This window comes from Moschus berezovskii, chromosome 23 (assembly GCF_049115385.1).
Source record: "Moschus berezovskii isolate FMDL1 chromosome 23, NW_MosBer_1.0, whole genome shotgun sequence".
Lineage (NCBI taxonomy): Eukaryota > Metazoa > Chordata > Mammalia > Artiodactyla > Moschidae > Moschus > Moschus berezovskii.
Genome location: NC_142482.1, coordinates 58117328 through 58189416, shown reverse-complemented (window position 1 = coordinate 58189416; position 72089 = coordinate 58117328). Strand labels below are relative to the sequence as shown.

The 72089-nt window shown below is 41.9% G+C and overlaps 1 protein-coding gene across 5 annotated transcripts; it reads right to left on the bottom strand.

Moving 5' to 3' along the window:
* Positions 1–32794: 32794 nt before the first annotated feature.
* Positions 32795–53391, bottom strand: SLC35B3 (solute carrier family 35 member B3). 5 transcript variants are annotated; one of them, XM_055406632.2, is made up of 11 exons: positions 53276–53387; positions 49932–50029; positions 48800–49078; positions 46108–46229; positions 42262–42416; positions 40790–40897; positions 39417–39514; positions 36819–36911; positions 36290–36401; positions 35099–35168; positions 32796–33502 (listed from the first exon to the last, which is right to left on the bottom strand). In XM_055406632.2, exons 3-11 carry the CDS (start codon positions 48983–48985, stop codon positions 33352–33354), a joined length of 1095 nt encoding a protein of 364 aa, XP_055262607.2. In that variant the 5' UTR covers positions 48986–49078; positions 49932–50029; positions 53276–53387; the 3' UTR covers positions 32796–33351. The 5 variants fall into 5 exon arrangements, with proteins under 5 accessions (XP_055262610.2, XP_055262607.2, XP_055262608.2 ...); XM_055406633.2 differs by lacking the exon at positions 53276–53387 and adding an exon at positions 52791–53266; XM_055406631.2 differs by lacking the exon at positions 49932–50029 and having other exon boundaries at positions 53276–53391.
* Positions 53392–72089: the final 18698 nt, after the last annotated feature.

Below are 72089 nucleotides of genomic sequence, written 5' to 3'. Positions count from 1 at the left end.
TTCAACTCTTTGCGACCCCGTGGACTGTAGCCCACCAGACCCTTTTGTCCATGGACTTTTCCAGGCAAGAATACTGGAGTGGGTTGCCATTTCTTTCCCCAGGGGATCTTCCTGAGCCAGGGATCAAACCTACATCTCCTGCTTGGCAGGTGGATTCTTTACCACTGAGCCATCTGGGAAGCCCATCGCTGAGTAAGCTTTGCCTCAAAACCTTTCGCCACAGATAATAACCCATAAAAATCTGTCAAATGCAGGAGAAAACTGTGATGTACTCACAAGGTTAATCGCACATGATCACTTCTACTTAATAATGTGTATGGAATGGTTTTGAGCTTTAGGCTATCTTTCCTTGTGTATGTGTGTGTTAGTTGCTCAGTTGTGTTCAACTCTTTTGCCACTCCATGGACTGTAGCCTGCCAAGCTCCTCTGTCCATGGGATTCTCCAGGCAAGAATATTGGAGTGGGTTGTCATTCCCTTCTCCAGGGGATCTTCCCAACCCAGGAACTGATCAGTTCTCCCACATTGCAGACAGTTTCTTTACCATCTGAGCCATCAGGGAAGCCATTCTTTCCTTAGTTAAATCATATTTAACTGGCCAAATAACCCAAATGAGAGAGCAAAAATCAGTTCTCAGTATGACATTGATTTGTCCTCTTAAATCAGACCCTTAGCTGGTGATACTCCCCAGTGCTTTGACTAAAACACAGTGGTGAACAGATTGCTAGAATCTACCGTGGCTAGGAAGCTCACTGAGGGCAGGTCGGATAGGATCTCGGAACACATGCCTGTGTGGTACTGTGTAAACAAGTCCATAAAAACCTGTTATCATGAGGGACTTAATCACATAGATGTCAGTTCAGTCTGAAGCTCTTGTTAGAAAGGACTTGGGAGGTTCTCTATCACGGTACATCACATTACCTTGTTTTCAGCTGATGTTTCCTGACACAGTTTCCTCTGAGAGATCCAGGAGGCTGTAATTTATGCAGAATTCAGGAGCTTAGATTTTTGGCCTCCTTCAGGTACGTGGGGAATAATAAGTCCGTGGTTACTTTTTCACTCATTAATAGGTGTGCACATGGATATGTTTATTTTAAACTCCCTATTGAGGGCAGGAGGAGAAGGGGGCGGCAGAGGATGAGATGGTTGGATGGCATCACTGACTCAATGGATATGAGTTTGAGCAAACTCTGGGAGATAGTGAAGGACAGGGAAGCCTGACGTGCTGTGGTCCATGGGGTCGCAAAGAGTTGGACACGACTGAACAGCTGAAAAACAATACCCTATGTCTCGGTTTCCTGAATCTTTTTTGATTTATTGTTTAAGTTAATTTTTATTGGTATATAGTTGCTTTACAATGTTGCGTTTGTTTCTCTGTGTGTGTATTCAGTCATGTCTGTCTCTTTGAGACCCCCTTAACTGTAGCCTGACAGGCTCCTCTGTCCATGGGGTTTCCCAGGCAAGAATACTTGAGTGGGTTTCTATTTCCTTCTCCAGGGGATCTTCCTGACTCAGGGATCAAGCTTGCATCTCCTGCTTGGCAGGAGGATTACTTAGCCACCTGGGAAGCCTCTGCATCTGGCACATAGTATGTGTTAAATAAATATTAGTTATTATTCATTTACTCTTTCTGAAAAAAGCTTACTTGAAGACATATATGATCATCTAGTTAACAGAGATACAATCAAAACAAAGAATTCTAAATGGGAAGCTAAATATATATACATGTGCATATCTATTTTATACATGAAAACTAGTGGTAAACGACAAAACTAGGAAAATATAATTAGGTATAATGTTTTTAAATTTAGAAATTTAATTTCAATATAAAAATAATTCTTAAAACACAAAATATATAATCTTTTCTATTAAAAATTATTTAAGTCTTAATTGCATTATAAATCAAAGAACATCAAAGATTTTTGCCTTGATTTTTTTTTATAGAGAAAAGGAAAAAAATTAAAATTTAAGAAAAACAGTTCAGTTCAGTCACTCAGTTGTCTCTGACTCTTTGCGACCCCATGGACTTCAGCACGCCAGGCATCCCTGTCCATCGCCACCTCCCAAAGTTTGCTCAAACTCATGTCCATTGAGTCGGTGATGCCATCTAACCATCTCATCCTCTGTCGTTCCCTTCTCCTCCTGCCCTCAATCTTTCCCAGCATCAGGGTCTTTTCAAATGAGTCAGTTCTTCGCATCAGGTGGCCAAAGCATTGGAGTTTCAGCTTCAACATCAGTCCTTTCAAAGGACTGATTCCAGATTACATCAACAAAAATTGGAGGTTCATGAAGTGGTGGGGTAGGAGAACCAAAAAGACTTTAAATTTCTCATCTTACATATTTGACAATAATTAGAAATTAATGAATCCATTAATTTTAGAAAAATATTATCCATCCATAAGTGAGAGATACATACCTTCCTTACTCACAGTGTGTTCCTTCTACAAATGGGATAAATAAATATGTATTTCTTCTTATACACAGATATATTTCTCCGATGTTTAATGGTACCTTGCTCTTTTTTCTTTAAACAATGTTCTGAAAACTTTACTGGCACAAAAGCATGAATGAATGAACAGTAAATAATTTATTCCAGATATGTAAATGAGAAGGGGAGTAGAATTACATCACACAGCAAACAATAAGTACTGGTTAAATATCATGGTGGTTTCTTCCTGTTTCTTCTTTCCAGTAAGTCCAATATATATTTCAGTAAATCTCCCCTTCCTTCGTCCACAGTGGGGAATGCCCAAGATGCACTTTAGACCATTCAGTGGGTTTACCAAAACATCCTCTCCATAAGTCTGTTCTCTTGCATAGATCACCTGTTAAGAGTATACACGTCTCACATCACTGATTTCCATATACATGCACATAGAATATGGGCTTCCCAGGTGGCGCTAGTGGTAAAGAACGTGCCTGCCAATGCAGGAGACGTAAGAGACTCCAGTTCTATCTCTAGGTTGGGAAGATCCTGTGGAGGAGGGCATGGCAATCCACTCCAGTGTTCTTGCCTGGAGAATCCCACAGACAGAGGAGCCATGCTGGGGACCGTCCATAGGGTTGCAAAGAGTCAGACACGACTGCGTGACTTAGTGTGCACACACGCACAGAGAATATATATGTATAGACATGGAAAGTGTTAGGAAACACAGCGCAATATTAGCCCTTGTTGTCTCTGGCTGGTAAGAATACACAGCATTTTCTTTTCTATGATTTCTTGCAATTTCCAAATTTTCTATGATGCATATATAATGTTTTTCATCATAAAATGATATTAAAATTGAAAACAAGTTCTACATACATTTCCTGTGTCATATCCCCATTTGGAACCTTGACGCCTACTCCTTGGAAGGAGAGTTATGACCAACCTAGACAGCATATTAAAAAGCAGAGACATTACTTTCTAACCAAGGTCCGTCTAGTCAAGGCTATGGTTTTTCCTGTGGTCATGTATGGATGTGAGAGTTGGACGGTGAAGAAAGCTAAGCGCCGAAGAATTGATGCTTTTGAACTGTGGTGTTGGAGAAGACTCTTGAGAGTCCCTTGGACTGCAAGGAGATCCAACCAGTCCATCCTAAAGGAGATCAGTCCTGGGTGTTCATTGGTAGGACTGATGCTAAAGCTGAAACTCCAATACTTTGGCCACCTCATGTGAAGTGTTGACTCATTGGAAAAGACCCTGATGCTGGGAGGGATTGGGGGCAGGAGGAGAAGGGGACGACAGAGAATGAGATGGCTGGATGGCATCAGCAGCTCAATGCATATGAGTTTGAGTGAACTCCGGGAGTTGGTGATGGACAGGGAGGCCTGGAGAGCTGTGATTCATGGGGTCGCAAAGAGTCGGACACGACTGAGCAACTGAACTGAACTGAACTGAGTGGTCCTTCAATGCCTGTAGGATCAACTCCTGATGCTTCGTATGAGAACCCTCCCTTGCTTTATTCGCTATCCCTCTCTGACTTGTAGTTCATGTCTTAATCATGTCTCACCTGGCGTGTCCATGTATCTCTGCTCACGTGGCTTTCACCCGGGATATCAGTTCCCTTCCTTTACCTACCACCCTCTCCGATCAGGCAGCAACTCCCAGGAGCCTCACCAGGGCAGCTTCCCTGGGCCCAGCTGCATTTCACCCCCAGGAAGTAAAGCAATTGGTACTACAGTCTTGATCCCCCTCTAGTCTGTAAGGTCCCTAAGATCAGGTGCATATCTTACTCATCTTCATATTAATAGCTTCCGGAATGCTCTTCAAACATGATTCAAGCTGCAAAATGGAACTAAACTCCAGTGACCCTGGTAAAAAGTTTTAGCCATCTGTGAATAGATGAGCTGGGAGAATCCTTAGCATAAAGGACATCTTCTCTATTCTCTTGGTGTTCAAGAAACTGTCTCAGTTATTCAAAGAACTGGAGTGCCAAGCACCAAGGCCTAAAAACATCAGTCTTTCTAGAGATGAAGTGGGTATATTGGTTGAAGATACTACCCTGTGCTGTAGTTCTTCAGAAGCGCCGGGACTCATGCCATTAGCTCTGTTAATGGCAAACACGGGGGAAAGTTGGGAAGAATGTAATATGTGAACGGACAGAATTTTAAACTTCTCTTCCTAGTGTTCTTGGGAGAATATCCTTTACCAAAACTGCTGAGTACAGATAAAATACTTTGCTGCTCTTTAAATCACCCTAATCTTGAAAGCAATTAAGCGTGCTTTGATAATTGAATTGATTTTTTCCTTCCTCATTGAGGAGCATTGACACCAACTGGGGAACCAAAGGAAAATCTCTTGAATATCATGAAAAATGAGCTTTATTGAACAGCTTAGTGCATATTTCAGATACATTTTTAAAGTGAAATTATAAAACTAAATCAAAAAGTTACATGTGGTCCTACCTTACAATATTGACTTAAAAAGGAATGAATAACTCTGGACACTTTAAAAATAATCTTCCTTTTATATTGGAGTACAGTTGATTAATGACGTTGTAAAGGTGAAAGTGTGAGAGGCCCCTGTAAGTTAATGATTACTTGAGAAAGTAGGTTTGCTTAACCACAGAACCAGGCAGGCTTGCTTAGCAACAAAACCATTTAACAGAAGCCTGAGAGCTGCCCCCAAACAATAGAACTATCAGGGACTGACGCCCACATCCTGCCCAGTGAGCTCAGTAAGTTAATGATTCCTAGGACATGCTCCTCTATGCACCCTAAAATGAAAATATAAGGAAAAGGTGATATTTTACTGAAGCCTGACGTGATTGACCTGTTTTAGTATATGTTGCTTCCTTTTTGCTCATTTCCATTGCTCCATGACAGTTTCAGTTTGACCGTGTGGGAACAAGAAAACTCCTCCTCCCAACATGGAGGAGGAACGGATCATGGAAGCATGATGTCTGCTCAAGAAGGAGGAAGAAGGTGGTCTTCTCACCTTTCCTACTCTTCCTTTATAAAGCTGTAACCCACTACGGTCTCAGCATGATATTCCCTTGCCCACCCACTGTAAGCCTCACAAGCGTCCTATTCTAATAAACCACTTTTATTTTTTTTGCTGTTCCACGTAGCATGCAGGATCTTGGTTCCCTAACCAGGGGTCAAACCCGACACCCTGGCTGTGGAAGGGCAGTCTTAACCACTGGGCCATCAGGGAAGTCCTAAGAAATCACTTCTTATCTATCACTTTGCCTCTCTCTGAATTCTTTCTGCACGGAGTTCCTCGGAGTACCCCAAGACACATTTCTGCATGTTCAACACGGCAATGACTTTCTCATTGTGGGAGGTACCAAAAACAAAATTTCCGTTTCGTTCAGTCGTGTCCGACTCTTTGCGACCCCGTGGACTGCAGCCTACCAGGCTTCTCCGTCCATGGGATTCTCCAGGCAAGAATACTGGAGTGGGTTACCATTTCCTTCGCCAGGGGATCTTCCCGACCCAGGGATCGAACCCGGGTCTCCCGTATTGGGGGCAGACGCTTTAACCTCTGAGCCACCAGGGAAGCCCAAGTAGAGAAACCACTAACTAATGATAAGGTGGCTGCTGTTGCTGCGTCACTTCAGTCGTGTCCGACTCTGTGTGACCCCATAGACAGAAGCCCACCAGGGTCCCCCGTCCCTGGGATTCTCCAGGCAAGAACACTGGAGTGGGTTGCCATTTCCTTCTCCAATGTGTGAAAGTGAAAAGTGAAAGTGAAGTCGCTCAGTCGTGTCCGACCCTTAGCGACCCCATGGACTGCAGCCTACCAGGCTCCTCCATCCATGGGATTTTCTAGGCAAGAGAACTGGAGTGGCTTGCCATTGCCTTCTCCGTATGATAAGGTGGAGAAGACTCATGTACTACATGAAGACCGACCAGGTGACCTACCCTTGGTCCCTTTAATGCTGGGATAAAGTCCCAGCCACCAGCAAGGGGTCATTGCATGGACATTAATCATCCAGCTCTGTGAAGGAAAAGATGAGGGAGATTCTCCTAAGGGAGAATCGAAAGGCAGTCCTCTATTGCTGTCAACGCCACCAAAAGCTGTCCATACATTCGAGGCAATCCCTGTGAAGACTCCAATGGCATTTTTTACAAAAGTAGAAAAAAATAATCCTAAAAATCTATATGTAATCCCCAAAGGCCCTGGATAATCAATGCAACTTGAGAAAGAAGGACAAAGCTGGAAGCATCACAGGTCTTGATTTTACGCTATACTACGAAGCGATAGTAATTAAAGCCTGGCACTGGCATCAAAACAGACAGACCAAGGGAACAGAGTCAAGATCTCCAAAATTAACCAAAGCATCTATGGTCAGCTAATATTTGCCTCGGGAGCCAAGAATCTGCCTTAGGGAAAAGATCGTCTCTTCAATGGATGCTGCTGAGAAAATGAGATATTCACAGGTGAAAAAATGACACTAGGCCCCTCTGTTATACCACTCACAAAAAGTAGCGTAAAATGGATTAGGGATTTAAATGTAAGACCTGAAACCATAACACTCTTAGAAGAAAACACGAGAAAAATCTCCCTGACATGGGTCTTAGCAATAATTTTTTGGACATGACACCTAAAGCACAAATAATAAAATAAAAAATGAACAATGATACAATATGAAACTTAAAAGCGTCTGCACAGCCAAAAAAAATCAGACCCTCTAGGGACCATATTTAAATGCTGTGGGTGTTGCCAATAGGGAAGCAGAATCAATTTTTCATCTTCTGATCAGGATTGGAAGCAAGAAGTAAGTGTCTTGACCAGGTTAGTTTAGGAGAGGAAAGCTAAATATCCTGAAATCATCCCTTTTACTGAGACTGCCTGCTGCTGGGCTAGCAGGAGAAGCATATTTCACTTGGCTTCCAGGATGGCGAAATCAGACTGTTGTTGCTGTTCAGTTTCCAAGCTCTTTACGACTCCGTAGCTGGAGCCTGCCAGGCTCCTCTGTCCGTGGGATTTCCCAGGGTAAGTCAGATACCGAGTGTTAATTATTGTACAGCTGTCCTGGATGACAGATGGGCAGGAAGAGCTAGTACCCAGGTTTATGAGCATGGGGAAGGTGCGTCATGGAGTTTCAGTCTGGAGAAACCTCCATCTCACAAAAGGGCGTGCCCGGGCTATCTAATTTGAAAATGAAATGAAGCTCAGTTCCTCTCCCCAGGTACCCTACCACAGAATGCTGCTTTATTCATTATGCTTTTCCTAACAATGGGAGGTGTCAAAATGAATGATGTGGAAGTGGTTATTGGAAAAGTGCCATGTAGTACATTTGTGTGATATTGTTAAAATGGAAATCAAGTCAGATTCATTAGAATGCTTAGTACTTGCAAAATGAGGCCAGAGTTCTTTCCTAGGCTCAGCTCCAGCTGGAAGAGTACCTTCCCCAGCACAGCTGTCCATGCTCCTAACTGTTTCAGGCAAGATGGCATGTGAATATAGATTCGAATATATTGGGCGACTGACAGATACTCTCAGGACATGTTAGACACCGGTTTTCCCTCCTTAGGAAATAAGTTCTGCTCATTCGACTGACCTTGATAAAATACGAACCCTGGCAGCATGGGGGTGCTATGGAAACATGAGATGCCATTGCTGTGCTCACCAATTATGGTTGCAGAGCCACGGCCCTGGGTTTTATTTAGGTGGAGGGTGAACCCGGGGTCAGGCAAGTGCCTGCTACAGCGGGGGCCAGAGCCGTTCTTCCTGCTCTGCAGTAACACAGTTTGAGGGGCACTGTCTGCACGTGGAACAGTTGGCCTGCCCGTGTCAGGCGCCAGTGGTTAGGGCACAACTCGATTTAAAAAATTTCCTTTCCGGGTGACTCACAACATGGCCACAAAAGCAGCTTGGGACACACAGGCACACACGGATAACGCAGGAGCTGGTGCAAGGGACAGAGAGAAACAGGATGGAAGTGAGATAAATAAGGGGCTTCCCTGAATCCACCTGCCTCTGCAGGAGACACAGGCGACTAGGGTCCAATCCCCGGGCTGGAAAGATCCCCTTGAGAAGGGCATGGCTACCCTCTCCAATATTCTTGCCTGGGCCCATGGACAGAGGAACCTCGCGGGCTACATGCAATGGGGTCGCAAAGAGTCGGCTGCAACTAAGAAACTAAACAACAAAGGGCAACATGAAAGCCAGGCCTTAAAGGGGGGAGGTGGTTGATAGTATCGAGGGCTACGCAAAGATCAAGGTTTATGAAAACATTTAAAAAACATCCCTTGTATTTGTCGATGAGGAGATCATCAGTGACTCTAAAACAGGGACTGGCCAGCTATGGCCACTGTGTGTCTTTGTATGGCCCACAAGCCAGCAGCATATTTTTTACATTTTTAGATATAAAGTATGTTTTACAAATTTTATTTATTTTGGCTGTCCTGGGTCTTTGTTGCTGTGTATGTGAGCTTTCTCTAGTTGCAACAAGCAGGGGCTTGTCTCCAATTGCAATGCTCGGGCTTCTCATTGTGTGGCTTCTCCTGTGGCACGGGCTCTAGGGAGTGTGGGCTTCAGTAGTTGTGACGCGTGGGCTTAGCTGCCACAAAGCATGTGGAATCTTCTGGGACCGGGGATTGAACCCATGTCTCCTTCATTGGAAGGTGAACTGTTAACCACTGGACCAGCAGGGAAGTCCTAGATATAAAATATTTAACTGTGATCATGGCTGTGTGGGCTTCCCTGGTGGTTCAGCTGGTAAAGAATCCACCTGTAATGTGGGAGACCTGGGTTCGATCCCTGGGTTGGGACGATCCCCTGGAGAAGGAAAAGGTTACCCACCCAGTATTCTGGCCTGGAGAATTCCATGGACTGTGTAGTCCATGGGGTCGCAAAGAGATGGACAGGACTGGGCGACTTTCACTTTCACTATGGCTGCTTGATGAGTTGAGGACATTGCCTCTTGCCCTGAAAGCCTAAAATGTTTGCTATCTGGCCCTTGACAGAAAAAATTTGCTTACTCTTGCTTGGAAAAGATATTCTAGGAGATTGAAAGGGGAAAATTGAAGGAACATATACCAGATGTCTTCCATCATCTCAACAACACAGGAGGACCTTATCCTGCTCCTCTCATAACTCAGGTGAGGAAGATGGGAAGCGGGGGGAGCTTCTGGACTCCGGCTACACATGAACATCCCCCAGGGAGATTTAACACATGCAGATTCTTTGGTCCTGACCTCAAGATATTCTGGTCTAATAATTGGCCTGGAATGGAGCCTAGTATTTTTAAAAGGCAAGAAGGATTGAATGTGAAAATGTCATACTCCTGTAGGAGTGTCAGTATAACTCATCTGGAGTTGAATTGGAAGATTTTGAAGCAAGCTTCCGTTCCATTCCGTTCAGTCGCTCAGTCGTGTCCGACTCTTTGCTACCCCGTGGACTGTAGCCTACCAGGCTTCTCCATCCATGGGATTCTCCAGGCAAGAATACTGGAGTGGGTTACCATTTCCTTCTCCAGGGGATCTTCCCGACCCAGGGATCGAACCCGGGTCTCCCTCATTGGAGGCAGACGCTTTAACCTCTGAGCCACCAGGAAGCAAGCTTAGCTGACATTAAATTTCAGAAGATTTTAATGGATTCAATCAAGACAGCTGTATTATTTTCTTCAGCAGCCCGTAGTGGCAAGATGGGAAATCAGTCAACAAATATTTATTGAGTGCCTCAATTGTGCACGGCACAGCAGAAAGATGACGGGATGGGATGGGGTATCTTAGGGTACTGGCGAAGACACCCTAAAATGGTTAATTCTGTGGTCCACAAGATAATGGGAACCAAGTGAGGTTAGGATAGAATGGACAGACAGATGGACTGATGGATGGTACACTGGATGGATGGATGGAAGGATGGATTGATGGATGTGGAATTCAACAGGACTAAGGGTCTGGAGATGACTGAGGGAGAAAGGGAAGATTCAGTGTATGTGAGAAAATAAAAACATGTGAGATGCTGATAACCCGGAGAACACGCATCATCAAGCTTTTCGGTGGACATGTTTCCATTTCTCTTAGGAAATAAGAAATTCCTAGCAGTGAAATTGCTGGTTGATGATGAATTTATATTAACTTTTTAAGAAGTTGCTAAACTGCTTTCCAAAGTGATTTCACCATTTCATATCCCCACCAATAATACATGGGAATCTTGTAGATTTAATTTTAAAAGGTTAAAAGAAAGAAGATCTACCAATATATAAATTTTAAGGTTGAAATTCCATTACCTGGCATGTATAATCTTCAGTTTCCCTGTTTAATGGAAGGAAAGTTGATGGATTGAGTGTGCCTTGCCTCCTCTGGAGTCTCACTTCCCACATTTTGCTGTTTGGCTGGAAAAAATGGTTTTCTGAGCCCATTCAGTGCTGTAGGTTCAGGGAAAGAAACCCTGGGCTCCTCCACTCCTAGCGACCCTAAGAGACCATCCACAGAGCTAAGAACATTGAATGACTGAGAAATCTCTCCTAGGCTACAGCAAGAAAAGAGTTAATGCAGTTTGTAACAATTATTGACTACAATATCTGCAATGATTGCATAAAACTTCTAAAATATGCCTGCAAGCTTCTGTTATTGATGTGGTGCCCCCCAGGGGTGCACATACGGGTTTAAGTGTCTAAGCTGTTTTATTAATTAAATTGCTAAGATTTACCTCTCCCATGTTAGCATTTACAGTTTATGAAACAGCCCTGTAATTAGAAAATGACGAGTGTGGCTTGTTTACTTTGTGGGTGAAATATTATATACATAAACACTTATATATGTGTACACACACACACGCACACAACTGTGTTTTCCCCGGCCAACCCTCACAGGCTACTTTATTTCTAGTCCAATTAATAGGCAACCTCCAGTGGTGCATTAAATTGCTTTTTAGCGGGAGGAGGGAGATAGCTGGGAAGTTCATTTTTCCTGCTGAGGTGTGTGATGGCATCCATGCATGTTTGTTTATTTGTTTTCCCTCTATAGACAGAACACTGAAATCTTAAGATCGTATTGTAAGAAATACGTCTAGAATGGCCCCAAGATACCTAGAGATATCTAAACTTGTAGAGCTATTTTTTAAAGTTTTTATTGAAATATAGTTGATTTACAATGTTATATGAGTTTTAGGTGTACAGCAATGTGACTTGGTTATACATAAATACACTGATACATATATATGTATACATCATAGGTTATTACAAGATGTTGAGTATAGGTCCCTGTGCTTTACAGTAGGTCCTTTTTGATTTTATAGATAGTAGTGTGTATACTGAAGTGTGTATATTTTAATCCTAAATTCCTAATTTTTCCCTCCCCCTGCTCCTCTTTGGTAACTCTAAGCTTGTTTTCTATGGCCGTGAGTCTATTTATGTTTTGTAAATAAGTTCATTTGTACTTTGTTAAGATTCTACGTATGCGATATCCTATGATAGTTGTCTCTCCCTATTTGGCTTCACTCACTTAGTATGACCATCTCTATTTTAACTGTTCAGTTCAGTTCAGTTCAGTCGCTCAGTCGTGTCCGACTCTCCGCGACCCCATGAATCACAGCACGCCAGGCCTACAATGTCTATAATCTCCACTCCCCATCTGAAGGTATTTCTAGGAATATATAATACATATCCTATGCTAAAAGACAATAAAGTTGTTGTTGAAGCACTTTTTGCTAACCTTTATTTTATATGTATTTATTCATGCCTTCTACGAGCACATATACTGGTCTTGATTCCAATGTTGTATATATTTTTATTGATTTTCTCAACTGTGGGCTATATCTGACTCTGAAGAATGTCAAACTGTGAATCTGGTTCAAGAATATCAAAGGAGTGCTGAACCTTAGGTTGGAAGAACTTTGAGAGTTATATATTCACTTTTCAATTATATATTCACTTTGGGTGCTGTACGGATCAGTCATCATGGCAATTTCAAGTCTCCAAATGAAGGAGGTAGTACACGCTTTCAAAAGTCTATCTCAGGAGGTACTAGTGGCAAAATGAAATGATGGTCTTTAAAATATTTTAACACTTAAGGGAAAAAGGTTTAGGCAAGAATACTGGAGTAGAGAGCCAGTTCCCTTCTCCAGGGGACCTTCCTGACCCACAGATCAAACCCGGGTCTCATTGCAGACATTCTTTACTGTCTGAGCCACCAGGGAAGCCCTTCCTATACTTAAAAATATTCATTGGGTTAACAGTCTAACACTGAAGAGGTTTATGAATTAACATTGCTTTGCTCTCACAGCTGAGCGATGTGGTCTGATTGTAGAGGGTTAGAACAAATTAGGAGGGCAGGAGGCAGCAAAGAAGTGAGTAATACGGAGCTTAGCCCCGGACGACCTGCGTAAAGTGCTTTACACCATTTCACTCGCCTGCTTAACAGACGTTTGTCGAGAACCTGTGCTTGCTTATTGTTATCTGGGGGAAAGTGGGATGGGAAGGAGAGATAAACTGGGAGACTGGGATTGACAAATACACACTGTGGGTTTCCCTGGTGGCTCTGATGGTAATGCGGGAGACTGGGGTTCGACTCCTGGGTCAGGAAGATCCCCTGGAGAAGGGAGTGGCTCCTCACTTTCACTCCAGTATTCTTGCCTGGAGAATTCCATGGATAGAGGAGCCTGGAGGGCTATAATCCATGGGGTCCACAAGAGTCAGACACCACTGAGAAACTAACATATATATAAAACAACTAGTAAAGACCTACTGTGTATCAAAGGAATTCTACTAAACATTCTGCAATGACCTTTATGGGAGATAAATCTAAAAAAGAGTAGCTATATGAACATTCAGAGAATGTTCCTTTGAATGTAATTGTTCTTTAAAAGTCTTTTGAGATTAAGCTAGGTTCTAGTGGGAATGGGGGACTTCCCGTTGGCTCAGCAGGTAAAGAATCTGCCTGAAATGAGAAGACACAGGAGATGTCGGTTTGCTCGGTTCAGTCCCTGGGTGGAGAAGATCCCGTGGAGGAGGAAATGGCAACCCGCTCCAGTATTCTTGCCTGAAAAATCCCATGGTCCATGGTGTCACAAACAGTAAGACACGATTGAGTGACTAAACACCTTAGTGGGAATAGGCTCAGTTTTTGTATTGGCTTTCCTGATTTCATTTTAAAAAATGTCTTGGATGATGACATCAGCTTAACCACTGTCTGGCAATGGCAGGAGGCGGGTCATTAAGGTGAAAGAGTGTAAATGCCTCCCAGCTTCTAGTCAAGGACACTGACAAATTTGTGTAGAGAGGAGAGAAAGAGTGATAGAACCACGGGGAAGCGCAGGATTTATAGCCAATCAACTTTAAACATGAAAAGAGGAGCGTTGAATTCTTTAAAAACAGTTTAAGTAAATAAAAACTACAAGATTTGTAACAGCAATTAATAACAAGCTCACATTTGTGGGGAAACGTGAGAAATATGCATATCTTTGTGTTTGCTTATATTTACAAAAAGAAATGTTGGCAAGAAAAGCAGAACTAGTGGGACTTCCCTGGTGGTCCACTGGTTAAGGCTCCTTGTTTCCAGTGCAGGGGGCGCGGGTTCGATCCTTGGTTGGGGAACTAAGATCCTACAAGCTGCGCAGTGTGGTCAAAAAAAAAAAAGAAAGAAAACAAAAAAGAAAAACAAAACTAGTAACAGTAGTTATTTGTGTGTGTGTGTGTGCATGCCTGTGTGTGTATAGTACTTGTGCAAGAGTGTGACTTGCAAAAAGAACAGGCATACAGAAAGTGCCTCTTCACTGTAGGAATACACAAAGAGTTTCATGGCATACGAACCACCTGGGGATGCTGTGAAATGCAGGTTCCGATTCAGTCAGTCTGGAATATGGCCTGAGATGCTGCATTTCCAACAAGCTGCCAGGCAATGCCTGTGCTGCTGTTCTATGGACCACACTTGCCTACAACTAGGGAAATTCGTATGTGACCCTAGTATTGAGTGGTATTGAAGGGTTAATACTCCTTTGGCTGGTGTGGTAGTGACATTGTGCTTCTAGAGAACCTACAAAGATGTACAATACAGGTTAAAAGACATGGGTCTGGGACTTTTTAAAATACTTCAGAAATAAGAGGTGCAAACAGCTACAAGAGGATAAATGAAGCTCATCTGGCAAAATCTTGATCTTTACTGAATCGGGGTTCTGGGTATACTAGAGTTCATTATACTATTCTCCACCTTTGCAGGTTTGAAATTTTTCTTAATAAAATATTTCAAATTGTGTGCAATTTCTGTTTCCTACAGAAATAGCCCTCCTTAAAGGTTCTGAATGAAAATGTTAGTCACTCAGTCGTGTCCAACTCTTTTCGACCCCATGGACTGTAGCCCACCAGGCTCCCCTGTCCATGAAATTCTCTGAGGAAGAATACTTACAGATGTATTGGTGGGTTGCCATTTCCTCCTCAGGAGGATCTTCCTGACCCAGGGATCAAACCCAGGTCTCCTGCATCGCAGGCATATTCTTGACTGTCTGAGCCACAGTCAGTACTGAGTTGATCCCATTACAAAATCTAAATTAAAACCTGGTCGTCATTTTACTTGACTTTGGCACACTTGACCACTTCAGCTTTCTCAGAACACTTTTCCTCTGGTTTGCTGACACCATTCCAGTATTCTTGGGCTTCCCTGGTGGCTCAGATGGTAAAGAAACCGCCTGAGATGCGGGAGACCTGGGTTCGATCCCTGGGTTGGGAAGATCCCCTGGAGAAGGGCAAGGACACCCACTCCAGTGTTCTGGCCCGGAGAGCTCCATGGACGGTGTAGCCCGTGGGGTCGCAAAGACTCAGACACCGCTGAGTGGCTTTCACTTTGATATGCCGACGCTGCATTTCTCTGCGGTCTGTTGCCTGACCCTCGTGGGTTCCATCTCCAGCAGCTTGTCCCCCATCTGCCCCCTGGTGTGTGAGTTCTTGGACTCCATGCTTGGTGCCAAGTTCTTTCTCGAGTTTGTCAAATGAACGATATCTCGTAGGCTCTGCCTTTTCTTATCTGCTGCGAACTGGATCAGCAGTCAAAAACATGGCAAAGCGATGCCGTGAGGTATGTCATTCTATCTTCTTATGGTGGAACAAGGGAGAACTCAGGAAAGGGTCTTGCTGTTGGAAGAATCTGAAAGCACATTTCTTAGTTTCCAGCTAAGATGTGTTTCGGACACACTTTGTGAAGATGAGCACGATGGAACGTGTGACAGTCCCGGGTTATTGTCCCAGAATGCATCTCTCTAGAATTTTCGATGCTTAGTTGTACTGGAAGGGTGTCTCACATTTTCTGTTTGTTTTGCAGGCCCCATGTCAGTGGGAGCAGAGACACAGATATAGTACCCCCAATTCTTCCCTGGAGAGTTAGCAGCAGCCCGTGAAGTGAGCCGAAGGGCTTCTTGGAAGTGGTGACAGGACAGTTGGGAAAAGGTAGGTGATCTGCTTAATGGATTGACACCTGTGAAAACTAGACCTCAGATCTTCAGGTCTCAGGTGGCTGAGAGGAGGTAGAAAGCTTCTAATGAGAATGCTTTCACTTTTGAAATTCAGAAAGGTAAATTTCCCAAGGGACTGTAAAATGACTCACGACTCCTGTATTGATATTTTTTTCTGCGAAATAAATGTCTTTTTGCATTATTTAAATAGCACATAATTAAGTACTAAAGGCTCTCTCTTCCTTGCAACCAAAGCACAGCCAGCGAGGTATGGAGGCCTAGGGGGCTGGGGAGAGGCATCGTCTCTTTGAGCAGAGAGAGAGAAAAAAGCAATCGAGAGAGAGACAGACAAGAGACCAGGGGCCGGCGGGAGAGGAAGGAAGTGTTTAACATTCAGAATTTGTCCACCGCCGGTAATTTATTGGAGCTCATCTGTAACAAGGCCTGGCACTGATTTATAAGTTGATTTGAAAAATAAATAAAAGTGATAGAAACCTGCATTTGGTTTTAATGATAGACTGTTGCAGCGTGAAAAGTAAGGATATGAAACATTGCAAGGAAATTAGATAGTGTGCCCTGAAGACAATTGCAGCCACCAGCCCATTAATTGTTAGATATTTATTATTAAAAATTTCTTTTCATGAGTGACTGCAGAATATTTGTGCTACTCAAGCTGTTGAGGTCTGACATGAATGAAGTGTGGGGAGCTCATCTGTGTGTGTGCTTGTGTGTGCGTGTGTGTGCGTGCGTGTGTGTAACCAACAAGGAAACTGGCAAACTGGGTGGTCGATCTTTACGGCGAAAACACAAACAGAGGGGCTGCTTCTTAAACAATGCAGAACCGAGCAGGGGGTGCTGGAGCCTTTGTCTTTCCCGAGGCCGCTGCCGCCATCATCAGCATCCTCACCGTCACTGTTGTCAGGATCAGCACCATCAGCGCCATCGCCGCCATCATCATCACCAACATCACTGTCCTTGTCACCACCATCGCCACCATCACCAGCCCAATTTTCATTTTTCACGCCGGTAGAAACCCAGGTATACACACAAATTAGACCTCTCCAACTCAGAAAATGTCATTCTAAAGTCACTGGCAATAGTACCCCCAAAGGACTCAACCTATGAATATAAAAAACCATTTTGCTATCTCACCAGCATTTACCTTATAATGTTTTATTTTCATCTGAGTAGAATCAGAAGGATTGCTACTTAAGCATATCAGGGTTTAGATGATTATACACGATGGGTGAACTGAAAACAAGCATACCCTCCAAGTTACAGGGTGTCTGAAACTGCTGTCTTTAAAAAAGTAGTTTACATTTGTTTTCTCATTGAGAAAAAAATAGAGTAGGTCTTTGATTAACTGGAAATTACTCATCATTATAGACTAGTAGTGTAATGCTTTTCACTCCATCTTTTATTCATATTTAAAATTTTGTGTTTGTAATTAATATTTGCCTGATATTTTTAGGAAAAGAATATGTTTGGACAGATTTCCATTTATCTTAGACATGTAATTAACTGACCCTGATACATTTTCTTTTTAAATCAGAAGGCATTTTATAGCCAGTCTTAACTCATGATTCATTCTAGGGATGTTTTTTCAGTTTAAGTTTTCTACTCTACAATGAGGAAGCACATGGAGAGTTAATTTACAGTGGAGAGAGTTGACATAGCAAAGATATCATGGTTTATGCAAATGCCATGTTTAAAAAATAGCTGTGATGAGTTGTAATGCAAATCAATTAATTTAATTTGCCTTTATTTAATATCTAATAAAAATATGGTTCAAAAACTACTGCCCAGGTGGCCCATACACTCCAATGTCCAGCTTTGCCATCCAGTGACTTACAGATGCCATTCCTGCACACTCTTGTTTTACTGATGGCTTTTGTCTAGAGTGTTCCGATTTTTTGAGTCAACCATTGAAGACCTGAGCACGTGCTGGATTCAGACTTTGGCTAGATCATAGGCTTCCTGAGGATAGAGACTGTGTGTTTCCGTCTTTGTGACTTCAGAGCTCGGCCTGGTGTCTGTTGCTGATGGACTGGTGAAGATCTCTCAGCCTACAGGCTTCATTTTGATGAGTTTGAGATAACCGATCAATAATCACTTGTTGCTTCCCATCCCTTGTCCTCCCCCCAGCGAGGAGGTTATTACACAAATGTTGCCCGCTTGGTTGAGAACCAGGCTTACATCCTGGAGTGAATGCTGTTGTTGGGTTCACTCGCTAAGTTGTGTCTTACTCTTTGTGACCCCGTGGACGGCAGCACGCCAGGCTTCCTTGTCCTTCACCATTTCCCGGAGTTTGCTCAGACTCATGTCCATTGAGCTGGTGATGCCATCCAACCATCTCATCTTCTCCTTTTGTCTTCAATATTTCCCAGCATCAGGGTCTTTTCCAGTGTAGCCTTCAGACTCTGAAGGAGTAAATGTCTGTAGTTGAAGCTGTCTAGTGTGGTCTTGGTTAGGGAAACTGATTCATGGTCTTTCCTGGTTTTATCTCAAGCAGTTTCTCCTCCAGGGTCCTGAGGAGCAGCCTGGCCCTTGACCCCACCCCTGCACAACTGCATCGGGTGGATTTTTATTAATCGTTCATATGCTAATATACAGGCCATACGTCTTCAAGCATGCGCTCTGATTCTGGAGACTGGGAAAACCCCAGACAGTGCCCATCTTATTTTCTTGTCAATACCACCTAATCAGTACATACTTATTGATTGATTGGTTGTAGGAAGAATGCATTTCAGGACTTCATATGCCCTGCCAAGTGTGTTAGATGCATCCATACTAAGTCACTTCAGTCACGTCTGACTCTTTGCCCTATAACCTGCCAGGCTCCTCTGTCCATGGGATTCTCCAGGCAAGAATACTGGAGTGGGTTGCCATACCTTTCTCCAGGGGATGTTCCTGATCCAGGGGTTGAACCTGCGTCTCTTGTGTCTCCTGCATTGGGAGGCAGATTTTTTACTACTATCACCGCCTTGTTGTTGGTTGTGTTAGGTAGCTCAACAATAATTCTCCTTAGATAAGCAAAGCAGGTTCCACTGTAAGCCTGCATTAGGCATATAGTGGTGCTAAGGCTCATGGTTTAATATGGATGTTTGTAAATTCCGTTTTGGGGATCCCAAACTGTGGCAACAATCTTGACGTCTTGCCTTTAGACTTGCTTTGAAAATGTTGAACTGTTTATTTTATTTGATCTCACAGCCTGCTTCATTCCCACGACCATGTGGGGTAAGCAAAGATTTTGTTTTTCCTATTTGAAAGATTAAAAAATGAGGTTCAGAAAAGCCCTTAAACAGCTAGAAAAGCACATAGGAAGCTCCTGGGACACTGACCACCAAAATGGTAACCCACTCCAATATGCTTGTCTGAAAAATTCCATGGACAGAGGAACTTGGTAGCCTACAGTCCGTGGCATTGCAGAGTCAGACACGACTGAGCACTCATGCACGCACAGGTCCTGTGATGAAATCATCCCTGAGTGGTTTCCATAGGAGGGACATCTGTTTCTCTTACATTTCTCTTCGCCCCTTAACAAAAGTCCCCACAATATGCATGTGAACTAGCCAGAAACTGTATTTTTCACTCTCTACGCCACAACTTCTTAGCTTCAAAACCAAACCGTGAATGTAATCTCCACAGGATTTCTCTGGGGAGAATTGACCTACTTCGTTTCCTATATTCCAGCTTGCAGTTGCTCTGAGTCTTGGGAATTACCTTGTCCATGTATTTTCATTCAGAATGAATGCTTTAATATATTTCTTTAATCATCTGTTGCATCTGAGAATATTGTTTCATGCATATTAAAGACTTGGGCATGTAATAGACCCGGGCTTTGACTAATAAAAGCACTCAAAGCATGTCACCAGTTCTTATTGCTTTTCTTGGCTTCAGGATAGATGTGTTTTATTTGGCAAATCAAAATAATAATAATGAAAACAATAATGATAATCATGCTTATATTAAACAAAGGGAACCATTTTATTTTGAAAGGGTGTTATGGCCTTGTACAGATCATTATTCTTTTGAAAGGATTGACCTTTCACCATAATTTCAGAGTGGAAATCAATGAGTATTAGGAACTTTCTATGGCTATCCAGAGAGGCTTCCCAGGTGGTGCAGTGGTAAAGAATCTTCCTGACGATGCAGGAGATGCAAGAGACACGGATTTGATCCCTGTTAGAAAGATCCCTTGGAGAAGGAAATGGAAACTCACTTCAGTATTCTTGCTGCAAAATTCCATGGACAGAGGAGCTGATGGGCCTACATGACTGAGCATGTGTGTGTGTGTGCGCACGCATGCACACACACACACACACACACACACACACACACACACCCTCACCCTCTACTAGAAGTAAAAAGTCCTCTAGTCTGGTTTGGGCCTATGGGACTTTCACAAAATAAATAGTTAAATGTACAAACCACATGCTCTAGGAAAACAGAGAAGGGAAAGTGTTTCCCAGGGAATGAGGTTTAAGTGGGATTTTGGGGAGAGGAGAAAGATCAAGATGATTGGGCAAAGGGAGAAGGGGATTTGGGACAAGGGAGGAGAATTTAAAGATAAACACAAAGTTGGAATCAATGAATAAACATTTACTGTTCTGCTCATTGTTCTAGGTGAGGTGGCCCCAGAGATGAAAGATGTGGTCCTGATTATAGACTTACGAGTAGAGAAGACCCTCGGAGGTGCTGGAGGCAGAGTGGGAAGTACCATGTCGCGTCTGAGCGAGGGATGCTCCCTGACCTCAGAGGAGGCTGAACCACACAGCTGGGGGAGAAACGAGAGGACATAGAAACCTTTCCCAGAGTTGGTAATGGCCGAGAAGAAACTTAAGGCATGAAGGAATTAGCCAGGAGAAGGATAGTCCAGGCAGATGGAATCGTTTGGTGAGAGCAGGAGGAAAGAGAGAAGAGAGAGCTTGTCACATGTCTTAGTTTGGCTGGAGGGGGCACGTGTGCCAGGAGAATAAATAGTGAGGCTGGGGGACCAGGGACATTATAGTAAAGAATCCTGACTTTACCCTGAATACAGTCGGAACAAACGCCATATTGGTAGAACAGCTGGAAGAAAGAAGGTCTGATTAGAGCACAGAATTCTGCAGAGGTTAAAAAAAGAAGGAAGGAAGAAAAAGCGTGGAAAGGGAATGAGAAGGAAGGTCAGGATTAGAGCCAGGAGTTTGCGTGGTCACCTCAGGTTCGTGTTCTTGTTCTGGCGTTTATTTCTGTGAGACCCATTTGACGTGACTTTCACGTGCATGATAACACACAGTCAAAACAATCAGACCGGACTGTGTGAACAGGGACCATCAAAGCCGTGCTGTCTGATTTAGCTAACATCATCTAATGATGACAGGTGGGAAATTAATGTTACGCCCTTCATAATCTCAATGAATGCCAATCTTTCTCAAAGCATGTTTTGTCCCAATTTCTGATGTGTTGAAATGCTTTGTATAAAAGGACATGTGCTAAAGTGGATCTGAACATCACAAATGGTATATAGTTCTTTCTTTATTCTTAATTCTTATTTGTAGATTCAAAAATCTTTGGGAGTAGGTTTACCTGGTGGTGATTTAGTTGCTAAGTCATATCTGACTCTTGAAACCCCACGGAGTCCACCAGGTTCCTCTGTTCATGGGATTTCCCAGGCAAGAATAGTAGAGTGGGTTGTCACTTCCTCTCCAGGGGATCTTCCCGACCCAGAGATGGAAGCCGGTCTCCTGCACTCCAGCCAGATTCTTTACTGACTGAGCCATCAGGGCAGACATATTCTTCCTTCCTTGATCTCAATCAATCGAGTACATTTGGATTGTCTTTTAACAGTCAGGTAACGGAGAGTCGGACACGACTGAGCGACTGAACTGAACTGAACTGAATGGAAAAGTACAAGAGAGACTAATAGTGGAATATTTCACCATGATCCTTTAGTAGGATTCTGAAAATAAATTCACACAATCTTGCTATTCAGTTTACCAGCCAGTAAAATGTCCTTAACAGCTTTCCTACACAAATGCCCTGGGGATGGATGATGCAACTAATGGCAAATTTCTGTATGACTTGAGGATTTATTGCTGAAAAGGGAATGTACTATGATTTAGAGTCTTCCTGGAGTAAGTGACTATTGTCAGTATGTATCTGCCTATAATTTAGGAGTGGGGTCTTGACAGGTAGTAGCTTTTTAGTTCAACAGGCTTTTGCAACAGACAGAAAAGCTCATTTTCAAGGTATATTAAAGGATCAAGGTAAAAAGGAAATTAAACTGCTAAAAGTGTTGTGTAAAGAAAATATAGGGTTTTATAAAACAGAGGCCAATTTGAAGGAACTCTGAGATGTAACCTGGGAACCACTGTAATCTGAGAAGCCATGAAAAAGAAGAAAATAACCCCCATAGGTCACTATTCAAATAAATGACCTTATTTCCATGGCCCTGTTATGTAGTCGGTTCATTTATTTGAAAGTAATTTAATTTTAATTACCCCAGTACTGTCTCTGCAATGCTCACATTAAAAAGGACAGACTAAATTTCCACTCTCTGTGTTGAGAACAGAATGTTTTCTTTAAAAGCATCAGTTTCATTTAGCAAATGCAGTTCTTCGTTTATTAGAGAATTCAAAATAGGTCCACTTCTGTGGGACGTGTGTCATCACAGAATGACATGGTATATGGCTAAAATTTGTACTTTTTAGGAGACTTCATGTACGACATCCAAATATGGCATATGTCAATCAAATTGCATGCCTTACTCAATTTCTTTCTCAAAGGATCATCTCCCATAGGCACCATCAGTCAATATTAAGAGATGGTCACATCGACTGATTATAGCCCATCTCGTGATCTGACCTGAGATCTGCCTAGTCTGGCATTGATTTGAGCTCTGGTGTTGTGCAGATGTAGTGCCTGGATCTCCTTGAGGGATTTTCTTGGGAGGTGCTGAGAAAGCTGCTCTGCAGGAAGAAAACAACACACACAGAGAAGCCGGAAACAGCCATGTGGACGCAAGGGACGGAGGTACTGCCTGGGATCCTGGTGGCTCCCTTTACCCTTCTCCCATCCCGTGGGAGGCCAGTTTGCATATTTCCTGCTCTCCGGTTCTTCTAAGAGATATCTCGATGCCCTGGTAATAAATCCACTCCTACACTTTTGACAAACTACTTAAATATGACTTTGTAGCACTTGTATTCACTAATTCCTTTATCATCAAACTTTACCTTGGCAAACCATTCTAGAATTTCACCACATTTTTATTACTTTTCCAGCCAGTGTCCCCGTATTTGCTCCTCCCCTAAAGCGACTGTATATAAGTTGTTTAAATAGTTGGCAATATTGTGCTAATCTGGCCAAGCATGGCCATAGACTGAATTTTAATGAGCTTCTAAGCCCAGTTAGTGCTTCCCAGGTGGCTCAGGTGGTAAAGAATCAGCCTGCCGATGCAGAAGATGTGGATTCCACCCCTGGGGAAGATCCCCTGGAGAAGGAAGTTGCAACCCACTCCAGTATTCTTGCCAGTAAAATCCCATGGACAGAGAAGCCTGGTGGGTGGGCTATAGTCCATGAGGTCGCAAAGAGTCAGACGCGACTGAACACAAACACACACACAAACCCAGTTTAGTAAATCTGGTACAATTTTCAACAAATGTATACCATCGGTTAAAAAGAAGTGGTTAGGTTTCAGAAAAGGCGGATCATTGCAACTCTGTCAGTTGCAAATCCAACAGAAGACGCCCAATGAGCGTTAGTGTTAGCACGGGAAATGAATGATGTTCTTTCCATGTCGGTCTTATCTATGAAATCATTTACACCCACAAATGCTTTATGATTGATTTCTAAACCTCTCCAAGGTTAGAATTACCCAAGAATGCTTTGCAAACATTAATTCCTAGGTCTGTCCCAAAACTATAGAGTAAGAACATAGGGGACGTGTGACCTGGAAATCTGTGTATTTACAGCTTTGTAGGGCAACCCACTCCAGTGTTCTTGCCTGGAAAATCCCAGGGATGGCGGAGCCTGGCGGGCTGCCGTCTATGGGGTCGCACAGAGTCGGACACGACTGAAGCGACTTAGCAGCAGCAGCAGCAGCAGCAGCAGGTGATTCTAAGGCTCAGCCAGCTTTGAGGAGCACTGTTCTAGAATACATATAATGTCTAGGGAGAAGCTTGTCATTGAAAATAAAACACCAATCAATATAGAAAAAAATCGATTATATTTCTAGATATCAGCATTGAACAATTGCAAACTGAAATTTTAAAAAGTGTAGTTTATAAGAGCGCCCAAAACATGAAATACTTGGGTATAAATCTACTGACAAGTGCAAGACATATATATTCTGAAAGTTATCAAATACGAAAGAAATCAAAGAAGATCTAAATGTATGAAAATAAGCACAATATTTATAGATTGGAAAATTTAATATGGTTAAGACGTCAGTTCTTCTAAACGGATCTGCTGTTCTGACTGAATACCAGTTGAGATCCCAGCAGCAGTTGTAAGTTTCAGGTGAGCACGTGTGCTCAGTCGCTCCAGTTGCGTTTGATTCTCCAGGCAAGAATACTGGAGTGGGTTTCCACGCCCTCCTCCAGGGGAGCTTCTCCACCCAGGGTCTGAACCACTGCCTCCGTGATCTCCTGCAATTCTTTCTATTCTCTTTGCTTATCTCTTTTATTACAAATTAGTGTCTATGTGTTGATCCCAATCTCCTGACTGATCCCACCTTCCCTTTCCTACCTTGGTGTCCATATGTTGGCTCCCTAGGTCTGGGTCTCTATTTTTGAATTTTTTAAGTTAGCTGCAGAATTTTTTTTCAAGAACCAGGTTGAATTCCTACTCCCATTAATGTACAGTGAATACATCGTGGGTCAACCCAAGCCATAGGTGGGCAAAAGGTCCCTGAGGATAAATGAGGGTCTAGACACACCCAGAAACGCCCAAGAGGGGCACTGGTTTCTCTTGTCTATATAACCAAGTTGCAACCAGCAGCACTGTCCCTTGACCACATTCTAGACATTTGATGAAAAATAACGGTCCATCATGGAAAGATTAGGAGTCCACATGAGATAAGATCAAAGTTAAAAGAGAAATTCCTGTTTAATGGATGAAAGCAAGATGTTTTGGCCACGCTTTTTTTTTTTTTTATTGTAAACAAAAAGCGGAGTCCATGTTAGAAGCAGAGTGAATTGTGTGACCATGGTTTGGAAGAGCGTGGCCAGTTGAAAGCTTAAAAAATTTAATACGTTGAGAAAAGTACGTATAGTTTTTTGCTTCCTGTCATCACAGCTCCTTTTTTTAAAATGTATTTTTTAATTGGAGGAAAACTGCTTTACCATGTTGTGATGATTTCTGCCAAACAGCAATGCAAATCAGCCATAATTATACATCTATCACCTCACTCTTGGGCCTACTCATCCTTATCAGATGTGTCGGTACTATAACTGTTTTAAGAGCATTTTAAGATTTTGAAAATATATTTCTGAGAGTAAAAAAGTGATCAGAAAAGATCCTAGGGTGAATACATAATGGCTTTCCTCTTCTTTGCTTTAGTGAAATGCTTGAAAGCCTACTCTTTGTGCTGAAAGGATGATTTGCTATTTTAAAACTATTATAGACTCAGCGAGATGGAGTTTGCGCGTGCATTTTAAACAACCAGGGATGACTCACATGGGACTAGGGTGGGGCGTAAAACACAGGATTCATGATAAGAAGCTGCTGCCCGGAAATCACTTCTGACCATAACACTGGCCGCTGCATTAGAGTGGTAATTAGAAAGAAAGAAGGAAGGAAGGAAGAAAAACAGACAAGGCCATTTGAGGGCGAAATTAGTGCTTAATTTCCAAGACTGTTTTATTTTAATGAATGCAACCCTGGCAGGATTTTGTACTTAAACTGCAAACTGAAGAATGATAGGCTAGTGTTTTAGATCTGTCTTCTAAATGGAAAACGCTTAATGAAGAATGTGATGAAAACGTATCTGATGAGTGAATTCATCCCTACGGTCAGATATAGTGTCTTTGAAGAAGGATTTAAGAAATAGATAAATGTGGGTAGGCATGTGTGTGTAAGTCACATCCACTTAATCAGTTGCTACTGTCATTAAGCAGAGAAGGACTCTTTTGGCTTGTGTATCAAACCTTGTGTATTTCTTTTGGCTGTGCTGTGTGGCATGTGGGATCTTATCCACAACCGCTGCTTTGGGAGCAGAATCCTAACCCCTGGACCACCACATAATTCCTAGATCAAATCTTCTTAAGAGAAGACATTTCACTTGACTTCTTTATTTTATTGACACGTGTCAACATCAAGACAGTACTGAGATTTTACCATTTTGTGCTGTTTAGCAGAGAGATTGCAGAGAAACATTCTATCAATTAGAATATAGTTAGAAACGAGAGAAAAATGATTACTTACCTTTATGAATCTTCTCTGAACATATGTAGAAAATATATTCTTAACAGTTAGGATATGTATTGATAGTAATGGACATTTTCAGAAGGTACAAAAAAATCAGTCCCCAAATGATCATATTCTGTTGAGTCAGGTATGAAACCCAATATACACTTGGCGGCTCAGATGGTAAAGAATCTGCCTGCAGTGCAGGAGACCAGGTTCAGTCCCTGGGTCAGGAAGATCCCCTGGAGAAAGAAATGGCTACCCACTCCAGTGTTCTTACCTGGAGAATTCCATGGAGAGAGGAGCCTGGCAGGCTACAGTCCATGGAGTTGCAAAGAGTTGGGCACGACTGAGGGGCTGACAGTTCTTCTACACACTTGGTCTTTCATTCCTTTCACTGTAACTGGCTTTAGGAGGGAAAAAAAAGAGAGGACAGTGAGACCTGAAGGAAATCTACAGCAATCAGACTGCAAGGTCTCTTTCTATCATTTTTATCGTGAATAATTATCCACGTTTTACTTATTTCATCTATTTAAATCTTATCAATCATGTCAAACTGATTAAAATGGTCAAATTAATTATGTTTTAGAAATTTTGGGGGGGTATCATTGCAGCCATGAAATTAAAAGACGCTTACTCCTTGGAAGGAAAGTTATGACCAACCTTGATAGTATATTAAAAAGCAGAGACATTACTTTGCCAACAAAGGTCCGTCTAGTCAAGGCTATGGTTTTTCCCGCGGTCATGTGTGGATGTGAGAGTTGGACTGTGAAGAAAGCTCATCGCCGAAGAATTGATGCTTTTGAACTGTGGTGCTGGAGAAGACTCTTGAGTCTTGGACTCCCTTGGACTGCAAGGAGATCCAATCAGTCCATTCTAAAGGAGATCAATCCCGCGTGTTCATTGGAAGGACCGATGCTAAAACTGAAACTGCAACACTTTGGCCACCTCATGCGATGAGTTGACTCACTGGAAAAAACTCTGATGCTGGGGAAGGTTGGGGGTGGGAGGAGAAGGGGACAACAGAGAATGAGATGGCTGGATGGCATCACCGACTCTGTGGACATGAGTTTGAGTGAACTCCGGGAGTTGGTGATGGACAGGGAGTCCTGCCGTGCTGCGATTCATGGGGTCAAGGAGAGTCGGACACGACTGAGTGACTAAACTGAACTGAACTGAACTGATCATATGATTAAGACATTTAATAAAACACGTTTTGTGATTGAAGTCTCCAAAGAATCCCATAAGTGTTAAGCCCTACTTTCTGAGCCCCTGTAATATACAGTTCATTCTGAAGCAGCGGTAAATCATTGCAGTGAATGTTGGCTTCATAATGTCACTGCAAAATAGCATGAAGAGTATTCTAACTACATGCCATGAAATTAAAACAACAGACCATAACTGGTAGGAAATAATGGGCTTATCTTAACTTTTGTGAAGATTTTTTTAAAAGTAACGTTTATGGAAAAAGTAATGGATATTAAATCTTTCATACACCTGCCATGATTAAAGAATTCTTTTCACTTGTAACAGCAGCAACTTTGCAACATGGTAAGATTTCTGTTTGGTTTGAACAAAGAGACTCAGACCAGTTAAATAGGCTCAGGCCACACAGAACAGTGAGTTTGAAAAGCAAGCAGAGGTCTATCGGGTGAAAAGTATTCAAATAATTTCAGATGTCCTGATATTGAAAACATCCCGAATCTGTAGCTAAGGCCTCCACACTGGAGTGTGGTCTATGGACCAGCAGAACCAACGCCTCGTTGGTAAAATTTCAGACCCTAAGCTAATCTTACTGAATTAAAATCCTATTTTCAAAGAAGATGCTCAGGTGATTCATCTGCATACTCAAGTTTTATAAGCGCTACCATTGTGGGGAATTATCAATTATCATTCAGGAGGCCTGGCGTGCTGTGATTCATGGGGTCGCAAAGAGTTGGTCACGACTGAGCGACTGAACTGAACTGAACTGAAGATCTTCCTGGAAGGAAATCAACGTAAGTTTCTATATTTGTATATAGTTTATATATTTTTATGTAGACATTACAGCAAATCTTCTCTAGAATGGGTGTGCCTTAAGGGGTTCTTTATGTGTGGAGTCTAAAAAGAAATGATACAAATGAACTTCCAAAAACAGAAAAAGATTCCCAGATTTAGAGAATGAACTTAAGGTTGCAGTGGGCAGAAGGGTGGGGAGAAGGGGAGTTTGGGATGGACATGTACACTCTGCTGTATTTAAAAGGGATAACCAACAAGGACCTACTGTGTAGCACATGGAACTCAGCTCAACGTTATGTGGCAGTCTGGATGGGAGGGGAGTCTGGGGGAGAATGGATACGTGTATACACGTGTGGCTGGGGCTTCTGTGGTGGCTCAGATGGTAAAGCATCCGCTTGCAATGCAGGAGAGCCAGGTTCAGTCCTTGGGTTGGGAAGAAACCCTGGAGAAGGAAATGGTTACCCATTCCAGAATTTTGCCTGGAGAATTCCATAGACAAAGGAGTCTGATGAGCTGTAGTCGGTGGGGTCGGACACCACTGAGCAACTAACACTTTCACTGTCACTTTCACGAGTCCCTTTGCTGTTCACCCAGAACTATTACAACACTGTTAGTCAGCTACACCCCAAAATAAAACACAGTTTTTCCTAAAAAGGTGAGGGCTCTATTTGATTCTTTTTGTGCATGAAAAAAGTGAAAGTTGCTCTATACAGTCCACAGAGTTCTCCAGGCGTGAATACTGGAGTGGGTAGCCTATCCCTTCTCCAGCGGATCTTCCTGACCCAGGAATTGGACAGGGGTCTCCTGCATTGCAGGCAAACTGTTTACCAACTGAGCTATTTTTTGTGTGCATGTTCAGCATCTAATATAATGCTTGGCTCACATTTGGTTCTGTGAGCGTGAATAAACAAATGCTGTTAAATATACAGCAGCCAAGGGATTTCCTTGGTGGTTTCCAGTGGTTAGGACTCCATGCCTCCACTACGAGGGGGGCAGGTTCAATCCCTGGTCAGGGAACTAAGATCCCACAGTCTTTGAGGTGTGGCCAAAAAAAAAAATAGAGCAGTCAAGTCAGTGATGTTACAGCATTTGTTAAAAAGGTTAGGATGGTTGTTTCAATGGACAAGTATTGATATAAGAACTTTCCACGGGCATACATGAAGAGCAGAATGTGTGCAAATGAGGCATTTTTGCTCAAGCACATAATGGAAACGGACTGTAATTAATTAATTAGGAAGGAAGCAGGCAAGTTCTGAGCATCACTCTGCTTCACCTGATAATTTGAACACCACATCCTTTAAAGAGCATTTGTGACACCAGGATGCATAAATATTTTCATCACACCAAGTCATACTGTTGGTTCCTGATCTTGGTCAAATTTTACCAGAATTCTGTGTTCTTTGACCAAGGAAAATCTAGAATGTAAAATGGGTTAAAGATAAAAGTCACTATAGGAGGGAATTGAAACCTGGTTCTCTGACAACCAAGAGGGAGGGGATGGGGTGGGAGGTAGAAGGGAGGCTCAAGAGGAAGCGGACATATGTATACTTACAGCTGATTCATCCTGACGTATGGCAGAAACTGACACACTATTTTAAAGCGATTATCCTCCAGTGGGAGAAAAAAAAGACACACACCCACAAAATCACTGTAGGAAATTAAGAGATGTAGATAACAGTGCAGCGAATGCTAGAAGTTATTTTATTTTTTAATTATTTGTTTTTAACTGGAGGCTAATTACTTTACAATATTGTGGTGGTTTTCGCCATACATTGACACGAGTCAGCCTTGGGTGTACATGTGTTCCCCCATCCTGAACCCCACTCCCACTCCCTCCCCATCCCATCCCCCAGGGTCATCCCAGTGCACCGGCCCTGTCTCATGCATCAAACCTGGGCTGGCGATCTGTTTCACACGTGGTAATATACATGTTTCAGTGCTATTCTCTCAGACCATCCCACCCTCGCCTTCTCCCCCAGAGTCCAAAAGTCTGTTCTTTAACATCTGTGTCTCTTTCGCTGTCTTGCATATAGGGTCATCATTACCATCTTTCTAAATTGATACATACGCGCTGTATTGGTAGAAGTTATTTTAAAACATGTTAGGCCTGAAACCTGCAGGATAGTCCTACCTGCAGTAGGCTTAGTGTCACGGGTTAGGGGCGTGGTCCCCACAAGACTGCCCTTCAGAACCAGCTGCAAGCCCCGAGGATCCCAGGCCACCAACCAGTAATAAAAGTGGGGTGTTCCCACTTCCCCCTCAGGTTCCATACTTTGCTAGAACAAGTCACAGAATTCAGGGAAGCAGCATGCATTCCACTGCAGGTTTATCAGGCGTGTGCTGTTCTGCGCTCAGTCAGGTCCAACCCTTTGTGACCCCATGACTTGATGCCCGCCAGGCTCCTCTGCCCACGGGATTCTCCAGGTAAGCACACTGGAGGGAGCAGCCATGCACTGTTCCAGTGGAATCTTCCCAACCCAGGGATTGAATCTGACTTGATGTCTTCTGCATTGGCAGGTGGATTCTTCACTACTAGCACCACTTAATCATAAAGGATACAAATCAGGATCAGACAGAAGAGCCCTGTGGAGTGAGGTCTGGCCGGATTACGAACACTAAGCTTCGGTGTCTACAGGAGCATCGCCCTCCTGGCACATCCATGGGTACCTCCAACCAGGAAGCAATCCCAAGCCTCAGTGTCCAGGGGTTCTACTGGGTCTCATTACATAGCCACGACTCGTTGAATCACTGACCATACAATTGAACTCAGTCTCCAAACCTCTTACCTTCCATAAAGATTGAGCTGATGTCCTGAGGCTCAAAACCCCGAATCGCAGAGTCACGTGGTTAGTCTTTCTAGCATGGCCAGCCCCCACCCTGGAAGAACCGTGACTCGACCGAATTCCCGTAGTTAATATTTTTAATTCCCTTACTGTTACTGTTTGGTAGTGAGGCTACATGATATATCTGAAAGATCATATTTTAAATCTGGCCCAAAGTACACATTCAAATGTTGATTTCCTTCCCTATAGAAATTAGTATTTTACACTACTACTATTCCATGGATACAAGTAAGTGAGATAAAGTTTATCTCCTTCTGATGGTAGGTCAAAAACCAAGATGGGAATACAGAGTTAGCCTGACAAGCTGATTTTTAAATAAAATGCTAAATTGTTTAAAATTGGGGGTAGAGTGGGTGGGATGGGGAGTTTGTAACAGGCAGACAGTAAAAAAATTAGAGAAGTATGGGGATAAAAGGATGGATAAGTTAAAACTTATATTTCATCAAGGATTTAGAAAAATGTTTTTGTTTCTTTTTTAAAGCACAAATCCTTATTGTCGTAGAGTTTAAGGCAATGGTATAAAAAGGAACAAATTAACCTTTCCCTTTAAAATATGAAGTTTTGAAACGATTACCATTTGGGGAAAAAGAGACACACGTTATTTTACTTAACATATGATACAACTCATTGGAAAAAGACCCTGATGCTGGCAACGATTGAAGGCAGAAGGGGATGACAGAGGATGAGACGGATGGATGGCATCACTGACTCAATGGACATGAGTTTGAGCAAGCTCCGGGAGTTGGTGGTGGACAAGGAAGCCTGGCATGCTGCAGTCCATGGGGTTGCAGAGTCGAACATGACTGAGCAACTGAACTGAACTGAGGGAAGCCTGGCATGCTGCAGTCCATGGGGTCACAAAGAGTCGAACATGACTGAGCGACTGAACATGAAAATCAGGCAGAATTTCTTGGGCTAGATCCTTAATTATCATGGGTTCTGTTGTACCCATGTATGCACACAGCAGGTTAAGGTCACCATCAGAATATGATGGAATTTTAAGAATGAGATTAAATATTCCAAGTATACTATGCTCAGAAAATGTGATATTACTAAGAGCGTATCCACATATCAAGCTGTTTTAGCTGGCATTACTTACACTGAAAATGAAGATTAATAGGATTTAATACAGTTAAAGCAATTCCAAAACTCAGTGCTAAAAAATCAGGGCCAAAATCTTTCTAAGACTCAAAACTATGCAAGCAACATACTGTGCAAATCTGGTAAATCTACTTGTGCTCTTAAATTTATCTCATTTCATCTTCAAGCTGCCAAATTTCACTTTTAAGGTAAACTATGATAATTTTATTATTATTAAAGAAAACAATTATTTTCCCTTTGGGATTCCCTGGTGGCTCAGTGGTAAAGAATCCTGCCAATGCAGGAGACATAGGTTTGAACACTGGGTCAGGAAGATCCCCTGGAGCAGGCAATGCAACCCACTCCAGTATCCTTGCCTGGGGAATCTCACGGACAGTGAAGCCTGAGGGGCTACAATCCACAGGGTTGCAAAAGAGTTGGACATGACTCAGAGACTAAACAACATTTTCCCTTCAATTTAAAAATTCAGATCATGAAGTTTCCTAGCACCTTTGATGACTAATAGGAAATCTGTCTTGTGATATATATACTTACAGGACACAGGATGACAACTCTTCTTCCTCTATCCCCTATACTCCACAGAGAAATTAAAGCACATTTTATTTAATGTACACTCTTAAATGATCAGAGAAAAGCCTAAGATTTAAAGTTTAAGTATACTTTACTTTCCCTCTTCATAACAAAATCCAACCTTTATTTCTCCTCTTTATAACAAAATTCCAACAAAGACATTCTTTTTTAAAAAAAAAAAAATCACAGAATTTTTATTTATAATGAAGTTATTCTCTCTGGACTTTAAATCATCAGTTCACTCCTACAACAGAGATTCAATTTAAATAAGACCACCAAAATGGAATGGAAAACGGAAAGCAGTCTATTTTTACATATCAATTTCTTTGACATGTCATAATGATGTATCAGCCTTGCAACATGGTCCATTTCCAGTGGAATTCTCAACAGACTGTGAGCATTGAGAGTCCCTTCTGTTGACGTTTCAGTCCAAGGTGTGCCGGGCGAGGCCCTCTTGATTGCTCTGGAGGTTAGACAAACAGGGTTCTGAAGAAAGGCCGACTTCATACGCAGTCCATCCACAAATGGATAGCACGCCGTCAGAGCCTTTGGTTTTTATAAGTCCGTTTGGAAAGTTAATTGATTGATGAATTAATTCTATTTTACAAACAGAATTTTACAAAACGAACCACTGCCTATACAGTTTGTGCCAACGTCCTTGACGTCCTTAGGGCCACTATTTTGTTTATCAGATCATATGGTGATGGCAGTCTTATTTTATCCATATTTTTGCTGTAAACATTGAGAAATATACCAAGGACAACTAAGAAACCAGACCACACATACCTAAGAGAAAGGAATAAGGGAAAAAAAGATTAATGTCAGAGTAACAATTTATCATTAACCACAGAATTTGATGATTTCACAAAAATTCTTTAATAAAATATTTTGCTACTGGATACCTAAAATAATCTAAAATAGTACTCATTTTAGATTAATCTAAAATAGCACTAAAATAGTATTTATTTTACAAATAATATTTAGGTCACAGTAGATGGAATTCTATATTTTTAATGTTAAGTATGTCGGAAAAGTATTTTACAGAATTTTAAATACAGCGCATTTGAATTTTGAGGATAATAGTAAATTCAAAGTCCAACACCTACCAGAAGTCTCATAAGTATGCTTAAAGCACTGGAAACATAAATCTGTCAGGGAATTTAACACAGCAGCCCAACTCGTTACCCCAGGGGGGACAGAATATACACAGACAGAAAGGGGCACATCTGAGAAAGCAGAACTGGCGTGGATTAATACAATGAGTACCTAACCCGCGCAGAAAGAGCAGCACACGGACAGGAAAGAAATCACACAGCTGCCCCTGCTCTAGCGGGGCACTGGTTCCAGAACTAACTCCCTCCACCCAGAGGATACTAACATCTGCGGATGCTAAGGTCTCTTACATAAAATGGCAAAGTATTTGCATACAGCCTATGCACAACCTTGTGTTATACTGTAAATCATCTCTAAATTATTATAAGACCTAACATGATAAATCTGCCATGCAAATTCAAATTGCACTTTTTTTGCAACTTTCTGGAATTTTTTTTTTCTTGAATATTTTTGCTTTGCAGTTGGTTTGAGTCTGTAGATGCAGATACCTGTGGATACGGAAGATGGACTGCACAGGGATGATAATTTATTGTGTGGTTACCTTTATGCTTCTGCACCTGACCCTTGAACAATGCAGGTTTGAAAAGCACAGGTCCACTTATATGTGTTTTTAAAATAAATACACAGTCGGTCCTCTGTGTGCATTTGTGGACTCCGTGGACACAAAGGGCTGACTGAAAGGGACTTTAGCATCCTCAGATTTCGGTCTATCGGGTCCTGGACCGGTACTCTGTGGATTCTGAGGGATGACTGTACAATGCCCATGTCTAATTCTGAATCTTCTCAATTACCAACCAGCATAAGTTTAAATGACGCTAATTTCAAATACATACTAGACAGTAAAGAAAACAGTCAGTGCTTCTACCAGAAGCCAGAAACTGAGAAAACCATTAGGGCACAATTTACAGAATATTTCTCTACCTCGAATCCTCTGTAGGAAAAGGCAGCAAATAACCTTACGAACCACCTATGTAGATATTTATAATTTGTATGTCTGACCAGGGCAAGGGGAATCCTGTCATCTCACCACATCATCCACATTCACTCATACGAGAAACAGGGTCACAGTGCATTGGGACTGGTTAGGCAATTTAAGTGCACAAAATGACTTCTTCAAAATAATTACATACATTTCTGAAACAGCAGAAGACACATCCACAAATGTGGGTCAAGATGAAAAGGATTCTTTACAAAGAAATTAAGGCCGTTTAAGAGGAAATGTGTAAGTACCTAAAGGTAGAGAGACTTGTTGAATTGAGAAGTACTTACTGGAACGTGAATGGTTTGGCAAAGAATATAAATGAAAGAACAATGGTCATTGCTTTTCTCCCTGTTGTCACTGTAGGGAGAAAAAGGTTGGTTTTAGAATGTGCCTACTATCTTGGTAATACTTTGGAAATCATCTATCTGACAAACCTTACAGAGCCTTCTGTGCACCAAGATCTACATGAGGTGCCAAGAAAACAAGTAAAAAAAAACCAAAAAACAGAAAGTCACTGCTCCTGCAACCATGGAGTTCACAATCTAGCAGGGTTACAGACATTAAGTAATAAGGCTAAATTTTACAGTACAACTGTAATAAGTACTTGATGGAGGCCATGTTGCTATGGAGCTTCATCATCTTTTAGAGAGACATTCTTAGTCTGGCAAGAAACGTTTTTCCAAGGCAGATAGGATTAGGTAGAAAGGGGGATATTCTTTCAAAGTGGCAATCTACAGGACATCCTAACACTCTAATGGTGGGCACAGCCAGATAAAATCATGAACATCTTTCCGGTCCTCTGCTCACTGTCCATCAGGGGTTATGGCCAGAAACCTTCCTCCCAGTCCACCCACGGGGGACAGAAACTCCGCACGCGGCTCCAGGACACCTTCCTCCACTGGACCGTGTGTTCTGCTCAGCTCTTTCTCCTACTGGCCCTCCGTGCCCAGACTCTAGTTCCTGGTACTTAAACGTTCAAAGCATGAATGAATGAATACCAGAATTGTTTTGGAAACATGTGTCAGAGCCTGACTCCCCAAATCTATTTTTCCTTCTACCTTAGTAAAAGGATCCCATTTTTTAACCAGGACACCTGCCCAGCCTCTCCTATAGTTGGTGTTGTCATGGAACTGGGTTTAGTCAACCAAGTGTCGATTCAAGTGTCAGCAGAAGTGCTGTCTCTAGGGGTGTGGTTTCCAGGGAGTTGACATAGAGAGACGGATGTGTCTTTCACGTTCTCTCCACCTTCCTGCCTGGAAGGAGGACGAAGACGGCAGAGCACAGAGACAGAGGGACTGGAGCCACTGCACCGGCCTGGGCGGCGCGGGCCATACGGTTAAGAGGACAGGTCTGGAGTCACACGCGTGTTACATAATCTAATCACCACACCGGCCTGGGCGGCGCGGGCCATACGGTTAAGAGGACAGGTCTGGAGTCACACGCGTGTTACATAATCTAATCAAGTACGCCATTCTTACCTGTTACAGCAAGAAGTGCACCGAAAATTTTAATCAAAGCCAGAACAAAAGAGATTCCAAAATACCCAGTGAGGGAAAAAAGGAAAGCATAACCATAGGTCCGAATTGGATCCTGTAACATAAAAAAGCCTTTTCTAACAAAAAATGCAATCAAACTCTGAGGTATTATAAATGAAATAAAATTACAGATTTTAACCAACTTCTTGAGCAATAACAAGCCATTCAACAATGCAGTCAAGCAAAGATTCTTATTTAGTTCTGATTTAATGGAAAAATAATGATGAAATTAAAAATCCCCAACTTATACATTATGAATAGTTTAAAAATTAACTTATAGAAAAGAACAAGGATAAAATAAATTTAAATATAAATCATTTCATTTCTAAAATAATTTCTGATCTACATATACTATATTAAAGGAGTCATCAAGCTAAATGAAATACAGTCTTTTTGAACAAGGAGAATCAGAAATACAGAGGAAACTATTTAATGGAAGATGTTTATTTTAAAAAATGTGATTAATGTTTACCTTTGAACAAAATGTTACTGCAGGGCCTAATCCACTAGTGCATGTCAATCCCAATAAAATGTACACAAAACCGATTGAATACGAATATAAAACCTAGAGAAGAGAAAAAAAAGGTAGAAAAAAATGCTATTTAACCAAAGGTGGAAATGAACAGTTTTCAATATGTGGCTCAATTAATCTATTCAATTAAATGTATAGAAGAAACCATTTTAAAAGTAACATCATTGTTTCAATATGGCCTAATTTTCTGGAAATGATGGTTGATCCTGTTTATAAAGTTTTAGGTACAACATAACTTGTACAATGGAGAAGGCAATGGCACCTCACTCCAGTACTCTTGGCTGGAAAATCCCATGGACAGTGGAGCCTGGAAGGCTGCAGTCCATGGGATCGCTAAGAGCTGGGCATGAATGAGTGACTTCACTTTCACTTTTTACTTTCATGCATTGGAGAAGGAAATGGCAACCCACTCCAGTGTTCTTGCCTGGAGAATCCCAGGGACGGGGGAACCTGGTGGGCTGCTGTCTATGGGGTTGCACAGAGTCCGACACGACTGAAGCGACTTAGCAGCACAAGCAGCAACTTGTACAAGAGAACTCAGCAGTACTAATCCTTTCATATATGACTACCTATTCATTTTTTGCTTAGCTTAATTACTGAATTCAAACCAGATTTTAGTGTTGGGATCCTATAAACATACACAAGACAAAGGTACTCTGAAAACTACTCATTAGATGTGAAAAACCCAAATGTTAAGCTTGCAAAGACTATTAAAATATAATGAAAATAAGCAGTATATGGCATATTTATTATTTAATTTCTCAATTTTCCTACCCATCTTTCTATCCTGGTTTATTATAAGCAGAATCAGCATTATTGTCAAACTTGAAAACCTGCTATGTGTCAGGTACTGGTGCTAATGATGCTCCAGATAGATTAATCCTTTTTATTTCTCACAACCAGCTGAAGAGACAGGCATGCTTTTCTTTTTTCAGGCTATATGTTTTTTTAACCTTTTTATTTTGCATTGGGGTATAGCCGATTAACAAAAATGTGATAGTTTCAGGTGAGCAGTGAAGGGACTTGGCCATATACCCAGGTATCCATTCTCCCCCACCCTCCAGGCTGCCACGCAACACTGAGCAGAGTTCTCTGCGCTGTCCAGCAGGTGAGTCAGGCACTCCTGACCATCACCTCCTACCAGTGTGTGGATGGGAAAACTAAAACTTAAGAGACAGTAAGTCATCTTCCCGAGAGAGCTAGTACAGGGAGCATATAAACCAAGGCTACCTTAGATCAGAGTGCACGTCTGAACCACTGCATGGCACTCTCTTTCTAATTACCGACAGCCCCTTCATTCTCTGCTCTTTCCTGACCGAGGAAGAGTGGCGATGATCAAGAAAACTCCTGACCAAGATTAAGGTTCCTGTGCTCTCAGGGACTCCGCACAGATGCCCCACTCTGCTCCCAAAGTAACCTGCCCTACATATCCTTAAGGCAGTGAGCTCGGTCTAGAAAGGTGGTCGGCTGTAAAAGTAACGCAAACACACACACAAGGCATTTACTGCACACAAATACCAACCAGTCAGAAGACATACGGGAAGATAGTATCTGCAGCAGTAAGGGCAAAAGATCAAACACCGAACAATAGCTTCAACTAAAAAGCAACTGGATTTGTACAAGGAAACCTTTATGACGTCTGAGGGACATTTAAAGGAGACACTTGAAAAAGGGAAAGTCATGCCTCACGCTTGGGCTGAAAGAATGAAGGGCAGAGACGGCACCCTCCCTGGATGCATTTATAGTCCGCGCCGCGCCGTCACAGGGCCAGCGGGGTTTCTAGCTCACCTGGGGCGTGAGCACCCAGAACAACTACTGGTAGTAGCACACGAGGGACGACAATGGCTGGCCCTAACAGACGGCGAACGTCTGGTGACGAGGCTGCGGCCACACGCCTCTGCTGCAGAAACGGACTGCAAAGGGTAAGATTCTAAACCCTGCATCAGAACGCGAGAGGATGGACGAAGACATTTAAAATGAAAGTTGCAAGAGTGAATTATTCAATACGTGATACTAGGGCAAGTGGACAGTCATATGGAAGAAAATTTTTAGAAAGCTTTGGTTGGATCAAAGATTTAATAAATAAGGAGACTATAAAACTAGGAGGCAACTGGCACAAAATTCTTAAAATTTTATTAGAGTTGGAAAAGACCTTTTCAATAAATGCACAGCCAGAAGCCATGAAGCAAAAGATAAGCTAAACTACAAGCAAACTACAAACTTCTAAACGGAACATAATACCAGATACAAAAAAGGATAAAAATGATGCAACAGAAAATTTTTTAACATGCCCCAAACTCCATAAATCAAAGAGGAAAAAAATTATCAAATGCTTATCATAAGGTATTAGTGATGGTAATGGTATTTTACTTTTTACTTTCGTATGACAATTGAATGTGCTACTTTTATGAAAATAGTGATGATAAACCTGAGTTCAAAAATGCAATGCAAAAATGCAAGTCTTAAAACTGCATAAAACTAAGGACATCATCATTTTTGAGTCTGTCTGATGTGATGAAAAAGCACGAGAGCGTTTACCATTTCTGAATTAGAAGCATTATGCAGCTTCATAACTTTCTCTTGGACATTTCCAATGACAGCATCTGCACACAGGGCCAGCGAGATGAGGATCACACCTTCAAGAAGGCATAAGAAAAAAATAACCTCCTCATTCAAATGTATGACCAGTAATCAAGACTTATCAGACACTTAACTGGGCTAAAAAAACAGCAGACCTTAAATTACACTTGCTCAGTAGAGAACTTTTATCTACAGCCAGTTTTAACAGGCATGTAGATGATGTTATTCAAGAAAACAAAACTAATACTAATACACTGCATTAATGCCATCACCTTATTGTGTTTAATAATCACGTCAAATAATAGTTTTACGTTTAAAGTACTGATTTTTAATAGGACTTGAGATCATTGTTTTAAACAGTTATCCTGGATTTTACATGTGAAGTAGCTGACACACACATTTTTGTTTTAAAAGGCTCTTTTGGAAAGGCTCATCACGCCTAGAAATGAAGTCAGGCTGCTGAAGCACTTCAGCGGTTAGGTGACACGTCTGAGAGCAACGCTGTGCTGACCAAACACGGTGAGCAGTTGCAGAACCGCTGAGACCACCTCTCAGCGCCGTCGCCGCCCCACCCCCACGCGCAGGCGCCTTCACACCCAGCACTTCAGCCTCTCACTTTGACGCTCCCACTACCTTTGTGGGAGGCGAGCCATCATCTTTTTGATGTGAACCACTCCTATCCCGGGTGGCTCAGACGGTATCAAGAACCCGCCTGCAACGCAGGAGACACAGGTTTGATCCCAGGGTTGGGAAGATCTCCCGGAGGAGGAAATGGCAATCCACTTCAGTATTCTTCCCTAAAATACTGCATGGATGGAGGAGCCTGGCGGGCTATAATCCACGGGGTTGCAAGAGAGTCAGACACGACTTAGCGACTAAGCATGCACACGCCTCTAAAATGACTTTCCCCCTCAGTCTCCAAATATAATCTTCCTTTTGCAGATGCGGACACAATGAAGCTAAAACAATGAAAAGTCAGTGTACAAGTTTCTTTTTTCTTTCTTAAAACAACAATTACTACTGCGGTTCTATAACGTGTGTCTATAGTTTCAACCCAGTCCTTAAAAGATTCATCATACTTGAAAACAGGAGGAGATTCTAACTAGGCAAACAGCCTCCTGTCATGCCCAAATACAAGAGTACTGAAAACAATGGTTATGTTTCAGAGTTGTGACACTTTTACTACATCTTATATGAGAGTTCAAAAACTTTATGCTAGATATGACAACCACAGATGTCACACCATCATGTAAAACCCTAATGAAACTGTAAAAATTCTTACTCTGAACTGAAACGCTGACAAAATCCAAGACGACAAATACATTCCTTACCTGTCAGGTTGAAATTTGGTGCAACCGTGCTGTCAGCAAGGGTGAACCATATCAGGCCGAGGCTCATACATAAGGCAGCAGACACGTCTGCAACATTATAACGCTTTCCTGTGTATAAAAAAGGGTAAGTCAACCTCATGATGCAATTACCCACTCAGCACAGTGTTGGATCTATGTGTCTTAACAAGCTCAGCATGGATTGCTTTTTATATACAATGTCAGAAATGATCAAGAACATTTTAGTCAAGGCGTGGGATGGTCACAGAAGGGTTTCTGAAAATTAAATTATCCTGTGAGCACCAAAATGTCCTTTAAATTAGACACAAAACCCTTCTTTCATCTGCTATGATAGTGATTAAATTAGAACATTTAAAAGGTTTGTGGAATTAGTGCCTATGAATTCTCTTATAGTTTGTAAGTTTACAAAGTAACCAGAGTAGTTATTCATGCTATATATAAGTTTGCAAATACTACAGTCAACTTCTAAATTGGTGAGGATTAACTTATTTCAGTACTGCTAAGTCACTTCAGTCGTGTCCGACTCTGTGTGACCCCATAGACGGAAGCCCACCAGGCTCCCCCGTCCCTGGGATTCTCCAGGCAAGAATACTGGAGTGGGTTGCCATTTCCTTCTCCATACATCTACATTTAAATAAGGAAATTACACAGTGTAACTTTTTGGAAGGATTGTAATGAAATATTCTTATACAGGTTAAGTCACTTACAAAGTTAAATGTAATTTTTAATAGGAGCTGAGATCATTATTTTTTCCTATGTAAACAGTTATCCTGAAATTACACGTTTCAGTTGACATACATATTTTCATTTTAAAAGGCTCTTTTGGGAAGGCTTATAATGCATAAAATGAAGTCAGGGCTGCATGAGAAATCTAGTGTTATCAAAACAGGAATATTCCTCACGACAGTCATATGAACTTGCTCCATGGCTTGTCACTGTCACAGCTTCCGCTTTTAACTCCTGCTTTCAACTCCTGCTTTCACAGGCCTGTATCTTAGCTGGGGCTCAGCAGAGTGGGTTAAAGAACACTTTTGCTCAGTTTAAGCTTTACTTTATCGTGAGAATTACCCATCTGCACAACAGAGGTGGAGAGAGGAGCCCTGGAGAGTAGGAAAATCAAAGAGTTGAAAACAGAGCTTTCCAGGTACTTCTGAGCTAAGTCTTCAATATGTGAATGTGGTCTTTTGGCAATGCAGCAGACTCCAGGCAAAAAGAATAAAACAGAATACTATTTTGATTTTCCCCAAGTTCAAAGGTTTCAGATCCTGAGGTATACCAGGGAAGTATCAGTGTTTTTATAATATCTTATTTATATTAGATTATCACTCAGAATTGTTACAATACCTAGAATGTTCATTAAAGATATTAATTGGAGTTTAATGTTTTTCCTAATGCTAGATGTCACAGCATATCCTGTTAGCTTCAAACAGTATGAAAACATATCATTACTATACCTTGAATAAAAACTCCTCCTAGCATAACAGGAATCAATTTGCAGCACTTGAAGATGACTTGGGTAGGATAATTCAGGTAGCCCAAGGAAGTGTTTGATAACCCCATAGTACCCACAGTTAGAAAAGCTATTATCATGTAGGTTTTTCCTGGTATTCTGTAAAAGACAATTTTCAAAATCTTCATTTTGGGACCCAATTATACTACTGTAAGAGAATGTGCTTACAATGTGTAAATTCCTAATTACTCTTCTAGTTTCTGTTTACTACTTCTAGAAATATTGGTAAAATATCACTATTCTTAAAGGTATAGCACTGCTTACTTGTATAAGAGAATGATGGTAAAAATTAACAGTTTACCCTTATTTAATGAACTGCAGGTGAGGACTCTCAACTGTGTGAAAAAGTAGTACACTAGAGAGTTACTTAGATTCTTACTGAAAGTATAAATGTTTGTTACATTTAAGGTTTTTTTAACAGTAGTTACAGTTACATACAAAAACCATCTTGACTAAATGTAGAAAATAAGGATCAATTTTTAAGAAATACTGGCTTCTAAAATGGTAAAAAAGCACCTTGCTGTCGCCGTTGTTCAGTCACTAAATTGTGTCCTCAGTCCATGGGATTCTCCAGGCAAGAACACTGGAGTGATTGCCATTTCCTTCTCCAGGGGATCTTCCTGACTCAGGGATCCCACCTGGGTCGCCTGCATTGCAGGCAGATTCTTCACCGTCCGAGCCACCAGGGCAGCCTTAGTTAACTCTCAGCTCCTTTTAACTCCTAACTGCTGTTCTGTTTCCTCATGTTTCCATCTAGCATTAGGAAAAATATATCTATCCATTCTGCTCGAATAATCAGAGCAGAATTTCTCTAGGAAGTCCATGGTGGTTTAAAACTCTAGATGATTTTTATTACCATAACGTCTTATGCCTTATTTCTAATGCTATTAATTCTATAAATTGTTAAAACAACCAACTTTCAGATGAGGAATCCGACTCTCTCATGATCCCAGATGTTCTACTTTGGGTTCCAATTGGACTTCCTAAAGGAGACTCTTCATATGGTAACTTCAGAATTTTGAGCTATTCTTGGGAGCATATGTTTACTTTGAAGAGATACTCAATGGTCTAAAATAATAACCTTGTACATTCACATAGTTCTGTTATGTTGCACTTTTAGATTTATGTTGCAGATTTAGATCTAGTCTTAATTTTGGGATTTGTGTTCATGTTTAAATCAAGACAACAAAATTCCACATTTTTTTTTACATGGCTATGCATAAGGCAAAATAATTTACTAGAAAAGTTCAATTAAAATGTATCACTTCCAATTCAATTTTGAGACCTTTGCTTATACTTAACTACGAACACAGTGGTCAATATTAAAAATCCACGTGGAAATAACTGGGCATGCCCATATGTATCAGTGTACAGACACTGGTTTCTACACTGTCCGTGGGATTTAACCCTCAGTGGGGGTTACCGGTGAAGGAGGGACAGCACTACTTCTCGTTCATAAATTGCAAGCAGTGGCCAGAAAATTCAAGTCAGAAGAATCACAAGACTAGAAAAGCAGTGCAGTAAAGGAGAGGGGAAACCAGCCTGCAACTCAGGAAACCTAAACTCAGCAGGGTCCAACGCGGGGCATGAGCTCGTGGAAATCCCAGCGCTCCTCCAGGTTTGCTTTCTCACTGGTGAAATGAGGCTAGATGTCACCATCTTGCCTCTAGGACTCTCACTGCTGCTACTTGAATACGCCAACTACCTACTACTTTAGATATGATGGGGAAGCTGTTAACTTTGAAAAGTCCTTTGAAAAGCAATTTGACAGATCTCCTTTACTGAAATCTCACACAGGGTAATTAACAGCAAAGTTACAAGGTCATCTTCGCTGAAATAACAAGGTGTACCCTTAAGGTATTCTAGGCTATGACGTGTGATACCACACACCACCATGTTTCATCCTCAACATGAGACAGGGACCGTGTAAGAAACCTCCCTGAGGAACGGACAGAACTAACAGCAGGCTCCAACCCACATTTTCTAACCCCCAATTCTGCACTCCTGCAAGCTCATGGATATTCACATAACTACAGGAAGGGAGAAAAAACTAAGCGAAGAATTTGACTAATTAGAGATCTAAAGAGCAGTGCTACTTAAATAAATTCAGAGATAGATACATACACTTGGAAATAAATTCAGAAATATGCGATTGGGCATGTTTTCACTGTAATACACCTTTAAAGATTTTTTTTTTTCCTAAAAAGGGTTTTAATGTGCCTTGGAATGAAAAGTTTTCAATTCATAATTACATTTTATTATAGGCCTATAAATTCTTCTACCTAATTTCTTCACCTGTGTTTACATCAAACACAGATGGCTTTATCTTTAAATATGTTATGGGCATGTGATTTGAAGGCTGGGAAAAACATGACTGACAGCTCACTCTCCATCTTCTGGTAGTTGAGAAGGAGCTGTATCTTTTTAAAATTTACCACTTAGGAGGATGCGTCATCTTGTGTTTTTTTCATCTAATAAATAGAGCATTGAGATTTTTTACTTTAAAGCAATCAGAGGTCCAGCAGTTTGTAATACATAATAAATCATCAAGCTTCTATGTTTATTAGTCTTGACAGATGCATTTACTTACTTCCTATTCTATCTCCCATGGCTGAGCTAACTTTTGCGGTGTTTCAGAGCATGAAAATAATAAAGAAGGTCTTGGAATCAAACATTTTTAAAATTGCTGCCATAATAATTCATTGGCAATATAGAGGTTGAGAGGTAAAATCAGACTGATGATACTGATGCTGCTCATTTAAATATTTACAATTTTATAGCTATCTTCATACAAACATCAAAAACACTTATTTAAGAAACGAAAAGTAGCTATGAGAATTTTTTATTTTTACTGAAAGATTAAACATTTATATCAATGAAGACAATGTCAACACTGTTTTCTCCTTGGTACATTTAAACTATCCAATATATGCATGAAATACTCACATTTTAGGGTCTGACATGACAGGATAACCACACTTAAACTTACCCAGAAAACATTATATTCAAATTCCCCACCACCTTCTGATATAAGAGACAAGGTTTTCATTGCATATTGTTCAATATGCCAGGAAAAATATTTCAAGATATTACTCAAACCTAGGTGGTCATTAATTTAAAAGATACTGTCATATAAACTCTTAAGTTTTGAAGGGAAGGAATATTATGAAATTTCTCTAATGTCCATGAATATAATCCCGACTGCTGGTTATTACAAATATGATAAGTGGAACATATCCCACAAAACAAAGCACTAACTATCCATTTCAAAAACCAGTATAAAAATAGGTATTGATAGTTCATATCAAGGCCACTCTTAGGTAGTGTAAAATTTTCAGTAATCACACCTATTTCCACTATAAGAATATATATGCACATACGAATACGTTCTGTTTTAAAAATCTATCTTATTATTGAGTCTAAACAACGTTTTGTTTTTGGTTGCACTGTGTGGCTTGTGGGATTTCAGTTCCCTGACCAGGGACTGCACCAGGGCCCCTGCAGTTAAGTGCAGAGTCCTGACCACCAGACCATCAGGAAATTCCTTCAACAATGTTTTGGTAACAATACACTTTAGGGGATACTACTTTTTTCAATATATAATGGAAATATAAAATTTTTAATACATTGACAACACTGGTGAAAATTCTTGGGTATTAAATGTTTTATTAACATAAAACATATATTTCACACATAACATACTCCATGTGCCAAAAATAATAAAACAAAAAAATTAACTACTAGTCATGTACTTAACTGCCAAAAAAAATAAAACAAGCAAACCACATACCTTCTCCTTTTGTCCTGAATTAGCTGAAGTTCTATTAGGCCAAAGATGGAGTAAAATGCAAACTGCACTAAAGTAAGATACCAGCCATAGGGCTTAAAACCCTCCACTGAAAATATTAATTCCTGTCAAGAGATACACGAACAGTTAAGTTCAGTGGCGGATCAATCCCCTCACAATGAATTCATATAAGCACAGCATTTTAATAGAAACCAAGCTTCACCCCTCAACACAGCAACATGAACCAAAAAACATCCAAATGTAAGGCTTCTGAGAGATAAAATTAGAGAAGCTCAGAGGCCTTTAAAAAGACATGACAGCAGACATCCAGCACAATGGGAGTAGGGGAGGAAGAACTAGGAAGTAGCCCCATCACGTGCTTTTCTCCTTTTTTAAAAGACCAAAATTAAGAGAGTTGCCCAAAACAATGAGGGAGGCAGCTGACTGAAGAACTCATGTACGCTTTAAAAAGCAAGTCTCATTAGAAGTACCTCAAGCCTGTTTTCCTATATTAACATGATCATTCAGCTCACTAATTAATAGGTTTTTTTTAGAATTCCCGTGCAATGGACTATATAAAAAACTTCCCCTTATAGAAGAATGGTTACTCTTCCTAAACATAATGTTACATCATGAAAAAAATTTGTTAATTGTTAATAAGCCATTCTTAATCTCATTAAGAAGTAGTCTAATAAAGTTATCTGGCTTAACTGAATAAATCATCTACCACATACATAAATATTATATAAAATTGCATAATATATAAATACTATATATTTCAGCTATACTTTAAGTAAATTTTAAAAAGATGAAATTGATGGACAAATTTATGTTCAAAGAAAAATTAAACACAGGCTCTAAAAAGATCCTGATCTGATTTTGTCCATTTAGGATTCTGTGCAATTTGCCAAATTTAGATTTCATGTTTAAGTAAGTCTGTGAGTTATTTAGTAGGAGTTATCTGGTTTATAAAAACATAAAAAATATCTTTATTAATATCCTGACACTAGGTAAATATTTCACTTTCTATATTGCTAAATTTACTACAAAACCCCGTTTTCTTTAAACTATTTTAATATGGAGTTTTATGGAAGAGTTAATAGCAATGTCAGTTCTCACAAAAGTAATGTTAAAATTTAATCAGTTTAATTTTAAAAGAAACTTTGAACGTATTAGTTTTAAGTTAAAATCCCTGATCATTTATCAAACAGAAAAAAATATAATGAAATTTGTAAATTTCTAATTCATTTTCCATTACAATGGCTAACTTTGCTCCCAAGCTATTTGGTAACAATGGTATTTCAAAGGAGAAAAATATGCTTCTCAACAAGAAATTCCAACATCTGATAAAAGTTACTATTTTGTGTTGTTCTTCACTATTATACCTGAATTTTTATATCATCTTCTAGTGGAAAAATCAGTTATCAATATAAATATTAAGATTTTAAAATTCATGTTGTTTTACATTAAGACACCCTATAGCACTTTTAGAAGCAAAGGAATAGTCACAATTCTATTTTCTATTTTTAAACTTTTATATTTCATTTCTATAAGATAAAGGAAAAGCAAAGAATAATTTTTAAGATCACTCTGATTACAAAGAATATCAGAAATATCTACATTTAAGAAAATGCATCACTTTCCTTTTCTTGAATTATAAAGATTTCTCATGTTAGGGAATTGCAAAGAAAAAGCAAGTTGGTAAAGGCTGAAAATATCCACTAATGAACTGACAATTGAGAATATGTCTGCTGTTTACACTAGCCTGGATTGTCATCCATCCAGCTCATGTCTTTGAAGGTCAGGACTTTGCTGGTCAGATGTATACAATTATCCCACAAAACAACACAAATACAAGACAAACTGTGGCAATGCTAGACATTTTTTGCAGAGGCAAAAATCACAGAAAAATAAGGCTCTGGCAAAATTGGCTTCCCTTGTAGCTCAGTCAGTAAGAGTCTGCCTGCAGTGCAGGAGACTCGGGTGCGATTCTTGGGTAGGGAAGATGCCCTGCAGAACCCACTGGCAACCCACTCCAGGATTCTTGCCTGGAGAATCCCATGGACAGAGGAGCCTGGTGGGCTACAGTCTATGGGACTGCGAGAGCTGGACACGACGGAGCAGTAAGCATGAAGCTGGTTTATAAGAGGAAACCAACAAGGATGAGAACACAACAGATACTTAAAGTAAAGAATGATTCAAATAGCACAGGAGTAAAGACACACCCCTGGAAAAATAGTAAACAGCCAGATATATTCTTGCAAAATGACCTCTTACTGAGCTCCAGGAATTTAAAAGTGAACGGGAATATGACTTTTGTCCTGTTGTTCAATTTTATGTGAAAACTGTGTTCCAAAATACTAATCAATACTTGAATCATTTTCTTTAAACAAACAAAAAAGGGTTATAATTACTTATTATATATTCTCCAAAATATAACACTTCATATTTTTTCATAATTTCAGTTTTTAAAAATTGTCTCCCGCTCCCCTTCCCCCATGTAAAATACTTCACTCTAAAATCTGGATCCCTGTTTTCAGCCAATTTTATCGTGAGTAGCCCTTTTCTACTAATATACTAAGAAACTCAAATTTGTGAATCAACTTGCTATCCTACAAAGGGAAATCTCTTGGACAAAACTGTTGGTAGTGCTCATAATGAGCTCAACTATTACAAATAATTAACATTTTTTTACCTGTAAATATCCATAAATTAGGTAAAATACAAAAACTCCAAACACATTCAGTTTGCTGAATCTGCTGAGACTGATGCCAAGCACGACAATGTCATCTACAGACTTGATGTGTGGCGACATGGCCTGGGCTGTGGAGGGGACAGTGATGGAGACGTGCTTCCTGGAGCTGCTGAACTTGAGATCCATGGTTCCTGTTTTGCTGCATTCAGTGCTACCAAAGTTATCTTTGTTGGTTTCCTCTCCTTTGTTCAGTCCTCCTCCTGCCCGCTGAGCCAAGTCCTACAGGAGGAAACAACAATTCAAGCAAAACATTCAGACCACCAAGTAAAGTGCTATGCTCCAAATACTATCTCAGGTCACATTTTGAAATTTATATAGGTAAGAGTCATTCTCTCAGGATATTAATACATTAGTTCTCTTCTTCAAGCTCCCAATCGACCAAAACGGGTTCACCCTCCAAACAATTTACCTTCACCTGGTAAAGACCAATACATCACTAAATACACACCATTCTTATCTCCACAGCAACAAAGCAAAAGCTTTGTATTTATTTCAAAGAATAAAGGTGCCTTTATCATGCTTCTATTTGCAGTGAGGATATGATTTTTAAAGCCCACAATAGTATATGCAGAACCTCTTCAACATTAAAGTCAATCTCTAATTGTAGAAGAGAGTAAAGAACAGCCCAAACTCCTACAGCTGCTAAGCCAACTGTAAAATTTATCTGCTAATGACACTGTAAAATAAAGTCAAACATATGTAAGTTATGTAAAAATCCAGATTTGTCTGAGATTATAGAAAAGATACTATGCTTTAGCAACAGCATCTCTTGAGTTAAAAGGAAATGTTTTCTTCCTTTGGAGAACATTACTGTAATTTAAAACGTCTTTGGTACAGTTGTTCAGTGGGTATCAAGCTTCAGTTACACCAGATAACTCTGGCTCTAGGCATCACCTGTTGCAGAGACCCTATACCACAGTGCCTATGGCTAACTATGTGGGACTGTGCACTCAATCATTCGTTAAGCGGGTAGATCTTACGTAAAGCATTCTTAATAGCAACACACACACAACTCCACACCCACACCCAGGGGACACAAGGCACTTCTGGTGGGGATAGATATGTCTATTACCTTGCGGATGGAGATGGGATCACAGGTGTATGCCCAAACTCATCCAATTCTATTAAACATGTGTATTTCTCGTATGCATCAATTATACCCCAATAAAGCTGTTTAGAAAAAAGAAATAAAAAAGTTCTTGGGTTTGTAAAAAGTGAAAAGACATCACGTTTTGTTAGTTTGTGGAAAAAAATATCGTGAAAGCTCCACAGATGACTGTCAATTTCTCTTTGGAGTAACAGAAACTGAAAAATAAACTCATGTAAAAGTTGACGAGAGAGTGTAGAAGTATGACAAAGTGCAGGACAAACTTATTAAGAAAAAATTACTTTCCTCCAAGAGACTGTTACAATCCCAGGGGGAACTAAAACACAGACTCTACTTGAAGGGAGAGGATAATAATAATTTTGACAGTGCATTATCTGGAAATCTTAAAAGAAAAAACAAAACAAAACACCCCCCTGTGATATGGAAGTTTAAAACGGTAATAATTAGTTACTTCTTCAAGATCCCTTCCAATCTGCTGAGTTACAGAGATTAAGTAGGCCCCTTTCTGCAATTTAAACTTGGGGTCAAGGCTCTGAATACAACTTGTAACTAACAGGAATACAGAGGCATCGAAGAATGTTTGTTGAACAAGCTACCTGCCATATTTCTAGGCAGAAAAATGTGTAACTTGAGTTTTTACTGCATTTCCTCTCCGTGTTTCTTCTTTTACACACGTTATTTCCCACACGCTTAATCAATGTCATCTCTGTTTAGACGTTTAAAGTCATCTTGCAGGATCCCCTTGAGATACGACTTTCATTATAAAGCATGCCTTAAAAGACCTTACCTAAATGTTGTGTTTGAGTGTAGAAGAAACAAAAAGGTTAGCAACTATTTTCCATACGTTTTGGCCTGGGTGTAGAGCACCATTCAAACAAATCTGTCCTTGTGTAGGTTTTAAAACCTCCTCTCCCTTCCTGGAACTGAGAATGCAATGTTTTACTAAACAGAACATCACTGGTTTAGATTATGTGACTGATGAAGGTGGATACTGAGCTCTGATCGCCAGTAACTGTGATCCTGACAGCCATATTCCTTCCATTTCAGGCATTAGTGACTGATATTAATCATCATTTGAAATAAAAAAGCAGCATTTCCAGCACATATTGAAATTTAAAAATAAACGAATGGTGAAAACATTGATTTAAAATGACCTACTGAAATAAAATTTAATTTCTTAATCTATTCTTTCTTAACCTTTAGAAGTCTCCCACTACAAAAAGGTAGACTATAATGAAAATATGCTACTATGATGTGAATAACCTAAAAAAACCCCCCGATTTTGTATTTTGCCACACTATGCTTTACAATTAAAAGAATTTTGCCATTTATACCTAGATTAACTGGACTCTGGATATTAATCATGACCTGTGGTGTATAATTATAAAACAGAGAAAACAAGATTCTGTGTTATTTCTTAGAATACACTTCACTGCACAAAGTTCAAGAAAGAAACTATGTGCTCATTTTTAAAGGTTACTCTTTTTCAGATTGCTGGGAGAAATATCAATAACCTCAGATACGCAGATGACACCACAGAAAGTGAAGAGGAACTCAAGAGCCTCTTGATGAAAGTGAGAGAGGAGAGTGAAAAAGCTGGCTTAAAATTCAACATTCAGAAAACTAAGATCATGGCATCCGGTCCCATCACTTCATGGCAAATAGATGGGGAAACAATGGAAACAGTGAGAGACTTTATTTTCTTGGGCTCCAAAATCACTGCAGATGGTGACTGCAGCCATGAAATTAAAAGATGCTTGCTTCTTGGAAAGAAAGCTATGACCAACCTAGACAGCATATTAAAAAGCAGAAACATTACTTTGCCAACAAATGTCTGTCTAGTCAAAGCTATGGTAATCATGTATGGATGTGAGAGCTGGACTATAACGAAAGATAATTGCCAAAGAATGCTTTTGAACTGTGGTGTTAGAGAGTCCCGTGGACTGCAAGGAGATCCAACCAGTCCATCCTAAAGGAAATCAGTCCTGAATATTCATTGGAAGGACTGATGCTGAAGCTCCAATACTGTGGCCACCTGATGTGAAGAACTAACTCATTTGAAAAGACCCTGATGTTGGGAAAGATTAAAGGCAGGAGGAGAAGGGGGTGACAGAGGATGAGATGGTTGGATGGCATCACCAACTCAATGGACGTGGGTCTGAGCAAGCTGCAGGAGTTGCTGATGGACACGGAGGCCTGGCGTGCCCCAGTCCATGGAGTCACAAAGAGTTAGACATGACTGAGCAACTAAACTGACACTTTTTCCCCAAGTGAGAAAACTAAAATTAGGATTGAATAAGTATATTGAGAAATTAAATACATATAAAAGTGTTAGTTGCTCAGTCCTCTTGGACTGCAGCCTGAGAGGTTCCTCTGTCCATGGGATTCACCAGGCAAGAATACTGGAGTGGGTTGCCATTTCCTCCTCCAGGAGATTTTCCTGACCTAGGGATAGACCCTGTGTCGCCTGCAGTGCAACCGGATTCTTAACGCTGACCCACCTGGGAAGCCCTAAGTACAAATAACACTTATCTAAATTATTTTCAAAGGTTGTATCTCTCTTCCGAATCCCAAACTATGTCAATTAGAAAAACGTCCATCCAATAAACAGTTCTAGACGTCTGACACCTCACTGCAGAAGAAATGCATATGCCCAATACTTAAATAAATAAAAAAAAGAACACCGAACCCTTTTCCCTTCTTTCAACCTCTCAGAAAACAAAAAGGTGGTGGGAGAGAGTGAAACTGCGAAGCCTGGGGAGTCTGCAGAGCTACGAGTGGAAGGTCATGACACGAACTTGACAACCCGATGAGGGCAATCACCTTGCACCGCAGGTGGACAGCGGAGTACCACACAGTGCCCAGCGGCACGCAGAACCGGGAAGCAGTTGTCAACTCTCAACGCTGTCGCGGTAGGAAGCCAGGAGAGGGCTGACAGGGATCCAGAGGCCCGGGGGGCGGGGGGTAGCCGAGCAGACCAGACCCTCCCAGAGGCGGTCTCGGGCCTGCGGGCCCACACGCCGGCCCGAGCGAGCTCCCGCCGGCCGGGGCGCACGCGGGGAGACCGCGCCAGCAGGCTTCCGTTAAGCCAGGCCCCGGCGCCCCGTCTTCCGACCTCGTCCCGCTCCCTCACGAGGAGGCAGGCGGGCCGTGTCACGGTTCTCGGGGGGACCGGGAGGGCTGGGTCCCAAACACGGCCGAAGGCCCGGGGGTCGCGGGGGCCCTGGGTCACCCGGAAAGGGGACCCCAGCCCAGGAGCCGCCTCAGCCGGACGCAGCGTCTCCCCCTCCCCAGTCCGTCGCCATCACCTCCTGCGTCTCCTCCTCGCTCACTCCGGCACTTGCCGCCTCAGCCGCCGCCTCAGCCGCCGCCTCCGCCGCCGCAGCCTCGCCAGGTGCTCGCATCCCCGGCGCCCGCGCGCCACTTCCGCTTATGTGTCCGGCTGCGCGTGCGCAGTCGCCCGGCCCCGCCCCCGACGGCCCCGAGCCTCCGCCGGCGGGGGCGCGTGTGTCTACGTCTCGCGCATGCGCCCTCTGCCCCGGCGCTCGCAGGCCCAGCGCCGCTGTGGTCCAGATTTGATGCTGCGAGCTCGCTGCTCCGCCCGTTAAACGTAGCGTCCCGGCGGCGAGCGACTGTCGGGTGGAGAGCTCGCCTCCTCCGAGCTGTGCTGCTCGTGTTTCTAGTCTTCGAGCCTCTGAGCCCGTGCAGCTCCTCTGGCTGCAGGGCGGGGGACGCTGGGCCCCGTGGGCGCCCACGCGGGTGGCCGTGCTCTGGAATTTGAGAAGGAAGCCTACTGGAGAATGTTGAACCCCGATACAGACACCCCACGGCTTCCCTCTTACCTCTGCTCGATCCAAATGAGATGGGGTAAAGTCACAGTACCTTTCTCTACTTCCATGTTCTACCTGCTTTCTGGAGACGGTGAACCCAAGTAATGCTTGGGTTGCCTCTGCTGTAATAATTCAGTTTTTGGCTACGGCAACCCCACGGTCCTTTTCGCAAAAATTAACGTTGTTGTGACGGTGCCAGTTACTGCTCAGAGTGTGTAAATCCCACAGCTCTGCCAGCCCCCAAACTAAACGTTTACCCTACAGCTAGGGCTGCAAGTGCAGTGATGATTGGGGTAACGCTAAAATGATACAGATTACTGTAAGGAAGGAACATTTTTGAGAGCATGCTTTAGATACCGAGGAAAGGAATGAATTGGGTTAATGTATAGGTTGCAATCCAGTTGTGTGCAGCTTTCAGAATTTCACAGGCATTGTTCAGGGAGCAGCGTTTGAATTTTTGTATAGGGCGGGCGGTGAAGGTTTATACTGAATCACTATCTCCTGTTGTAAGTGGTGGGTCTGCTAGGCATTTCCATTTAATACGTGTTAGGTTGAATTGCCTGGAAAATCCCATGGACAGAGGAGCCTGGTAGGCTGCAGTCCATGGGGTCGCTAAGAGTCGGACACGACTGAGCGACTTCACTTTCACTTTTCACTTTCATGCATTGGAGAAGGAAATGGCAACCCACTCCAGTGTTCTTGCCTGGAGAATCCCAGGGATAGGGGTATTGGTGGGCTGCTGTCTATGGGGTCGCACAGAGTCGGACACGACTGAAGCGACTTAGCAGCAGCAGCAGGTTGAATTTTACAAATGTTGACTATGGCTTAGGCAATTTAAATGTCATCAAGAAGTAGTAAATGATAGGCTTCCAATGCTGCCATTCTGTTACTTGGATAATGTGGATTTAAGTCTGCTGTTAGGCATGTATACAGCATGGGTCATGCACATAATCCATAAATTAGAAATGTAAGCTCTCTGACCTCAAGGAGTTAGAGATACACAGGAAAGGGTAAATGTTGGCATGAAACAACTTACAAGAGATGTCCTGAGTTACCATCTACTTGTACCTGGACAATTGCAGTAGTCTCCTAGCCAGTCTTTCTGCTTCCCCTTTATTTCTCTACATCCCAGTTCCCTTCAGCAGCTGGAAATATCCTTTCAGAACCTGTGACAGAATATACCATTCCTCTGCTCAGAACCCATTTTACTCAGATTCAAATTCAAAAGCTTTATCTCCTAAGTTCAAAAGTTCCTCCTAAGAAGAAAACTCGAGCTGGATGAACCACATCCACAGCTGCTATTTAAAGCCCGTCTCACCCTGTCCAGCCACCCTGGGCAGCAGCCCTCAGGACTCACTGTTCCTTCTGCACGGACTACTGCCCTCCCAGCTACCCACGGAGTGAGTTCCCTCACATTCCAGTGTAGCTGCTCAAATGTACCTTGGTCTGAGAGTTCTTCCCTGACTTCTCCATCCAGGAGAGCTAACCGCCACCTGCCCCAGCCACCCATCCCCACACTCACACACTGTCCTTACTCAGTTTCTTGTGACTGCATAGCCTTTGTGATGACTTCCCACACATGTGTCACTTATATCTCCCTCACCTCTTTCAGTGCAGTTCAGTTGCTCAGTTGTGTCTGACTCTGCGACCCCATGGACCGCAGCTCTCCAGGCCTCCCTGTCCATCACCAACTCCCAGAGTTTACTCAAACTCATGTCCATTGAGTTGGTGATGCCATCCAACCATCTCATCCTCTCTCGTCCCCTTCTCCTCCCGCCTTCAGTCTTTCCCAGCATCAGGGTCTTTTCCAGTGAGTCAGTTCTTCGCATCAGGTGGCCAAAGTATTGGAGTTTCAGCTGCAGCATAAGTCTTCCAATGAATATTCAGGACTGATTTCCTTTAGGATGGACTGGTTGGATCTCACCTCTTTGGCTCTGCTGAAACGTTCCATGAAAGCAGGACTTTGGTCTGATTTATTCACAGCTCTAATGCTATCATCTAGAACAGAGTGCTCAGCCCACAGGCTGCACCCAGTAATTACTTGGTGAGTGAATGACTCAGTGCCAAATGAGTGTGAGGATAGTAATAAGGAAATTCAGGAGAAATAAAATATTGGCTGGAGTGGTTTTGAAAGCTTCCTTTAGAAGACAGGATCTAAAGGATGAGGAGGATTCCCATTGGGTGAATGGGGAGCTTTTTAGAAAGTGGGAAAGGGGAGTGAGGGGTACTCAGAATAGAGTCAACCAAAACAAAAACACTGGACGAGGCAGTCTTTGACTCTGCAGTCATTGTTAGTGCCAGCCTCTGAAAGTATAACCAAAATGGGAGACTGCTAATGGCACATCTGTGAAAATTCCCTTTGCCTCAGCAAGGCTGGTTTATCTTTCCCTCTTTACTGTCTAATCCTAGCCTTCGTAGATTTTATCCATCAGATACTGTCAGTTCCAGACGGACAAGGAAATACATTTAGAGAACAGTTGAATTTAAGTCATGAAAAAGAAAATACTCAAAATAACATAAAATTAAATGTTTAAATAAAGCATCAGTGACACACACACATGTAAAAATTTCTCCTGTACCTCAAAGACAAAGAAAATAATACAGCACAAAATAACCAGCTGGATTAAATGTCCCTGTAATTCTCTCTGGAAGTCCAAAGGTATTTCTTATGTATGAAGAAAGAAGAAAATCAAACAGTTTCATTTTCTAAAATTGTCCCAATTTCAACTATGACACTGCTTCATTATAAAGTTATGTTTATTTAATTCTTTGCCATAAGGTTTTAAATCACTTTATATCTATCAATCAAACAGGAAATAAACTAAATTATATAAATATGTAAGTGTGTACTAGTCATCAGTAATTTTCATAATCCTAATCATGAAGATAAGCATGACTTTGCCTTTTTGATAATCAGAGAGTTTATTTATTATAGGAGTTACTCTTTAGGAATCCAGGGTAACTTTTATATTAAATGTTCAGTACTTTAATTAAATATCACAAATACTTTTTTAATGTAAAAGTCAATGTCACAGGCCATGTTGTGTCTCCCGCAAAATTCCTATGTTGAAGTCCTAGCCTCTAGTACCCTAGAATGGGACTGTATTTGAATATACGGTCTTTAAAGATGTAATTAAGTTAAAATGAAGTCAAGAGGGTGGACTCTAATCCAGTTTGACTGGTCACCCCGTAAAAAGAGGAGATGTGGATATGGACACATACAGAGGGAAGACCACGTGAAGACACAGCACTTGATCTTGGACTTCTAGCCTCCGCAATGTGAGGAAATAAATTCTGTTGTTTAAGCCACCGATCCGTGGTATTTTGCTAAGGCAGTCTTGGCAGAGGAAGACAGTCAGTGGCATATTTTTACAGGTTAAATGTGAGCTGTGTGAGAAGCAGTCTGGAGTCGTACTTGCTACAGAGGAGGCAGCCAACCAGTACTGACTGCAGAACGCTGCCACCCATTTACCCTGTGAGAACCCTTGTGGTCCAACAAAGTTAAAGATGTGCGGCTATGAATTGGTTATAACGCCTAAGAAATTGACTGTCCTGTGTGTCAAAAGCTTCGGTGTCCTGGCCCGTATTTTCGGCGACCCTTCTAGCGTCTGACTCGCTGGGGAACAGGCTTACGCAAGCCTCCACTCTTCTCCCCGACGGCTTCTCCTCTGCGTTTGCCAGGCTGCCTGGAGCTCTTCTGACTTTGCCAGCCCCCAGGTCCAGTGCTAGCTCTCTCGGCTCATGCCCTGCACGCCTCTGAAGCGCTGGTGAGTTAACACTCCTGGGTCCGCCTTCAACCAGGCGACAGTAGCCAGTGGATAAAGGTTCTTGTCTCTCCCCCTTTAGCAAGATAGGTTGGTGAGACCGTTCTCTGTGCTTCTTAAGAGGTCCTGGGGAAGTGGAGCTTTATTGCCTACAGCACCAACTTCAGTAATACACTCTCGTTTCATCTTCTGTATGTTTCTCCGTATCCTCTTTCTGCTTCTAACTAGGATCACCTCCCAAGTGACCTGGCCACACACAAGTAGTTGTCTTAGGTGATGCTTTGGGGAGAAACCAAGCTAGGAAGTCTTGTGTAAGAAGAAAGCCTCAGCTGAAGCCTCGGTCTCTAGAATTGGTGTTGCCCACCAGTCAGAGGGCAACAGAGCTGTCTCCCGGTGTGCTTGGCATCAGGGCTACCAAGGCACTTGCTACCCGTTGTGGGTAGAAGATGAGTCATTCATCTTCCTGGTCACTCTGGCATTTAGATGGGAAAGGGGTAGTGGTACTTCTAAGGATGGGGGATTTTATTTTTTAATCGTCACGATCAGCCAGCTGTCAACTCAGGGCTCACCGTGAGAACTGGTTGTGGACCCCATATCAGTATTTGACTATGAATATGTATGATTAATATTGGAATTGCAGTGCCTGTTAGTATTAAAAATTCACGTTGGTATTTTAAAAACTTAGCCCAAACATACTGTTGACAGAATATAAAAAGGGACAAAATTGGGTCAGTTGTAGTACTGTGGGTGAAACTAGAGTCTGTCATACAGAGTGAAGTAAGTCAGGAGGAAAGTGAACATTGTGTATTAACACATATATATGGAATCTAGAAACATGGTGCAGATGAACCTATTTGCATGGCAGGAATAGACATAGTCGTAGGGAGTGGACTTGTGGACGCGGGGCAGGGAGGGAGAGGGTGGATGAGTTGAGAGGGGAGCATCATTGCATACAAACTTGGTTGCTGTCTTGTGAAGTCATGTCCGACTCTTGTGACCCTCTGGACTGTAACCCACCAGGCTCCTCTGTTTATGGGATTTCCCAGACAAGAATACTGGAGTGGGTAGTGATTTCCTTCTTTAGGGGATCTTCCTGTCCCAGGGATTGAACCCAGGTCTCCGACATTGCAGGTGGATTCTTTACTACTGAGCCACCAAGGAATCACGTGTATACCCTACCATGCGTAAATAGATGGCTAGTGGGAAGCTGCTGTATAGTATAGGGTGCTCAGAGCGGAGCTAGAGAGGTGGGATGGGGCAGGGAGGGGGCTCATGGGGGAGGGGCTATATGTACCCTTAGAGCTGATTCACGTTGTTCTGTAGCAGAAACTTGTAGGACATGGTAAAACAGTTATCCTGCAATTAAAAAAAATTGAAAATAGATGTTGGCACAGAAGAAGGAGGAGACGGGAATACTAAGCAGTCTTGTAGAAAGGTCATATTGTGCGATTAAAGGTTCATGGTACATGAACAATAGTGATGGATCAGAAAACTGACATTTCCTAATGTGGAATGAATTTCATTTTCTCTAGAATGTTAATTCCTTTAACCACCATTTATTGACTAGATCAGGACAAATATATCATTCCTGGAATTAAAAAAGTATCATCCAGAGTAGTTTCACTGCCCTAAAAATCCCCTGCACTTCGCCTAGTCATCTGTCCCTCTCTCCCCATGTATCCCTGGCAATCACTGATCTTCATTGTTTTCCTTTTTCCAGAAGCCATATGGTTGAAATGTACAGCATGTAGCCTTTTCAGATTGACTTATTTTGTTTAGCAGTATGCATTTAAAGTTCTTTCAGACCTCTTCCTTTCTTGATAACTCACTTCTTTTTATTGCTGAATCATATTCTACTGTATGAATGTACCACAGTTTATTGATTCACATTTTGAAGGTCATTGATGCTATTTTCTGAAGATTATTTTTTACTTTATATGAGGTTTGAAAGATTAATTAAATGCAGAAATTTATTATTTCCAGAAACAAAAGATATTAGAAAATATACCTCATGCTAAAACATTGAATTAAAACCTCTTTAGCTCTGAAATCAGTATTTCATCAATATAGAACAGAATTTAGATTCTGAAAATAGACACGCTCTTTTTGTAATCATAAAAAAAGGCATTTAAAAATTTCATCTTCTTCATAATCAAATCTCCAACAGCATGAGAAGGTGGACAGAAATCTTTTCTTATGAATGTTTATCTCATTATTATGTCTCAAAAATCTTTTTAGTAGGAAAAGTTTTAATGTATATTTTGTTAAGGCTTATATTATAGAAAATTCTTCTATACTATGGAAAATTCTTCAAGAGATGGGGTTACCAGACCACCTTACCAGCCTCCTGAGAAATCGCTATGTAGGTCAAATAGCAACAGTTAGAACCGGACATGGAACAACAGACTGGTTCCAAATAGGAAAAGGAGTATGTCAAGGCTATGTATTGTCACCCTGTTTATTTAACTTATATGCAGAGTACATCATGCGAAATGCTGGGCTTAATGAAGCACAAGCTGAAATCAAGATTGCCAGGAAAAATATCAATAACCTCAGATATGCAGATGACACTGCCCTTATGGCAGAAAGTGAAGAGGAACTAAAGAATCTCTCAATGAAAGTGAAAGAGGAGAGTGAAAAAGCTGGCTTAAGACTCAGCATTCGAGAAACTAAGATCATGGCATCCGGTCCCATCACTTCATGTCAAATAGATGGGGAAGCAGTGGAAACAGCAAGAGACTTTATTTTGGGGGGCTCCAAAATCACTGTAGATGGTGACTGCAACCATGAAATCAAAAGATGCTCACTCCTTAGAAGTAAAGCTCTGACCAACCTAGACAGCATATTAAAAAGCAGAGGCATTATTTTGCCAACAAAGGTCCATCTAGTCAAAGCTATGGTTTATCCAGGAGTCATGTATGGATGTAAGAGTTGGACTATAAAGACAGCTTAGCCCTGAAGAATTGATGCTTTTGAACTGTGGTGTTGGAGCAGACTCTTGAGAGTCCTTTGGGCTGCAAGGAGATCCAGCCAGTCCATCCTAAAGGAAATCAGTCCTGAATATTCACTGGAAGGACTGATGCTGAAGCTGAAGTCCCAAGACTTTGGCTACCTGATGTGGAGAGCTGACTCACTGGAAAAGACCCTTATGCTGGGCAAGATTGAGGGTAGGAGGAGAAGGGGATGACAGAGGAAGAGATGGTTGGATGGCATCACTGACTTGATGGACAAGAGTTTGAGTACGCTCTGGGAATTGGTGATGGACAGGGAATCCTGACGTGCTGCAGCCCATGTGGTCTCAAAGAGTTGGACACGACTGGGCAACTGAACTGAACTGATACTATAGAGTCCTAGGAATGTACAGAGGGAGTTTAGAGTCATCTGGTCCAGTTTGAATTTCTCCTTTGACGTTGAGGGCAGGTAGTCTCAGAGCATATGTTTAAATGATAGGAAGGTTACTCTTATAGATTAGTGGGTTTTTTAGATAACTCTAAACATCACTTCATGGCAGATAGAAGGGGAAAAAGTGGAAGCAGTGACAGATTTTATTTTCTTGGGCTCCAGAATCACTGTGGATGGATACTGCAGCCATGAAATTAAGAGATGCTTGCTCCTTGGAAGGAAAGCTATGACAAACCTAGACAGTGTATTAAAAACCAAAGACATCACTTTGCTGACAAAGGTGTGTCTAGTCAAAGTTATGTTTTTTCCAGTAGTCATGTTTGTACGTGAGACTTGGACAATAGAGAAGGCTGAGCACTGAAGAACTGATGCTTTCAGACTGTTGTGTTGGAGAACACTCTTGAGAGTCTCTTGGACTGCAAGGAGATCAAACCAATCAATTCTAAAGGAAATAAGCCCTGAATATTCATTGGAAGGACTCATGCTGAAGCTGAAGCTCCAATTATTTGGCCACTTGATACAAAGAGCTGACTCATTGGAAAAGACCCTGATGCTGGGAAAGATTGAGGGCAGGGGGAGAAGGGGACGACAGAGGATGAGATGGTTGAATGGCATCCCCGACTCAATGGGCATGAGTTTGCGCAAACCCCAGGATGGACAGGGAAGCCTGAAGTGCTACAGTCCTTGGGATCAGAGAGTGGAACGTGACTTAGCTACTGAACAACAGCAACAGTCATTAGAAGAGTCTTCCTTTTATTGAACTAAAGTGTGTTTTACCATAATTTCTACCCATTCTAATTCTACTCCATGAATCATAAAGAAGAGATTTAATCTTCTTTTCCAATGATAGTCCCTTGAATATTCAAAAAGCAGCTATGAGATCTTTGCATATTGAACTTCCTGAACTTCTTAGCATCTTAAATATCGCCCTCTGAATTGTTGTGCTAATGCTGTTGTTCAAAAACATTTTGTGGATGCATCGCCCAGGTTTTTCTCATTTATTCATTTGCTGTATCTTGAGTGCCTGCTTCCTGATAGACTCTGTTAGGCTCTGGGAATGTAATGGTAAACAGGACAAAAGATGAAACATGCTTCTGGGCTTCCCTGGTGGTCCAGTGGCTAAACCTCTGCTTTCCTGCTGCAGAGGCTGCAGTTTCAGCTGCTGGTCCGGAAACTAAGATTCTACATGCTGCACAGCATAGCAAAAAAAAAAAAAGATGAGATATACTTAAAAAATATGCTTTTTTTATATATACTTTTTTTATACTTTAAAAAAAAAAAGATATACTTCCAAGGGCTGAATTGTGTTGTTGTTTTTAGTCGCTTAGTCGTGGGACTCTTCTGTGACCCCATGGACTGTAGCCCACCAGGCTCCTCTGTCCATGGGATTTCCCAGGCAAGAATACTGGAGTGGGTTGCCATTTCCTTCTCCAGGGCATCTTCCTGACCCAGGGATTGGACCTGTGCCTCCTGCATTGGCAGGCGGATTCTTTACCGCTGACCCACTAGGGAAGCCCAAGGGGCGTATGCAGACCAACAAAAGAAAAAAGTAAGTGAAGTGAAAGCAGATGATGATAAATTGTGAGCAGTGTGATGAAGGGGAGACTCGAGGAGTCAGGAAGGAAATGGGTGGGGTTGGGGGAAGCAACTGTGGAAGGTGTTGGGGAAGAGTCACCTGAAGGAGAGACTGTTCTAGGTGGGGCTTCCCTGGTGGCTCAGAGGTTAAAGCGTCTGCCTCCAATGCGGGAGACCCAGGTTCGATCCCTGGGTCGGGAAGATCCCCTGGAGAAGGAAACGGTAACCCACTCCAGTATTCTTGCCTGGAGAATCCCATGGACGGAGAAGCCTGGGAGGCTACAGTCCACAGGGTCGCAAAGAGTCGGACACGACTGAGTGACGGAACGGAACGTTCTAGATAGTTGTCATATGTGCTGGAGCTCTGAGGTGGAGGGGACTTCAAATTCTGGAAAATGAAGGCTCACTGGGACTAGAATGCACCGGGAAAAGGTGCGCGTGGTGGTTTTAAAATACGTCAGCCTATCTTTTCCTGAGATGGAGACTAATTTCCGCCCCTAAATCTGGGTGAATGGAGGGGGCAGCGGTGATGCTCTGTGACTTCTGATGCACGGTCATTGAAAAAAAATGGCTTTCACTAGGTTTGCTCAATCTTGGCTCCGCATTCAGAGAGGTCGGCTGCCATGTGGTGCCCTAGAAGCCTGTGGGAAGCCCACATGGGAGGGACCTGAGGACCCACAGATGGCAGGCAGCAGGCCTGTGGATGGCCCATGAGGATGAGCCATTTGGGAAGTGGATCCACCTGTCCCGTCAGGCCTCCCAATCAACATCATATCGACAACCTCCTGAGAGACCCCAAACCAGGACCACCCAGCTAAGCCACTTCTGAGTTCATGACCCATGGAAACTGCGAAGCAGACCTCATTTATTGCTGTTCTGAACCACTGAGTGTTGAGATAATTTGTTATGCAGAGAAATAGTTAGAGAAGGGGTGTGTCTGTCAGATCGCTTTTGGCTTGAAATAACATAGTGCCAGGGTGCCAAGTTGCATCTGCCTCTTTGCGACCCCATGGACCGTAGCCCGCCTGGCTCCTCTGTCTATGGGATCCTCCAGGCAGGAATATTGGAGTGGGTTGCCATGCTCTCCTCCAGGGGATCTTCCCGATCCGGGCTTTGCACCCACATCGCCTCCATCTTCTGCTTTGGCAGGTGGGTTCTTTACCACTAGCGCCACCCGGGAAGCCCAGAAATAACCTAAGACCGACAGAAAGCACCTTGCAATGAGGAGCTTGTTGCAGACCTTACGAGGACGTCCAGAGGTGGGCAGCTCCGGGATTAGTCCGTTCTGAGGCACCACCACGCCCCCAGGTGCTGGCCATGTTCTGCTCTGTCACTGGTACCTCACCAGTGATGTCCCCTCAGAGGACCGCGAAACGGCAGCAGCGGTTTCAGCCGCCGCTCGACAAGTGAGGCATTTCCTCCTGAGTGTGCTTTTACAGATAAGGAAAACGTTTCCCTCACAGTTGGTGGCCAGAACTGAAGTAAATCACACGTGCTCCAGAATGTGGCAGAGGAGATGGAGAGAACAAAGCAGGGGCTTTGGGTGATGCCTCGATTTCTGGCTGACGCCGCTAACTAGGACCCTCGTTGTTGTTGTCGTCGCTGTTCCCCTTTTTATTTTGGTTGTGTGGGGAAATCAAGAGTTCCCTTTTGTATATGTTAAATCTGAGATGCTATAGGACATATACGTTGAGACATCAGCGAGCAGTGGGCTGTTTACAGTTGGAAAGAGAAGAGGAGATAAATATGGAAGCGTTATCTGCCAAAAGATGGCTTTTGACGCCATGCAGTCAATGACGTGACCACGGGGGAATGGATGGGAGGCGGGGGGAGGTCCATAGTCCAGTCTGAAGACCCTCAGCACCTCAGATCTGGGCACAGGAGGAGCCAGTGAAGGGAAACCCAGGCAAGTAGGAGGGAGGGGAGCGGGCAGAGGATGGCATCGTGGAGGCCATAGAGGCGCCTTTTTTCAAGGAGGACGTGGTTCGCTGTGTCATTTTTCCTGAAAGGTTGAACAAAATGAAGATGTAAAAGTGACCTTTGGGTTTAGCACAGGATGCTGAGCAAGGAGGCAGATTCATAAGAAGCTGAAGGATTCATGGGGGTGTGAGCGAGTAGAGATGGCCCATGAATATAGCTCCTGGAGGGGTTTGATCCTGAGAGGGTGATGGTAGCTTTAAGAGGATGTAAGCTCAGGGAGGTGGAGGCTTGTCAGAAGACTCCAGAGCGCTACTGGACTACTGGAAAGTTTCCCTCATAGAAAAGGGGAATGGTTGACAATGCAGGGACAGCCCAAGGTGTCCAGTCCCCGAAAGGGACACGCATTGATACACGTTCCTGTGTAGCTTTAAAATTAATTATTAGCATGCAAATAGGATATCCACTGTTTGGGGAAAGTGATTTAAATGGTACTACTTTTGGTGAAACGGTTTTGCAAAGTGGCTAAGAGTCCAGACTGCTAGATCTAAGTGGCTAAGAATCTAGATCTGCTAGAGAGAGATCTTTGTGGTTTCAAGCTGTGTGACCTTGAGGAATTTATGTAACCTCTCTGTGCTCCCTAGTTTTTATAAAATGGAGATAGTAATAAAAGCACCCACCCTCCTAGGGCTGTCATCAAGGTCACCTTAGTTAATGTAGGTAAAGCATTTAGACCAGTGCATTGTCCATGGTAGATGCTAGTGTTTGCTGGATCAGGTTCTACTAAGTGATTTAGGCTAAAGGTACTGTTATCAGGAAAAACAAAATATTGGTTTAAATTTTATTACTATTTTTTACATGAGTTTGGGGTTATGTGTAGAAAAGTGTCCTATATTGAAATGGAACCTCAAATAAGAAAGTGAAATTGACACCATAAACAGTAGTTATCCTAGCATTACCAAAATCAGTTGGTTAGTCTCTGCTACCTATTATTTTCTTCTTGTAGGAAGTCTTGCAATATAAAAATTCAAAAAGAGTCACTAGACATTCTTCAGAAGGCATCCAGAGAAATACTGATGGAAGGGGTGAAGGTGCTGAGTTAAACAATGTGGCCCAGAATGTGAGATGGATTCGTATCTTGTTCTCGGCACAACAGCACTTTTCTTCCTCCCTCACCGAAGCTTCATTCCCACCCTAGACTGTCTAACTGCTTGCAGGAGTCTGCAAAAGATAGAGCATTGATAGGAATTAATGCTTGGTGGGTTTCCAACAGGGAGACCCCCGGAGAACTGAAAAAGCATGAATAAATGTATTCCAATTACAGGCGAACGTGGGAGCAGGTCGACTGGCGCTTAGAGGTCTGGATCGGCTTGCCGGCGATGTGGGCATTATGGAGTGATTTTTACTTTACTGCCTTTTCCATCAGATCATCCCCTTCCTCTCACACACAAGGTTAATTCACTCCTTGATCACGTTATTTCCTCGCTGCTCTTTGACAATATAAAAATTCTGAGTGGACAGCTCAATCCCTCTTCCATCCCAGATTTGATTGTTATGGTATTGCCTGGAGTCCCTCCGCGGCCTCCAGCAGCCCGCGCCGCACTTTATGACACTTAAATGGCTCGGCTACAATTTCTCCATCTATTCACGGAGTGCTGTTAATAACTCATTTCCAAAGAGGCCTTTCTTTATGTCTTGGCATTAAAGGAATTTTTATTAGGTGCCAGGGTAGGTGACCCACAGCCCCAGTAACCAAAGAGTTAATTAATCTGTTGAAATTTATTACCTTTTATACTGCACTCAGTGTGACAGTCCCTAAGAGAAACAGATACTATATTTACAGCCCGGGTTGAAATATTCAGTAATATAGTCTGCATACTGACCTACTCCATCAGTGCATGCCTTCTGCTGGAACGTCCATTCATCACAGAAGATGAATTTGTGTAATCTATCTTCTTTCTTATTCTGAGATTCCAATAAATATTGAAATAATAATTTATTGATTACCTTGCAATATAAATGTGTAGTGAAGTCACGCAAGACGTTTGCATGGTAATGCGTTTTGGAAGTTCTTGGCGTTTGGTGGGAATGAAAGGCAAAGCTGTAGTAGGAGTGACATGGAATACTCTTGTAGGAAAAACACCAAACTTAATTTCACATTTCGTGTAGGGGAATGGTGAGGGGGGTGGTTTCTGGACTACCAGATGTTGAAACCACAGCCACGGTGCTTGTTCTCCAAAGTAAACGTCACAAATATTTATTATCACATCTACACTTTACCTTCTTTGTGTATTTATTGTTGTTATTGAGTTGCTAAGTTGTGTCTGACTCTTTGTGACCCCCTAGACTGTAGCCCACTAGGCTCCTCTGTCCATGGGATTTCCCAGGCAAGAATACTGGAGTGGATTGCCATTTCCTTCTGCAGGGGATCTTCCCGACCCGGAGACTGAACCCGTGTCTCCTGCACTGGCAGGCAGATTCTTTACCCCTGAGCCACCAGGGAAGCCCTCTTTGTGTTTTACCCCCAGAATATTTTAGATCACAGATCTTTATTTGTAACATCTTCACTTGTAAAACCACTTCTTTGGTGCATGTAGTACAGGCAAATTAAAAGGATTTAGGAGTGGTGGGTACCGCCTTCCATTTAATTCCAGTTATATCTTCTAGGACCGTTTTATAAATTCTCAGTCTGAACTGTATATTTCCTATGACTGTACTTTGGAGGGTCCTTTGGATTCTTGACCTAAATCTCAATTCCCTTCTACCGTATTTTGTGGGTTTTTAGGATCATGGTAATTTTTTGCATCATCAAATCTGATTTGGTAGAGAAGCATGGGAGAAGTGTATGAAAGGTGTTGTAGAACATTGAGATGTCCTTGTGAATCAAGCAAATTATTGTTAACACTTAGAAACTCTAAATGCCTTTATATCTGGATATATTATGTTGTTTGGGTGAACATGAGCTGAACAGCCAGCATTTCTGTTCTGCGTGAGTGCCAAGACCAGCAGCCTTATACGTTAGGGTTTGTTGTAGGCGCAGTTCTAGTGGAATTCAGTCGTGTTCAGTTAATGTAGCCTACCTCTTATCTCCATAATAATTTATCTTGGTTTTGGGCAACTCTTTATAATCAAGATAACTCTTCAGAGTGGATGAAGTTCTAGTGTGTGAAGATTGTTTTCTAGTGCTTCACTGATAAGGTTAACCAGACGGTGAAATGTAATAGCTTGAAAGATTCAGTTTTGATATACGGTCAATCAGTTCTGGAATAAGGAAAAAGCAAAAAGAATCAGAGCTTTTTAGATTCATTTTTTGGTCATGAAATTGAAAATATACTCTTTTGGAGGATAAAGAAGTATCTCGTCATAATTATCCTGACATCTAAACCTCCTGGCTGTATGTTTTTAAAAGAAGACAAAGTATGTTGAAAATTTTGTCGTAAAAGCTTTTTATAGAGTATATTTATATCAAGTTTTTTCCAGGTGAAAAATTATGAAACTTTTTAATGGCGCCTGAAAGTGTTTCTGATGTAGATTCCAAGTAAAATATATTTTCTTAAGTATTTTTGGTAACAGTAATGCAAATTAAGTTCCTCTGCTCTTCGGTCTCTGTTTTATTTCGCTGCTGTTCTTGTTCAGTCGCTCAGTTGTGTTGGACTGTGACGCCATCAACTGGGCTTCCGTTCACATTCCGCCCACGCTGGGCTTCCGTGCCCTTCACTGTGTCTCTGAGTCATTTTATTCCGGTGAAACTTCAGGTAGGTGACTACCAGTAGATTATAGAGTTATGCAGTCCCTGAAGCTTATTCTGCTGTAACACTTGCTACTCTGGCACACATGTTATTCTTTGAAGGCGGACACTATTTAGTTTTTTAATCAGGTTTGATTTCCTCTGATTTGATTATTTTAATTCTCGATCGATTATGGATATATATTTAAGTATCTAACAAAATAATTACGGTGATGCATTGGATTGTTTCTTTAGCGATTAAGTTTGCTATGAGATGGTAACCACGTAATCACTGCGCTGCTTCTCTTATTATTATTATTATTTTTTGGTCCTTTTTACTCATTGACATTAATAGTTGCTCCTTGTTCTGCTGATGTAAAGTTATGTTCTGATTGAGGCTCTCCCTGGTGTTTGACTAATTGGACTGTTCATTTAAAGTGTACGATGTTTTATTACCTTCTCTTCCATGGTATTTTACATTTTGGATTGACTGATTCTAATTCCTATTTCAGAGTACTATAATCTCACAGTAGCATAACCTTGGGGATCCATTACATTTGGCCTTTAAAACACTGCTTTATTTTTCTCCACGTAGTAATGAAAATCTATGGTATTTTCCGGCACCCACATTGACTCCCTTTTTATAACAAAGCCACTTTCCCTTCCCCTCTTCATTTAAATCAGTGCAATACAATATACATTTATTAAGCACCACTTACATGGCAGGCTTCCCTGGTGGTTCAGCGAGTAATTAAACTGCCTGCAGTGTGGGAGACGTGGGTTCGATCCCTGAGTTGGAAAGATCCCCTGGAGAAGGGAATGACTACCCACTCTGGTATTCTGCCCTGGAGCATTCCATGGACAGAGGAGCCTAGCAGGTTACAGTCCATGGGTCACAAAGAGTTGGGCATGACTGAGTGACTTTCGCTTTCATTTACATGGCAAATTCTGCATCAGGTACTGAGTACCTGGACTTGAATTGGCAAAAACGCCCCTCTCAAACTGTTTAAAGACAAAGTCTGTTGACTGAGACAGAAAACTAACAAATAATGATGTTTAAAAGCCTTGTTTCTGCCTTGTCACACAAAGTCTTTCCTTTCGGGAAATAGAAGTTGAGTAATTTTGGAAGCTTGCCTTTTATTTGGCTTTCATCCAAGGGCAGGACTTCATTAAGCTCTTGAAATGGATTGTTTTACTTGATCTGCACACGTTGTTGTTGCCATTCAGTTGCTAAGTTGTGTGCAACTCTTTGTGACCCCAGGGACTGCAGCACGCCATGCTTCCCTGACCTTCACCATTTCCTGAAACTTGCGCTAACTCATGTGCATTGAGTCGGTGATGCCATCCAACCATCTCATCCTCTGTTGTCCCCTCTCCTCCCACCTTCAGCCTTTCGCAGCATCAGGGTCTTTTCCAGTGAGTCAGCTCTTCTCATCAGGTGGCCAGAGTATCGAAGCTTCAGCTTCAGTTGAAGGCGGTGTGCGCAGGGCTTTGTGGCAAGTACTGTCTTTGTGTCATCCCCATGTTACTGATGGGTGGGGTGAGTTACAGAGAGGCCAGGGCACCTCCCCGGGCTGTTACTCCTAGTATACCCCTGAGAGGGTTGGAATGCTGCTACCGGAGTCCAGTGCCGGGACACCTGACCACTTCCTCCCCCAGTTCTGCAGGATAAGACACAGGTTATCCAGAGTAAGAACTGACCACTCTTTTGTCTATTTATTGCTCTCCTCTGATTATTGAATCCTTTCCCCCAAATTTACAGTTGCCCCTCCATTGTATAAAAAGTTCCCACACATATACAAGACAATTTCTAGGCTCTGTTTTATTCCTGGGTAATTGGAGGGACTGATGCTAAAGCTGAAACTGCAATACTTTGGCCACCTCATGCGACGAGTTGACTCACTGGAAAAGACTCTGATGCTGGGAAAGGTTGGGGGCGGGAGGAGAAGGGGACGACGGAGAATGAGATGGCTGGATGGCATCACCGACTCTGTGGACATGAGTTTGAGTGAACTCCGGGAGTTGGTGATGGACAGGGAGGCCTGGCGTGCTGTAATTCATGGGGTCGCGGAGAGTCGGACACACGACTGAGCGACTGAACTGAACTGAACTGAATTCATACTATTCTTTTGGTTTGTCTGTTTCTACTTTATTCCTACATTGTTTTAATTGCTATAGTTTTATAACAGTTTTAATATCTGATTTGGTGAGTCTCTTTTTTTTTCTTATTTAAAATGTGTCTTCTCTCCTGACTCCTTGAACTATTTTTATTGTGGAATATATTATTTTTTTTATCGTGGAATGTACTATGCACACAAAAAGTACATAAAAATTTATGTCCAGTGTAAAGAATAAAAATAAAAAGAGCCATCATGAATCTGTTATCCAGGGCAAGAAATAAAATATTGGTTTGATATAATTCTTGTTATGATGCTCCTTGATTTCATTCTTCTCCCAGGAGGTATTCATCTCCTTACTTGTTTTTATACTTCTGTTTTCATCAGTAATATTGTTTTACCTGTTTATGACATTTATATAATGAAAACAAATTGTATATATTTATCTCCGCCTTTATTTTATTCAAGGTGATGTTTTTTCACGTTCATCCATGTTGATGTAAGTAGCCATACTTGTTTTCACTGCTGTGTAATATTCCTTTGTATGAACACAGGTAGTCTTCCCTAGTGGCTCAGATGGTAGATGGTAAAGTCTGCCTGCAATGCAGGAGACCTGGGTTCAATTCCTGGGTTGGAAAGATCCCCTGGAGAAGGGATTGGCAACCCACTCCAGTGTTCTTGCCTGGGAAATCCTGTGGACAGAGGAGCCTCGTGGGGCCCAATCCATGGTGTCACTAAGAGTCAGACATGCCTGAGTGACTAACACACACATATACCTTATATTATGTGTTAGTCGCTCAGTCGTGTCTGACTCTTTGTGACTCCATGGACTGTAGCTCACCAGGCTCCTCTATCCATGGGATTCTCCATGCAAGAGTACTGGAGTGGGTTGCCATTTCCTTTTCTAGGGGATCTTCCAGACCCAGGGATTGAACCCTGGTCTCCCGCATTGCAGGTGGATTCTTTACCATCTGAGCCACCAGGGAAGCCCAAATGAAAGTTAGTCGCACAGTCGTGTCTGACTCTTTGTGATCCCATGGACTATAGCCTGCCTGGCTCCTCTGTCCGTGGGATTCTCCAGGCAAGAGTACTGGAGTGGGTTGCCATTTCCTTCTCCAGGGGATCTTCCCAACCCAGGGATCGAACCCAGGTCTCCTGCATTGCAGGCAGATTCTTTACCAACTAAGCCATTTTATTGCAATTTGTTTTATTGCCATTCCCAGATACTGCTTTTTATTTCTTTTTTAATAAATGGAAGTTTTGTGGCAGTGCTATGTTGAGCAAGTCTCCTGGTGTCATTTTCCCACACTTTGCATCTCTGTGTCACATTTTGGTAATTCTCATATTATTTCAAACTTTTTCATTATTAATATATTTGGTTATGGTGATCTGTGGTCAGTGATCTTTGATGTTACTACTGCAAAAAGATTGCAAGTTGCTAAAGGATCTGATAATGGTTAGCATTTTTAGAATTTTGAAATTATAGTTTGTATATTGTTTTATTTAGACATAATGCTATTGCACACTTAATAGACTACAGTATAATGTAAATGTAACTTTTAAATGCACTGGAAACTGAAATTCATGTGACTCACTTAAATGTGAAATTGCTGTGGTCTGGAATTGACCTCTGAGGTGTACCTATGTAACAACGTATTTTTCCATTCCACTGTTGATTGATATTACACCCATTGCAGGTTTTGCAATTATGAACAATGGTGCCATAACCCTGCTTGTGCGTGCATTCTGGTACGTGTGTGCAACCGTTTCTCTCAGGTATATACAGATTG

Bases quoted from the DNA above. Each gene is read 5' to 3' on its own strand.
- SLC35B3 (XM_055406631.2), bottom strand. From the start codon at position 53,371: ATGCGAGCACCTGGCGAGGCTGCGGCGGCGGAGGCGGCGGCTGAGGCG. The intron at 49,079-53,275 runs GTGATGGCGACG...TTCCTCCTGTAG, and splicing joins GCGAGGAGGAGACGCAGGAG to GACTTGGCTCAGCGGGCAGG. The intron at 35,169-36,289 runs GTAAGAATGGCG...TTCTCCCTACAG, and splicing joins TGCACTTCTTGCTGTAACAG to TGACAACAGGGAGAAAAGCA.